The 72,089-nt window shown below is 35.9% G+C and overlaps 1 long non-coding RNA gene across 1 annotated transcript; it reads right to left on the reverse strand.

Moving 5' to 3' along the window:
* Positions 1-28,789: 28,789 nt before the first annotated feature.
* On the reverse strand, positions 28,790-40,893 carry LOC134481899 (uncharacterized). Its single transcript, XR_010057778.1, has 3 exons — positions 40,798-40,893; positions 36,167-36,260; positions 28,790-28,873 (listed from the first exon to the last, which is right to left on the reverse strand). It is a non-coding gene; the product is annotated as an uncharacterized LOC134481899 (long non-coding RNA).
* Positions 40,894-72,089: the final 31,196 nt, after the last annotated feature.

Raw genomic sequence — 72,089 nt, forward strand, 5'->3', positions numbered from 1 at the left:
ATACAGTAGCACTAATTCATGTAGCTTTCTTTACCTCCAGTACTATTATACTACAACATGAATGTGCTTTGTCAAAGTGACTTGAGTAAAATGTCAGAGCATAGATAGCAAATGTTGTATGCAAAGTGTAAAGTAGTTTAACAGCAAGTGTGTGCACTGTTCAGAAGGGATCAGAGCTTGAAATATTTTATTAAAGGTTTTATGTTAAGATGCATTCATCAATTTGTTTTGATTTTTCTGTAAACAACCTTAATTGAAACACGAAATATTATTAATAGCCATTCGTAATATTTTTGCTTTTTTAAATTTATAAGTAGAATATACTTTGATAATCTCTCTCTATTTTTATTGACTTAAATGGGCCAAGATCTTTGTTTATCTCTGTAATTTAATAGTTCACTTTTGCATCCTTAATATCTTGAATGCATATTGACTAAGTATTCAGTCTCGTGATATCTGTAGTATACAATGAGAAACAGCTTGTACATGAGGGAGCACATTTATATTTAGGCATATTGAAAATGGTATTGAGCAATGAAACTTTGTGAAAAAAAATCTTTGTAAAAATTGAGTCTTAGAATCAGGGAAATATACCTACAGTCAGTAAACTTGACAATTTTTTCTAATCTAAATATATATAAATATATATTAAGGTGCACAAGATAATCAATATGAATTTAAGAAGTAATAGAAACAAAGATAAAATCTTATCCCTTTTAAATAAATGAATGGCTAACATATTTTGCTGTTCAATGAAAATATCCCTATCAATTTTTAATGTATGCATCTGCCTTTGTGTGTCTGCTTTCTTCACTGTCTTACTTATATCAAATTTGAGCTCAGTTGAGTATTTCAAAATTATAAACTTTCATAATAAAAAAGGGACTTAAAGTTATATTTTTCTTCAAGAACACCATAGTTACCCCACACTATTTTAGTATTTGGGGTTAACATCAAATCTTCAGAACAATAAGGACCCAGATACAGTGTAGGCACTTGAGTGTTAGAACTCAAGTTAGTGTACCAATAGTATAAGACTCGGTGTCCCATAAATCCATGCATAGAACTATAATATAACACTGGGAGACATAAAACGTCAGTGCGAATGGCCAGAAAATGGTTTCATCCCAGAAAGCAAATCAGTGAGTTTACCAAAGGATAGACAGTTTGAATAAAAGTTCAAATTTTAAAAGTTACTTGGAAAATAAATACCTCAAAATAGGGATACTCTTTCTTCTCTGAGAAGCATAATAGTGTCCAATATGTTAGTTTTTCAATGCTTGGAAATAAATAAAACAATTAATAGTCATAAAAGCTCTAAAATGTAGGAGTCAGTACTATAATTTCCATTTTAATACATGGCAACTAAGAACAAATGGTCCAGTGAGTTCCTAGAAGTTATGTTCTTGAAGAGTGGAAGCTTATTACCAAGAGGCAGAGTTCATACTTTTCAGATAAATTCCCTAAAAGCACTAAACAAGCCACATCCTCGATACTTCCTTTACCTACCCATTTTTGTGGACCCAACAGTTGAAAACAAATCACTTAATCTCACTTTGCTGAAAAAGAACATTAATTAGCAACAGGCTTATATATCTTCATACAAAATATATGGGATCCTCCTCACATCTAACCAAAATGATATATTCAATCTAGCATTATTTATTTATTGTCTCATACATTACATTGTGACCACAGTTTCCCATCCTGCCACTTCTCCCAGCCTCCGCACCATCATATCTCCCAACGCCATAGGTCCACTTTTCTAGTTCCCTTCAGCAAAAGGACAGTCCTCCCAGGGAAATCAACTAAGCACAGCACTACAATAAGGCTAGGCACAAACTGTCATGTGAAAGTTAGGTGAGAAAACCCAGAAGGAAGAAAAAATTCCAAAGACAAAAGAGTCAACATTTTGTTAGTATAATCATTATCTTGCTTTGAATTTTATTTTCCTATCTTTGACAATTCAGTGTGTATATATATACATTCTCTCTCTCTCTCTCTCTCTCTCTCTCTCTCTCTCTCTCTCTCTCTCTCTTTCTCTCACGTGCACGCGCGCGTGTCTTTTGGGGGAAGGTGTATGCTATACCACATACATGCAATTGTATATACAAATATTTTCGATAATATGTTTATATATTAATATACTGCGTTTATACACCAAATCAAACAGTGATGTATGTGTGTATATATGCTATTAAAACATGTTTGAATATATTCATATACACATAAGAAGATTATTAGATAACTGAACTTAATGCTATACTAAGCATGAGGCTGTAATATGAAAAAGAGATTAAGCACTTTTACCTATAGTGCCTTGCCTGTGAAGAGCATGGTTATTAATAAAAAAGGTAGCAGTTCATTTGCAATATAAGGTGCCAACAGAAAATTTGTGTTTTTGTGATTTTTTTCATGTTTCTAAATATCCCACTGTTTAATTTTTCCTCATCCCATATTTTCTAAATCTGTTCGAGACTTTTAGTTGTAGGATGTTTTGCTTATCCAAATATATTTCCATGCTTGGAATTTTTTCCTCTTTGATATTTTGTAGGCATAATGGCTCTTATTTCTCTGATTTGCTAGCACTTTCTCCTCCATTCAAACCTCGTGGCCCTCACTGTGCAGCCACACTGACGAGCATAAACATTGACGAAAAAATCCAAAGTACGATTGAAGACCATTATCCATCTGCCAAAACCAATTGACAACTGAGTCTTATGTTTGAAACTATAAATGATTTTTATCTGTGAAATTCTTAGATTCCTTCTTAACCTATTTTGTCTTATCTCAAAATTCTCTTGTCAATTCTCTGTGGGCTGTTGCCCAGAGAATCAAATCCAGCGAGTACTGTTTTCATCTTCTTTTCTGCTTTCACTCTTCTGACTGACTCATTTTTACAAATATGCAAATGCGATCACATTACCCACTGTCTCGACTGGTCTGTGTCTGTTCTTGACCTGTAGACTGAATGTCTAATCCCTTAGTACTTTTCAAGTTCTGAACTGTCACTCAAGATGTGACATAGGAAGAGATGTAATTGTTAACAGAGAATTTGCATAGAACTTTTGTCTTGATTTTACAGAAGGCTTTATTTTCTCTTTGTTTACTCTTACATTGTCCTTTCTGTGAATTTAAACTATTTAATCTCAGTCATTTCCTCTGAATTCCTTATGAGTGACTGAAAGAAGAAATCAACAATTTATAAAATAGTGTACATATTCAATCAAAATTCTTTCAACCAAAAGTATGCAATATTTAACGTTAACTTTTCTAAGACTCTCTTTTCCTCAGAAGATGACAATACTTAAATATTTTTATTATTATATTTATTAATTAAATGATGATTTCTTTTCTTGTGGAAGATCTCTTTATATCTCAGTTGCAATATTGCAATTCAAATCACCAGACTTGTATGTTGGAGCCTCATGGTGTTTATAACATGAATTTGGATGAATGGTTTTGTATGTCAGTTACCCTATACACGTGTCAATATTCAGGTCTAGAAAAATATCACCAACAGCACTCCCCCCACACACCAATAACAAGTCTTTGCCAGTATATCCTCTTTAACCAAAAAGGATATAATTATTTCATTATTCTGGTCCCGTGAACTTTTGGCTCTAATTATCTACAGAAGAACTATTTGCAATCTCGTCATTGCTTACAGGTAAATAATGGCACAGTATCTAATTTTTATCCCTACAGTGTTCTTTTTACTTACAAACCCATGATACATTTGCTTCTATGTCTTCCCTTCCTGTCGTAAGTCATGGTAGATAACAGTACACAAGGAGTGCTTAAATGAGTGGATGTTCAGAAAGAGATGGATGGGGAACAATTCTGCCCCTGTTCATTAGCCTTTGGATAAAGAGAAATAATAACAATAGCATTAGCAAAGCCATCTTATCCTCTCCATGAAAAAACTCCCTTCTTTCTGACAAAATATTGTCCAACATCTCTTTAAACATATTTTTATCCATCCCACTCCCTAGAGACTACTGAGAAGTGTAACATTATTAATTAAATTATTATGTGCATTAGATTCCTTTCCTACTGATGTGATAAATACTCTCACCAGAGAAGTTTAAGGGAGAAATTATTTAATTAAGTTCCTAGTTAAGGAATCAGTCCTTCATGAAGGAGAGCTCAAGACAGCCGAATCCTTAAGCAGCTTGTCACGTCATATCTGTAGTCATCAAAAGACCAATGCATGCACTGCTTTCTGCTCAATATTCTTCTTCTTCTAAAGCCCCAAATACCCTACCCAGAAATAGGTAGTCTCATAGTATTCATTTCTGTGTAATTAATGTAATCAAGAGTACGCCAAACAGAGATGTTGAGGTGCCCATGTCCTGGATGATCTTATGTTCTACAAGCTCAAAAATAGTTCTAAGGAATAATTTAAAGAATAATTTTATTTGAAAACCTTTTATTAAACAGAGATATACTCAGATTCATGCATTGCTTCTGAGTTTGGATCAAAGCACTAAACTGGATTTACTTAAGTGCAGTGAATTTTGAAAGTAATAAGATCATTGCAAAGCTTCTAAGTACATGGATTAAATCGTTACATGGTTTAGCTCCCATGAGTAATGGAAATTTAACCACAAACATTTGAGACTCTGTCTTCTTCCTAGGAATGTCTGTTAAATCACTGCTCCAAGATGTCTCCTATAACTATGGGTGGGTTTACTGTGATTTGAGGTGTTTGAGTAATGTCCATTCAAACAAAAAATCTGGGATATCTCCATGGGATAAGAACTTTTTCATGATAATGAGAATTGTAAATGACATTTAGAAAGTAAGTTTCAAATTATTTTGAAACAGATGTGTATGCCAAATTTATGACAAAATAATAAGTTTGGAATTTTTAGTACAGGGATAGAGAAACAGCATAGATGATCCCTTTTGTGAAAGTTATAAGTAAACACTTTAATTATCTAATTAAAATTTCTCTTTGCTTCCAAATTATGATGATGTCTAACAAGATATTTCAAAAAATGAGTTTTAAATTTTAACTCAGTAAGTAAACGTTAAAATGCAATGCTATGCTGACACCAATGGAATCTGCAAACACAAAGAACTCTCCAGAGTAAAGTTAAAATCTACTTAGTCTAATGGCTCATTTATTCACTTCCATTTTGCTTAGTGAGTTGTGGACTGCATTGATAAATTTGATAAAAATGGGCAAAGCATACATTTAAGCGTGTAGCCTTTCATATTTTAGTAAGAAAGTTTGAGCATGCCATAACTCTCAACTCTGCCTTCATGGTGCCTGCCTGATTGCTGCCATGCTCTTGTCTTGATAATAATGGACTGGACCTCTGAACCTGTAAACCAGCCCCAATGAAATGTCCTTACAAGACTTGCCTTGGTCATGGTGTCTGTTCACAGCAGTAAAACCCTAACTGAGACAGGGAGCAAGTCACTAAAGATCTAAAATCAGGCTGAAAACAATCTAAGTGGTTTGAAACAAGAGAAAGGAAAATTCCTTAATTGGAACCAGTCGTAAGATAAGAATTTAAAATAATCAGCAGTGTTCATGTCGTACTGAAACATGAGAAATGAATAGGTAAAATAAATTTCTTAAAGTTGAATAATTTTAAAGGTTGTATGATACAGGGATGACTGATGTGGTCATATCAATATTGAAAGATTGTACAAACATTGCACTTATAAATATAAAATATAGTAAAACAAAGAAGTAAACCCTGGTAACTGAGGATTGTCTCCTAAGTTTGTTTCTAAAAAATAAGTAATAAATAATGATATTTAAATGTTAAAAATTAAAGAACAAAGAAATAGCAATCATTGGAATTATTCTCATGTATTACTTGCTTAGAGATTTTTAAATTTAATTTTATTTTTCACAATTGTACTTGTTTATGCTTTATATAAGTGATAATTTTTGAAAGTTTTTCTTTTTTTTATTGGATTCTTTTTATTTATATTTCAAATGTTATCCCCTTTCCCGGTTTCCCATCCATAAACTCCCTATGCCATCCACGCACCTCCTGCTTTCATGAGGGTGCTTACACACACACACACACACACACACACACACACACACACACACACACACACACACACCACACACACACACACACCTTCATGCTTCCCCTCCCTGACATTCCCCTAAACTGGGAAGTCGAGGGTTGTCAGGACCAAGGGCTTCTCCTCCCATTGGTTCCCAAAAAGGCCGTCCTCTGCTACATATGCAGCTGGAGCCTTGGGTCTATCCTTGTGTATTCTTTGGGTAGAGCTCCCTGGGAGTTCTGGTTGGTTGATGTTGTTTTTCCTAAGGGGTTGCAAATGCCTTCAGCTACTTCAACCCTTTCTCTAACTCCTCCAATGGGGATTCCATTCTCAGTTCAATGGTTGGCTGTGCATGTCTACTGCTGTACTTGTCATGCTCTGGCAGAGCCTCTCAGGAGACAACTACATCAGGCTCCTGTCAACATGCACTTCTTGGCATCTGCCATATTGTCTGGGTTAGGTGGCTGTATGTGTATGGGCTAGATAAGCAGATGTGGCAGTCTCTGAATGACCTTTCCTTCAGTCTCTGCTTCAAAGTTTGTCTCCGTATTTTCTCCTATGAATATATTTGTTTCTCCTTCAAAGGAGGACTGAATCATCTGCACTTTGGTCATCCTTTTTCTTGAGCTTCATACATTCTTGGGATTATATCTTGGGTAATTCCAGCTTTGGGCTAATACCCACTTATCAGTGAGTGCATACCATGTTTGTATTTTTGTGATTGTGTTAACTCAGTCAGGATATTTTCTAGTTCCATCCATTTGCGTATGAATTTGATGAAGTCATTGCTTTTAATAGCTGAGTAGTACTTTATTGTGTAGATGTACCACATTTTCTGTATCCATCTGTCTGTTGAGGTACTTATGGGTTCTTCCCACATTCTGGCTATTACAAATAAGGCTACTATGAACATAGTGGAGCATATGTCCTTGTTATATGTTGGAACATCTTTTGGGTATTTGCCCAGAAGTGGTATAGCTGGGTTCTGAGGTAGTATTTTATCTAATTTTCTGAGGAACCTCCAGACTGACTTCCAGAGTAGTTGTCCCAGTCCGCAATCCCACCAACAATAGAGGAGTATTCCTCTTTCTCCAGATCCTCGACACCATCTGTTGTCACCTGAGTTTTTTTATCTTAGCCATTCTGACTGGAATGAGGTGGAATCTCAGGGTTGTTTTGGTTTGCATTTCCCTGATGACTAAGGATGTTGAACATTTCTTTAGGTGCTTCTCAGCCATTCGATATTCCTCAGCTGAGAATTCTTCGTTTAGTTCTGTACCCCATTTTTAATAGGGTTATTTGACTTTCTGGAGTCTAACTTCTTGAGCTCTTTGTATATATTAGCCCTCTATTGGATGTAGGATTGGTAAAGATCTTTTCCAAATCTGTTGGTTAACATTATGTCCGAATGACAGTGTCCTTTGCCTTACAGAAGCTTTGCGATTTTATGAGGTCCTATTTGTCCATTCTTGATCTCAGAGTATAAGCCATTGGTGTTCTATTCAGGAAAATTTCCCCAGTGCCCATGTGATTGAGGCTCTTCCCCACTTTTTCTTCTATTAATTCAAGTGGATCTGGTTTTATTTGGAGATCCTTGATCTACTTGGCCTTAAGCTTTGTACAAGATGATAAGAACGGATCATTTTGCATTCTTCTACAGGCTGACCTCCATTTGAAGCAGCACAATTTGTTCAAAATACTATCTTTTTTCCACTGGATAGTTTTAGCTCCTTTGACAAAGATCAAGTGATCATAGATGTGTTGGGTTCATTTCTGGGTCTTCAATTCTATTCTACTAATCTACCTGCCTGTCTCTGTACAAATACCATACAGTTTTTAATCACTATTGCTCTGTAATACTTCTTGAGGTCAGGGATGGTGATTCCCCTAGAAAATCTTTTATTGTTGAGAATAGGTTTTGCTATCCTGGGCTTTTTGTTATTCCAAACGAATATGCAAATTGCTCTCTCTAACTCTATGAAGAATTGAGTAAGAATTTTGATAGGTATTGGACTGAATCTTTAGATTGCTTTAGGCAAGATGGCCATTTTTACAATATTAATCTTGCCAATCCATGAGCATTGGAGATCTTTCCATCTTCTGAGATCTTCAATTTCTTTCTTCAGAGACATGAAGTACTTGTCATATAGATCTTTCACTTACTTGGTTAGAATCACACAAAAGTATTTTATATTACTTGTGACTATTGTAAAAGGTGTCATTTCCATAATTTCTTTCTCAGCCACTTTAATGTTTAATTTATTTTTGACATTTTTTTTGAAATCCATGACTTTAGTCATGATGGTTCAGAGTTAAGTGATAGATATTTAGTGTTTAGTACATACCTCTGAGAATTTTTACAGAGACAGATCCCTCCTTATTTCAGTGCAATTTCCTCTGCACCTGCTTCCTTTTTGCTTCTGGAATTCTAAAATGGAATGGATTGACTTACTGTTACTGACACCTTACATGGCTAATATATTGTTGGAAAATGGCTTCTCTTGGTTCAGAATTTTGGAGGATCTTGTCACGAATCACATAACTCTTTAGGTGAACAGTAATCCAGGCATTGAGGTTTTTCACATATCAACATAAAACATTAAAAAACTCTCATTTTTAGTGGCCACTCATTATTAAGAGTACATAATTGTGTGTGTGTGTGTGTGTGTGTGTACTTGTAGAGATATAAATACATGGAAGAGAAAATGGATACATAGTTGGAGAGTTTAGTAATATTAGTATGACAATCTATTTTTATTTCTTTTAAGATTACTGATAGGGGAGAGAGTGGGAGAGAGAAGAGAAGGGAGTGAGAGTAGAGAATTTATTTTTTAAAATGTGGTGATAAACTTCTCATTTAATCAACACTAAAAGTTAGACTTGGGATAGATATTTTAGTGTGTCAGATAGAGTCAGGTATGGTCAAGAATAAGGTGTTAAATAGGTGTTAAAACTGGAATATATTGTGTATCAGAGAAAAGGTGCTATGTTTTTTGGCTAAGATGAGAACATGACAAGAAAGAACAAGTTCTAATGTGCAAAATGCAGTTAATCACCCAAATGTCAGTCCTGAATAAGGCCATCATTCAGATGCTTGACACAACATAGAAGGAACCTTGTTTTGTCAGCGTCTTATGGTTCCCAGGAGACACTCCCAGGCAGTTACCAAAACCCACTGCTGTTATTGGCCTTGAATTCTCCCTAATGGATGCCATTCAGTAACTGTTCTCTGATTGTTCTGACAGAAAATTGATGTCTGAAGAGACCTTGTTTGTTTGTCCTTTAATATCCAAGGGGAACAGCACGCTTCATGTCCCATCTGTGAATCTTTCTTATTTTAATCAGGATCGCTTACATAAGCTAAAAGAGAAATTGATTGAAGCTGTTACTCTTCTGGCAAAGAGAAATTTTTTATTCGTGAAGCTTCAGGAGAAAAAGGTGTTTTCTATATAAGCATAAACAGAGACTGTCTCTTATCTCTCTGTCTATCATCTGTTAGTCTATCATCTATCTATCTATCTATCTATCTATCTATCTATCTACCTATCTATCTATCTATCTATCTATCTATCTATCTATCTGCCTATCATCTATTTATCAGTTTCTTCTGTCTAGTATACAATGATACCTTTGTTAGCTCAGAATACAAGACTAAATCTCTTTACATACATGTTTATTCCCTCTGGCAACAACAGTCCTAAATGCTTTAGGATTCTGGAACCCTGAATAAAGCAAACTTTCTTGGATAATAAAACTATGATAAGTTTTCATAAGGTGAACAGAGAAACAACTAATTGTCATTTTTGTCAATGTGATGTGCGTGTGAGAGTGTATGGTCACAGATATGTATTGATACATGTGTGTCTGCACATATTTTGGGACATAAGAAGCTGGATCCCAGGTGTCCTCCACTACTGTCCCCTTATTTCTTTAAGATATGACATCTCGTTTATACTGTGTCTTCATGGCTATGCTGTAGCACAACGAGCCATAGCTATTCTCCTAGCATCACTGACTCTGAGCTGGGATAACAGTCGAGTGGAGAGCACTGGGCTCCTCGTAATGATGAGAGTATGTGGACTCCCATGATCACTGTGGCATACACCACATATTATTAAACACTGAGTCATCTTTCCAGTTCATTTTAAAGTAGGAAATAAAATCAAAGTGTGCTGTAGTCACAATATTTAAATCACATATTGATTTGTACTTTGACAAATCACTAGCCAGTTCTCTGTTTTTAAATCCAGAAAGGGTAGCAAAGCACTGTAATACTGCAAGAGTGAATGGGTGACTTGTTAACCTTGTATGTCACAATCCAGGTTAATCTACATACTGGACAAATGATGCTATGCAAGCCTCCATTGATAATAAGTGTAGGAGTTGAAAAATATTCATAGGTTAGTTTCTTATTAAACACAGACCCCAGTATAGATTTTATTCTTTGCATTTAGAGGTAACTTATTAAGCTTCTGCAAAAATAGATCTCAAATGTTAAATGACAGGGGATATTGAGAATTTTGTCAGTATAAGCATCAACAAAATTTGTATATAATACATTTTGTATTTTTTAAGGATAGTTTTATGCAATATATGTAAGAGTCATGCTTCAGAGTATGGCAACTACTATGATAAATACACATGTGAGGAAATAATAAGTGAAGCAAATATATTCAATGAAGTAGACATGTAAGCCATGTAAAATACCGAGTTTGCAATATATTTTTCTTTTAAAATGCTGTTACTGTAGCCCTTTAAGAGTATCTTTTATTCATCAGATGTAATTGTCATCTCGGAGGGTTACTGCCTGCCTGCTTACCTAGGCCTAGTTCTGGAAGCTTCTGGTCTCCATACAATCCCAATTAGGCCTAGAACATTTCAGCATACAGAACTTACTCATAAATAAGCTTACCCTTTGTAGACCTGTCTGAACTCTAGCTGTCTGCTTACCTCAACTGTTCTGGGTCAAAACTCTTGCCCACACTAACTGGTTCAAGCTGTCTTCTTTCTGCTTCAGATAGAATTACTTAGCTCGAGCTCACACTACCTTTGGCATTCTACCTATGTCTACTTTCTTATTTCTCTGCATCCTGTCTCTTTATAGCTGTTCCAGTAAAGCTGCCCTCTCTCCTTTTCTTTCTCTTCTCTGCGCTCTCTGAATAGCCTTTCTTTTCCTCTGGTCTTGTGAGAGTTGGGCATATCATAGTCTCAATCACGAGCCATTTTCGAATATGGGTACTTCCGCCTTCAAACTAACCTAATCTCCATTGTGAGGGATTAAAGGTGTGTACACAGGGAATGTTGTAGTCCAGCCAGAATAGCCAGGTTGCCGGATTAAAATCCTAGTGTTTCTTAACAGTCTCTTTTTAGGAATATTTAAGGGAAAGAATGCTACATTAACAATCACAAAAATCTGGATTCTTTTTAAGTTCTAAAATTATTAAAATATATGTCCTTGCCACTTAGATTGGTGCTGCTCCCTCACCACAAGAAAAACAATAGGAAACTACATGATATAATTTCTTCTAACACTTTATTTTTTAGACTATAAAGTGTTATTTATAACTATTCCCTTATACTTGAACTGTTGTTCTATCCATTCTGAGAGCATTAATTTTTTTTAATTCCAAATTAAGCATAATATGAATGGGGGTCATTTACCATACTAAAGCTTTTGATGCAAAATGAATAATCAGAAAGAGATTACAGACTTTCTAGAATTCAGTGAAAAGGAATACACAGGATACCCATATTTATGTAACACAATGAAAGTACTGGTAAGATGAAAGTTCATAGCTCTATGTGTTTATATTTAGAAATGGAGAGATCTCATAGTAGCAACTTAACAGCAAATCTGAAAGCTCCAGAAGAAAAACAAGTATGCATTCCATGAGGGGATGTTGAGAAATAATCAAATGGAGAGAAAAATATAAATAAAGTAAAGACAAAGAGAAGAATAAAAAGAATTAGTGAAACAAGCATGGGTGTTTGGTTGTTTGATTGGTTTGCTTTGGTTTTAAGTATACAAGGTAGGCAAGCTCTTATCAAAATCACTAAAAGATATAGTGAGAATATACAAATTAACAAAACCAGAAATGAAAACGTATGCATAACCTCAGGCATTGAAAAAATTCAGAGAATCTTAAGTATATACTCTAAAAACCTATATTCCACCAAATTGGAAAATCTAAAGATTTTCTAAGGATAAATTTCTAAGGATAATTTTCTCTATAGGTACCACCTTTTAAATGAAGATCAAATTATATGCTTTAAATACGGTTTAAACCACTAGTGAAATAGAAACAATGACAAAAAGTCTCCCAGCCACAAACATCCCAGAAGCAGTTGATTTTAGCACAGAATTCTACCAGACTTTGATAGAAGAGTTAACACCAATACTACTAAAATTTATTCCAGAAAATAAAACAAAAAGAATATTACACAATATGTTTCATGAGGTCATAGTTTACTCTGATACTCACATCAAATAAAGATTCATCAAAGGAAATTACATACCAATTTCTCTATGGACATAGATGTAAAGCTACTCAATGAAATACTTGGAAACTGAATCCAAGAACTCATCAAAACATCGTCAACAATGTCAGCTTCATCCCAGAAGTTCAGGGATGATTTAATATATAAAAATCAGTAAAACAAAAAAAATAAACTAAATAAAAATATAAAACACAATTTCATCTCATGATATGCATAAAAGGCCTTTGACAAAATGCAACAAGTCATAAATGTACTGGAGAGATTAGGGAGAGAAGGAACATACTTAAAATAATGAAGACAGTTAACAGAAAGCCTAAAGCCTGAATCAACTTAAGTGGACAAAACTCAAAGCAATTCCACTAAAACCAGAAATATACAAGATTGTCCACTCTTGCAATATCTATGCTGTCTTGTATTGAAAGATTTAATTAGAGCAATAAGACAACTGAAAGAGATCTATGAACTAGACATTGTAAATTAACACATCCAAAGTATCATTCTTAACAGATGATATGATAATATACATATGTAATCCTAAAAATTCCACCAAGGAACTCCTACAGCTGATAAACACTTTCACTAGAGTGGCTGAAAACAAGATAAACTAAAAATTAAACATAAAATAAAATCAATAGCTCTCTATGTACAATAGTGACAAACTAAGAAAGAAATCAAGGAAACAACACCACCCACAATAGCCTACAAAGTGTAGAATATATTGAGACAACTCTGAGCAAGTGGAAGACTTGTATCACAAAAATGTTAAGTCTCTGAAGAAAAAATTAATATCTCTCACGATATGCATCATTAAAATGGCCATCCTTCCAAAATCAGCCACAGGTTCAGTGGAATCCCCATTAAATTTCAACATAATTCTTTACAGAACTTGAAAGGATAATATTGAACTTTATACAGAAAAATAAAACAACCCAGGATTGTTAAAAGAATATGGAGCAAGAAAAGAACTGCTGGAGGGTTCACAATCCCTGTTTTCAAGTTGTACTAGGTGATATCATAATAAAAATTTGAATGTTTTTGTATAAAATAGATAATATTGAATCAGTTGAAGATCCAGACAGAATATATCCTTCCATCAAGACTTGTGGTTCTATCAGTGAAGCAGCCTTAAAGTGCCAGACTAGAAACAGCCACATAGCAAGTATCAATGAAAGCCTAGACACATTTAAAGGATGCAAAGGATGGAAGTAGGAACTTTTGGAGTCATCTAACAATCCCTACACATCTCTATGAAATCAAGGAAACAGTTTGATACCGGACATGTCTTCTTGAGAAACATGAGTGACAACTTTTATTATTTATCACTTATGAAATGGAATTCCAACTACCTCAACCTCCTATATCATTTAAACTAAATCTACTATTATATAATGGAGAAGAAAAAACAGGCAATTATTCAATTTGAATTCTGTGATAATAAGATTTCAGCTTTGTTTTCAATAAGGAACTGGAAAATTCTGTTACTGTACCAAAGTTGGGTAATTCAAAAGCTCTAAGCTCAGGATGTGATGCTGAAGGACAAAATCTCACAGGAGACTCTATTCTGGGGAAAGTATTACACTTCATGTCAGATAAAGAAGAGACTCCACTGAAATCTTTCTAGTCTTCCTTATCTACTTATAATTGACTTAGTAATTTATTTATTATATCTATCATTTATTTGTTATAATATTTTTATTTATTTATTATAATTGAATTATCATTTCTCTAACATTTTTTTTCTATTTCATGACAACTTGAGCATTTAATGGAATAAAGTAAAAGCTACTTGGCTCTGTTTGACCTTAATGCTATAGCAGATACTCCTTGATCTCTATCCCCCATTAGAGATTTCCTTCATGTTTGACTAGAGTCTGGTGGAATAACAAAGATCAAATAAGCCACTACCTCCCATGTCTTCTGAAGATATGGTTGACGCAAATGTATTTCCTGTTTAAAGTGTAAGACTCAGGACACCCTTGTCATTTTCCCTACCACTAAATGTCCTCTATACTTCTCTTAATAAAGAGTACTGAATACTAATAGACAGATACCCTTACAAATAAAAGCACAAATAAAGAAATACAGTATTAGGAGTGACTGGTCCCAAGATTCCCACTCCATAATAGATAAAGATTTTCCCTTTATGAGTTTGATTCTACTTCAAATAAGTATGTCCTGAGAAAATTCTCCAATAAACTCTGAACATAAAGTTCCCTTATGGTAATTCCCATAATAATATTTTCCTCTTCCTTCCTCTCCCTTCAAGTCATCCCGAATAACTAATCTTGTTCTCTTTCAAATCAATGGCCTCTTCCTTTTTTTCCATTAATTTTTTTTGTTGCGTGTGTTTGTGTGTGTGTTTGTGTGTGTCTTTGTGTATATGTGCATGTATGCATGCACACATGTTTCTAAATCAAATTGGACAATTTCTATAGTGTTAATTATATGTACATTTTTAGGTTAACAATTTAGCATAGGAGATCTTTTCACAAGGATGGCCATTTCCCTTGCTTTCAGCATTCCTTATTTGCCTGTAGTTCTTTATGAAAGGCCTATGGTTTTTCACCATCCACTTCGGCATATCTTTTGTTGTTATTGTTTAGTTCATTTTAAGGCTTATTTTTTAGAAATATATTTAAATTTAATATATTTTTATTTAATAATAAAATTCAATCTTTAGATTTGCTAAAAGAAACATTCAGTTAAGTAAACTAATACCCTGTCTCTTTGGGATTGCCAACGTGCCTATAAGCAGCATATAGTGCCCCGTGCAGGTTTTTGAAAGTTATCATTCATGTTGACTGTCGGTTTTCTGATGATGCAGCTGTGTTTGAATTATCTCTACTCTTTGTAAATACTGGAACAGAAATACCAAAAACTCTTTGGATCTCAATTTGGACACTAGTGCAATCATTACTTGGGCCTGAAACAAGTTCGCTTTCTATGATGAGTGTGTGTGTGTGTGTAAAAGTCTGTTAGACAATCCTATAAGACTATTGATATGTATTGACTTTTAATTTATAATTCTCCACCTTTAGTATCTTTTACATTGAATATTGAATTTTGGAATAATGAGTTGAGAATGCGTTTTAATTTTTCCATCTGGGGAAACGTAGAGCAAACATCCTTATACTTATTAGGGCACTGACAAAAGACCACATGAGGTTTCTACCTAAGTCTAGTCTGCTAAAGCAATGAGTTTGTCTGGTTTACTACCAGCATGAGTACTCAAAGTTAGCTGAATATCTGAGAACTGCACTCCAAATAGTTGTTAAATCATGGAAGGTGCATCCCTGTATCTCCTTGTGCAAATTTTAGGTCGTTCCATGAAGCAAGTCTCTCTTCCTAAGAAATGTCTGCTGCCGTGTATCCTTTTGGGGAGGAGTGTTATAGACACTGTAAATTTCTGATAGTCCTGAGTGTTATTAAGCTACTGTGCTCCCTAATCCTGTAAGCTTCCTTCTCCTCATGAGTTTAATGAACCACCTTAACTTAAAAAAAAAGTGATTCCATTTCAATAATTACATTTTAATAATTATGTTCTTTTATAAGGCATGAAATTAAATTACTAGGGAATCCTTCTTAATCTGGAAAATCTTTAAATATTTAGTTCTTATTCGCAGAGCCTTGGTCTTACTCTAGGTTGATAGCCTGTCTTAAATAATGCATGGTTTCTTTCAGGGTTCACTCAGATGCCTGAAGTTGTTATGCTCTTCGCACCCCCTTCTCTGGGCTGTAACTCCACTATATTTTACAATCAGCCAGCTCCTCAATAAGCCATTGTTCTCTGCCCACAAAAGGAAGCAGCGCCTAAAATAAGTGTGGCCCAGACTGTTCCAAGACTCTCATGAATACTCTTCTCAGTATTCTAGTGTCCTACCAAGCAGAACTTCTTCTTTTTACAATGTTTTCTTTCATTATTTCCAACTACAAACACTGCTTCCTTCTTTCTTCCTTAAATACTTGTTGCATTTCATTCTTATAATTGAAAGAGCAAAGTACAACTCCATTACTCTTGTGGGTTCCTGCCCACATTACGAGTATAGCATATGATACTCATTATTTAATGCCTTAAAACTATTACCTACTCTGTGTATATTTTAGGTTATTTTATGTAGAAGGGCAAGTTAATGTCTCTAAATAGCCATATCTCTTAATATCCTTCAGGTAAAAATAATCTATTATAATTTTTTAAAAACAATTTTGCGAACTTCATACATGAACCGTTTGTCCATCTTACCCCTACTATTTTCTTTTATAAAATTCTCTAATGTTCCCTTTTGCCTTCCCAAATTCATGACCTCTTATAAAACATTAAACATACTGATTTTATAAAACTTAAATGTACATATTACTATCATATTTTCATTTTTGTTTGCATATGGTTTCATTTCCCCAGTTTTAAATGTTTTCTCTCATCTCATCTAAATGTAGTTTTATTTAAATCCACCATCTTTTACTTTTTAATTTTGTTATTCCTTGATAATTTCATTCATACATGCAATGAATTTTGATCACATATACCCCCAATCCATTTCTCCTACTCCCTCTCCCTAATCAATATATTTGTCTTCCAAACCCCTTGTCCAACTAATTTTGTAATAACTCAATGAGAATCAATTCTGCCAATATAGTTTAACGAGCCATCTTATCTTTCAAAACAAGAACAATTCAATTTCAATAATTACATCTCAATAATTATTTTCTTTTATAAGATATGAAGTTTTAAATTACTAAGAAATCCCTTTTTAATCTAGAAAATCTTCTTGAAATATTTAGTTCCTATTTCCAGAGCTTGGTCTTACTCTAAGTTGACAGCCTCAAGTATGAGGGATTATCCACTGGGACACGGCCAACCTTTCAGTAGCTACTCTTGAAGGACTCTCCCCATGCAGCTGTGAAAGAACTGTTCTTCAGTTATAGTGAGGAGCTGTAGTCAGAGCAGCGTGTGGAGTTGTAAATAAAAAAAGGGAAACATACTAAAAATAAGAAATTCTACGCAATAAGGCAGTGAAACAATTAGAGGTTTCTTCATCATAGGGTTGCAGCAGTCTGGGCCACACTTATTCTAGGCTCTATTCTACTTTGTGGGCAAGGAACAGCAGCTTATTGAACAGCTTGCTACTATCCAAATGGTATTGGACATGCAGCCTAGTGAAAAGGGAAGAAAAAGTGTAAAAACTTCAGTCCCTGTCTCAATGTTGAGATTTTTAACAGGTACAGTTTCGTGTAAGTCTCGGTTAGGTTAGCATTCCTTCTGTAACTTTATGTGTAAAACAGTCATGTCCTGACTGCAGGACAACTTTTTATAGCTTCTCTTCCCATCCTCCAGATTTTCCATTTTTCCTGTTGCATAGAGCGTGACCTCTTTGAGCACTCGCACTGACTTGTTATTAGCACTTTGAACTCTCTGAGTCTGCATTAGCCACTATCCAGAGCAATAAGAAGCTTCTCTGATAAAAGATTGGGGGAACACAGATCTACAGATAAAAGAATGTCTATTTAGGAAAACACCAATCTGTTCCTTCCCCTTGCACCTGGCATTTCCTTATCTGTGTCTTTGTTTCCTTGTTTAAAGTGCATTCCCCCAAGTGAAATCAAGAGAGCTGTTCACTACTCCAATAAATATCTTGCCATTATTTCACCAATGTGTGCAGCTTGTCAGGATAGCATAAATGGTGATGGGTTATTACATAGCTTAATGTTCTAGTAAAATGAAAAGGTGGAAAGTAGATGTGTAAATTAATTCATGCAGTGCCCCAAATATGCAAAATAAGCAGTATCATATAAAAGAGTATGGGACTTGTTTGTGGAGAAAATGACCCTGATCCCAAAAGTGTTACCAAAATGATCATATTAGAAAAACTGATACTTCAGCTGATAATTAATATAAAAGAAGAAACCTGATGCTAGAAAAACTAATAAATATGACTCTAGGCTTAGGAAAGATTAAAGATAAATCAATATAAGGAATAGACAAAGACTAAAGATTATAAGGTAACTGAAGTTTAAAAGTATTTGACTACCTTCAAGGCATAACTAAGTGCTCATTTCCAATATGTTTAAATAATACTCTAAATAAAGTTCTATGATCAGCATATATGAGATCATAAATAGTCAATACTGACAATTAATTAAGAATCAATGATTATATGGCCCAGACATAATGTGGTTCCAACATTTTTACTTCAGACTTCCTCAATGGATCTGGCTGACTGGATATGTGTCCCTTTACTTTTTTTTTTTCAAATAAACAGTATTCATTCCTCCTGAAGTCCCATACCCAGATGAGGAAGACCTTCTCAGTCCTTTCTGATAGAGGACCATTCTTCGGTCAAGGATATAGAAGCTACTTCATTGTCCTGCTAGAAGCTTCTAGGCAGGTCTCTTGTTTCAAACATTTACAGTATACCCTTAATCCAAAGGCAAATCCTTTCTAAATAAAGGAGGTTCATATATTTCTTTTCTGGTAGGGACAGTAAAGTCTTAACTATCATATAGATTTAATTGAAAGACTGGACTTTCTTGTTTTGTTTTTATATATCACACTTGATATTGAACATTTTCTTTTACATTATACTACATGATATATAAAAGCGTGTTTTCTGCTTTTAATATAAAATAAATTTTATAACAGAGATTTCCTAAGGATAAAAATATTGAATAGGTATATTTTTCATTTCACAAAATGCATACTAGGTCAGAGCTGATAAAAATTTAATTATTTCATAATAATTAAATAAGGCTATAATTCTTGATAAAAAACATAAGCATTATAATTCTTCGTAAGGCAATAAGAAAATTAAGGAATGCAAATTAGAAGCAACGTATATTCAGTATTTCATGGAGTGATAAGAAACTTAATGAAAGTGAAATAGATTAACTTATAAGAAAATGGAAGTTTGTCCTTCGATTCCTCTAAGATCAACCACAGAAAGTGCTGAGAACACAGAGTAAGTCTTTTCTAAATAGTTAAGAAAGACCTTTTAAGCTTGGTAAAGGTCTGCTAAGAGTCTGAGTTCAAAAGTCTTAATTCCAGTTAAACTTCCAACTCATTGCGTAACCTTTAACAGGTCATTCAATATAATTCAGCACATCAGTAGGCATGAGGCAGTAATTCTACACTATATTCCATGCTTATATAGTCTGTGAAATAATTTTTCTTCACACTGCAAAACAACTCATTGACATTATACTTCTTTAAATGACAATGGGTTATGGTAAATGTGAGTTTTAATTGCAAATGAGAAATTGAACTATTTTGTTAGAGCGCATTACAAACGGAAATCATGTGCTTATGCTTTGTCTTGTAGAGTACAATTTATAGTTATTTCAGGTACCACTGTGAACAAATAACAATGCTTCTTGTTATTATATGACATAATCATTGAAGTGCTTTCAATATGTTCTTCTATGTGTTTTTAATATTTGATTTTTTGAAGACTTCATGCTTGCATTCATCCCAACTTCTCCCGTATTTACCCCCTCCACTCCTCAGGTAGTTATGGGATCGCATGCCATTTCCCTAGCACATTGAGATGGCTTTTGCTTGCTTAACATTTTGTTCATGCTGTCACAATTTTTGTGAGTTCATATGAGAACCTGTGTTAGTATGTCAGAAAAATACCATTTTCTTGACATTATACATCATGTTTACATCTTAAAATCGTTCCATCATCTCTTCCAGGAATATCCCCAAGCCTGGAGATGCAGGGGTGTGATATACATCCGTTCTAGGTTGAGGGTTGTTCAATCTCCTACCCTCTGAAACCTAACCAGTTGAACATCCTTGAATTATCCTGTCAACTATAGGAAGAAGCATCACTGATGGAAGTTGAGTGATGGGCTGTTCTATGTGTGTAGTGATAAGCTTTATGAAATAGCTATATTAAAAAAACAAGTAGAAGCTACCATATATGTCTGTCTGTTTATCTGTCTATCTATCTATCTATCTATCTATCTATCTATCTATCTATCTATCTATCTACCTACCTACCTATCTATCTATCTATCTATCTATCTATCTATCTATCTATCTATCTATCTATCTATCTATCTATCTGTTTATCTGTCTATCTATCTATCTATCTATCTATCTATCTATCTATCTATCTATCTATCTGTTTATCTGTCTATCTATCTATCTATCTATCTATCTACCTACCTATCTATCTATCTATCTATCTATCTATCTATTTATCTATCTATCTATCAATGTATCTATCTGTCTATCTATCAATGTATCTATCTATCATCTATCTATCTATCTGTCATACTTCTGAAGTCTCCCAAATCAGATGATCTACACAATATCCTGAAAGACAAAGCATAGCATTGCAAATTGAAAGTTTGCATAGCTTGAACTGCTTCAGCTATTTCATTAGAAACTACACACATCATATCATTTTGCTGGCAAGTTCCTTTCATGAACTGTCCACATCATTACCAATCCTTACCCTGCAGGGCACAAGATGGAAATATAAGTATACATCCTTTTCTTTCTGCCTTTGGATTAATCCCCATAACTCTAGTCTAGAGAATTCATGCAACGTTTTTCATTTTACAACATAGTGCTCCACTTTCCAGAAGGAACAGGAGGAGCACACACCTGTGACGTCAAATTTCTGTTTTAAAGCAAGAAGCAGCAACAAGCTTGAGAACTGGAACTATAGAAAAGGGACTGGAGAAAGGGGAGTCTCTAAGGGTACTTCCTTTAGTTTAGTGAATTTAGGTTTATTTCTCAGCATCCACATGGCTGCACACGACCCCTTGTAAATCCAATTCAAGAAAATCCAATATCCTCTTCAGACATCTTCATGAGACACAAATGTATGTATACATGCATGGAAAACAAACTTTCACATATGCAAAATAAAGACAAAACTTCTTTAAAAGAATAGTGTCGTTTTCCATTACTTAAAGTATGCCTACCTTACCTAAATAGTCCATTGTAGTATTTATCAGTTTGATACCGCAAAAAGTTTCCAACATTATAATAGCGTCGTCATTTACATTTTTAAAACCTGATAGAATTACATGGTGTTTAATATCGCAGTGTCTTCCCTGTAGCACAAAAAAATTGCTTAACCTGAAAAAGTGGTATGAGTAAGTCAATAAATACAATGACAATGAAAAAACAAACAAACATATAACAGCAATAGCAAAAATTAATCGGGGACTAGTATATCTACGAACAAAAGTCTGGAAAACTGGAACATATGCTAAATCCATCAGCACACTGTGGGGAAGAGATACGCTTTGAAGTTACTCCAGGATCATGGGCAGAACTTTCCTTCTCTGAAGGCATAGGGAATTTCAGAAAATTAAACATCTGTATGGGAGAAAAAAAATGGATAATGTTGAAATCTTTAGAAATGTTTATTCAAATAAGTATTCCTCAAACATGCTATTATATTTGGTCCTATAAAATCTATAAACATATTAAGAGGACAATAGGATTTTAAGCATTAAGCAGCATGAGGTTTATTAAGAACAGACATGCCACAGAAGCTAATAGCTTCTTTTGATTCATTGTTAATTACAAAATTAGAGCATGCTGTGAATAGGGTCTATCTGCAATATTTGGACTCTTCAATTCTTGGATAACTGTTTCAAACACACTTTTTATTGTAATGTTAGTACATTAATAGTGTGTAATATGTTTATGGCTAGATATTCTAATATTGTAATTAACTTACTCTATTGAATAGAGATCAAGATTAAGTTTAAATAATCTGTCATAATACAGGGCACTAACGTTAATAGGACAGTAAATAATAATTCCTAATGTCCATTTAGGAATTCTTACTAATTAGGTTACTGCATATCTACATTACTGATTAACCTAAGTTACCTTAATTGGCAAGTATATGTTTAAAAATTAAGAAGGCATATAAAAAATTAAATGGATAGAGTTGATTTCTGCATAGAAATTGGTATTTTAAATGTATATATGCAAATATATGTATATCTCTCATGTGTTTATTATACAGTAGAAATTAAAGATTAAATGAGAGTGAAGCTATAAGTATCAGACATTAGTACCTTTTTTTTATAAATAAGATGTTAAAGTGGAAAATTTTAAGTATAAATCAAACTAAGAAAAATAGACTGATTTTTACAAGGACTGACCATTCTCTGGGATTTTCTAAAGTGTTTTGTTGTACTCTTAATGTCCTTGCAATGTACTGAATAATATACTTTATTTCAGAAGTACATTGTGAGCAGTATAGTAAAATTTTTAAAAAATATTTAAAATATATTCAAAATACAATATGGAAAATTACAAAATCTTTGATTCAATAAAATGTAAATAATAAACATATTAAAATTAAGATCATTTTGAGAATCTTTCAGAGGTTTCAAAATAAATTTATTAACAGCTTCATTACTAGACATGACTCTCTAACCTAAATTCATAGCACTCTTCATGTGGGGGCTCTTACCCAACTATATCTCATGAACTTTTTAAAAGTCCATCAGGTATTTATTTCCCTAGTGTATTTTGATCTTCTTTTGTATGTTTTAATTTTCATACTCTTGAATCTGTATCATTTCAATAAGGCGTCTTCTAACATATTTCTACTACCTTATCATCTCTTACCATTAATTTCAGTTCCATTGCCTGTCATGTGATATATTCCTTTAGCACAGAGAAATAGCTCTTGACTATTTGTTTGACCACATGAATAAGCTTCAGTTTTTCTGCCACAGAATGAATGTCATAAGAGGTGTGTTTGCACATTCCTTTTATTTACATTTTCTCATAAAAATAAAGTAGTTAGCTTCTACTATTTGCAAACCTTTTCACATCACATGCAACAAATTCACAAACAATTAGGGAAAAGTTAATAACATGAATAACACAGTTCTGAGAGATATGTTAATAGCAGAGAATGAATTTTAAATTTAGCTATCGAAATGGCCATGTTAATAAACATTATGACTCTGAGAGTTCAACTAATCTGTTTCATATGATTCTTAGAATCAGAAGTTGAGGTGTGAAAGGTACTCTCTTAAGAGACGAACTAGATAAGATGGATGAAGCAAAGAAGTGCAGGCCGACAGGAACCGGATGTAGATCTCTCCAGAGAGACAAACCCAGATTACAGCAAATACATAGGCGAATGCCAGCAGGAAACCACTGAATGGAGAACGGGACCCCTGTTGAAGGAATCAGAGAAAGGACTGGAAGAGCTTGAAGGGGCTCGAGACCCCATATGAACAACAATGCCAAGCAACCAGAGCTTCCAGGGACTAAGCCACTACCTAAAGACTATACATGGACTGACCCTGGGCTCCAACCTTATAGGTAGCAATGAATATCCTAGTAAGAGCAACAGTGGAAGGGGAAGCCCTGGGTCCTGCTAAGACTGAACACCTAGTGAATGTGATTGTTGGAGGGAGGGTGGTAATGGGGGGAGGATGGGGAGGGGAACACCCATACAGGAGGGGAGGGAGAGGGGTTAGGGGGATGTTGGGCTGGAAACCAGGAAGGGGAATAACAATCAAAATGTAAATAAGAAATACTCAAGTTAATAAAGATAAAAAAAGAGAGAGGAACTATACCTACAGGAACTGAGATATGGGTGATAGAGCCTTAAGTTAATTCCTCCCTCCAAAAGAATCATCTCAGGGTACATTTTTAAGACCCATGAACCATTTCACACAGATCCTCAGGGATGTAAATAGAAAATAAAAGGACTTTTCCATGTAGGCCTTTCCAAGTTTAGAGAGTTAAAAAATTACTATTATATTTCTGATTTATACATATTTAAATTTGGTACAGAGTTGTGTGGTTTGCTTAACAATATAGCTTGTTTAAAAAGCAATAACATTGTAAGAGTCATTGGAGGAAAAGTGACAACCTCAGATGTCACATAGTAACAGATTAAATGAAATAATGAAAATGAGTATACATGTGAAATGGATTTTCATATCAGTTGTAAGGGGAAATGAAATTATCAAACATTAAGGGAAATGGATGGCACTAAAAAATATACAGCCCACATGAAACTCAAGAAGTACAATCAAAGTGCAGATGCTTCAGCCCTCCTTAGAAGGGGGAACAAAAATAATCATTGGAGAAAATAAGGAGACAAACTTTGGAGCAGAGACTGAAGAAAAGGCGATCCAGAAACTGCCCCACCTGGGGATCCAGCCCATATACAGCCACCAAACCCAGACAATATTGCTGATGTCAAGAAGTGCAAACTGACAGGAGCCTGATATAGCTGTTTCCTGAGAGGCTCTGCCAGAGCAAGTCAAATACAGCCAATGGAGGACTTAGAGAAAGCATTGAAGGAGCTGAAGGGATTTGCAACCCCGTAAGAATAACAATACACAACGAGTTTATGAAATTCATAGGCAAATGGTTGGAACTGGAAAATATCATCCTGAGTGAGGTAACCCAATCACAGAAAAACACACATGGTATGCACTCATTGATAAGTGGCTATTAGCCCAAATGCTTGACTTACCCTAGATGCTTAGAACACATAAAACTCAAGATGGATGATCAAAATGTGAATGCTTCACTCCTTCTTTAAAAGGGGAACAAGAATACCCTTGGCAGGGAATAGAGAGGCAAAGATTAAAACAGAGACAGAAGGAACACCCATTCAGAGCCTGCCCCACATGTGGCCCATGCATATACAGCCATCCAATTAGACAAGATGGATGAAACAAAGAAGTGCAGGCCTACAGGAGCCGGATGTAGATTTCTCCTGAGAGACACAGCCAGAATACAGCAAATACAGAGGCGAATGCCAGCAGCAAAACACTGAACTGAGAACAGGACCCCTGTTGAAGGAATCAGAGAAAGAACTGGAAGAGCTTGAAGGGTCTCGAGACCCCGTATGAACAACAATGCCAAGCAACCAGAGCTTCCAGGGACTAAGCCACTACCTAAAGACTATACATGGACTGACCCTGGACTCTGACCCCATAGGTAGCAATGAATATCCTAGTAAGAGCACCAGTGGAAGGGGAAGCCCTGGGTCCTGCTAAGACTGAACCCCCAGCAAACGTGATTGTTGGGGGGAGGGCAGCAATGGAGGGAGGACGGGAAGGGGAACACCCATAAAGAAGGGGAGGGGGAGGGGTTAGGGGGATGTTGGCCCGGAAACCGGGAAAGGGAATAACACTGGAAATGTAAATAAGAAATACTCAAGTTAATAAAAAAATTAATAAAAACATGAGAAAAAAAGAATAACAATACCAACCATCCAGAGCTCTCATGAATTAACTACCATCCAAAAAGTACACATGGACAGCCCCATGTCCCCAGCTGCATGTGTAGCAGAGGATGGCCTCGTTGGGCATCAATGGGAGGAGAAGCCCTTGGTCCTGCCAAGGCACAATGCCCCAGTATAGGGGAAATGTCAGGGCAGGGAGGTGGATAGGGGTGGGTGGATGGGCAGGAGGGAGAACACCCTCATAGAAGCAGAGCGACAGGGGATGAGATAGGGGGTTTATGCATGGGAAAGCGGGAAAGGAGGATAACATTTGGAATGTAAATAAAAATCCAATAAAAGAAAGTATTATGTTAAGTAAGATAAAGAAGTCTCAGAAAGAAAATTACCACATATTCATGCTCACTTGAATATCTCGATTATAATTGTTGTCCGTGTTTATTGTCGGGAAGCAATTGTGGTAATGGTCATGGGATTAGAAAGAGCCTCATGAGAAGGGAAAGAAGAATTCTAATCGAGGGAGAATGAGAAGTGATAGAGCACAAGCAATGAGAGGAAGAAGAGTATGCTCTGAGTGGATTACAGGAGGTAGGGGGAACAAGGAGATGGATAAAAAGAATCTACTTAAGCAAAGTATTGTGAAAATTCCAGAAGGGGATTCCTCACTTTATATATCGATAGCAAAAATATATCAGCATCAATAAACGTCCTAATATGAATGGGGAAAGCAAAAACCAACTCAAGTCTACACAGTGAGCTACAGGCAAATAAGGAATGACGAGAGTGGGAAAAATAGTCTTCCTTGGGGAAGAAAACATCTATTGCTTATCCGTGACCAAATGGTCATCTCTGAACACCGAGATACAATTTTATTATACAGATCAATAAGGTTCTATTTGTGTATTTATGCATTATATACTTACATTATATTAATTACATTATAATTAGAAAAAAAAAGAGGTCATAACTTTGAAAAATAGCAAGTAGGTATATACATGGATGGGAAGTTTTAGGAGGAGGAAAAGAAAATGGAGGAATTATACAATTTTATTATAATATTAAAGTTTTTAAAAAATTAAAATTCAAAAAATAAATGGTGAGATTCTTATATTGCCAGTTATAAAATGGTAACATTGAGATTATACTGTATTGGAATTTAATTATATAAATGAATCAGTGGGATAGAAAAAAAAGCCCAGAAGTATGTCTGAATGCACTGACTCTGTTAGTGGTTTTTGCCACAAAGCAGTGACTTTTCTTGGTAGATGATAACAGGTGGTAGAATGTAAGATAATCGTAAACCTATTATTCCCAGAATTCACCTAGATAGCATTTAAGTAGATTGCACATCTGAACCTAAATATCAAATGGTGTTTTTGAGAAGAATGCATAGGATAATTTCTTGATGATTTAGCTGTAGAAAAATGTTCTTAAAACAGAAACAAATACACCAAAATTAAGATACTTATAATTTATATTTATTAAACTGGAAATCTTCCATCGAATACCTTCATATTTTATAAAATGCATTAAAACCGGGAAATTGCAAGGAAATTATATGCATATCAAATGAAAATATACACATTAATATACAGACCCAATATGTACAAAAGTTTATACAACAATCAAAACTAAAGATTACCCAAATATACCATTTTATTTAAAAATAACAAATAGAAAGTTACTTCTGAAAAAATATTAAAAAAACACACTCTCTCACAACCAAGACAGTTTAAATGCTATTTGTTTTATTAGTAATTGGAAAAATGAGAGTTATTCAAATTAATTTTCTAATATTGTGAAACCAACAAAGCAGAAACAAGTTATTTAAACTAGGCAATTTTCTGGGTTTTTTGACCTATATTCAGTTTTTTACTATGTGCCTGATCTTCACACTTGTAATGAGATGTTGAAACATGCAGATTGGTCTTTGCTGGTTAAGGCGAAAACATAAACATTTGGTTTAAGGAGAGGGGATAAATTTCATTTGTGAAATAGAATGGTGTATATATGTGCAAAAATTATGCATAATAGTCCATCTATCCACATGGGTTGTGTGAAAGTTTATGAAGCTATGTACATAGGAAGAAAGTAACAATAATTAAAAATGGTAATTAATTGCAATTCATCAATAAGGAGAAGAAATTTTTATTATTATTTTGATTCAGAGTAAACAAAATTTCAAATTTTCCAGAAGACTTCAGTTGTTTATTGATAAATTCCTTATGTATTCATTAGACATGGAATGAAACTGTAATGTAAAATCAGAAAAATTGAAAGGCTTTTCTATGTAAGCTTAATTCTATTCAAATTAATCTAATTAAAATACAGTTAAAGTAGCTGGGACCAAACCAAACACAACACTCTTTATACCCAGCTGTCATCAAGCAAGGATACAAATGAAGGCCAAAATTATGTTCACCCTCACAGAAAAATGCTCACAGTGACCCTGAAATACACATCTAGATGGTGCATAATTATAGAAATCAGCAAGTACTTAATAAATATATGATAAACAGTCTCAAGAGTTTGAGGAGTTTAAAGATAAGTGATAATCCTTCTATAGAAGCAATGGGTGAGCAGACAAAAACAAGCCCAGTGTCCACTCAGAGATTTTCTTGCTGGTTTCTTGGTCAAAGAGATCCCATGGAGCACACAACAGAACGGGTTTCTGTTATTGCTTCTGATCGCCCACTGGAATTTGATGGCACAATTATATTGATGAAGAGAACACACACTTCTATCACAGAACATGGGGAAGTCGACCTAGTACTAGTTTGGAAGCTCCCTATATGATGAGTACCTTACACAGTGCTGGAAGCTACTATTAAAAAGTATGGGGGAGGGTGCCACTTAGAGTCTTTGCTAAATGTGAGTTTTGCAAACTGCAGTCATGACTGACTGAACAAGAGACTGATTGGTACAAGGTATGGGATGTCATGGTAGTGATCCAGCGTTTTCTCATTGCACATAAGACCTATTCTGCAAGAGAGCACTCATACTTGGTATGGTGAACAAGGTAAATAAATAGGCATGGTATCAAACTTTTAACTACTTACCCACATACCTGTATTTTAGTTCAACTTTCATTCCTCATCAGAGGGCTTTCTTTATGCAACAGATAGAGGTTAGTGCAGTGATAACTAGAAAAAAGTTAAAAGACTAAGTTACTGGGTAGTAGTTTCCTTTGAGTAAAACATCTTTATAACACATATACTCCCAAGGCCTGGAGAATATGCAGAAATGTGCATATATATATATATATATATATATATATATATATATATATATATATGTGTGTGTGTGTGTGTGTGTGCATATATATGTGCATATATATGTGTGTGTACATATATGCATATGGTATTTCAGATGGCAGTATGGTATTGAAGACACTTTGTATCTCTCTAAGATAGAGAAAGAATGTCTTAGAAGGCTCGTTCTAAGGAAATCTAAATAATATTATGGCCTTTAGGGAATGGTATGTCACTTTTCTTCAGTTATGTGGCCGTGATAGGCTGCCAAATTCCAATGTATGTTACCTTTAACTACACTGGAAACACAAATTGGAATTGGTGGGTTATGAAAGGAATAAGGTTATCAGGAAGATGGCAGAGTGAAGTAGAAGAGGGAGTAGAGAAACGGTGGAAACATATGATCTAAATACATTTTTGCCAGATATGAAGTTGCCAAATAAATTAGACTTTTGAAAAAAATCACAAATATAGAATGACAGAACTGAACAAACAGCTAAAGAGGAGGACCAGGGCTTCTATCAATGAAAAGCTACACAAAGTATTTAAAAACATCCTTAACACAATTAATATTTAATCAAATATTGGTAAATAATATATCATTAAACTATCAAATAAGCAGTAGGATCAATGAAAAAGTAAATACAGGCAACCAAAAAATGTAATAGATTTGAGATACAAATTGTTATGTATACTTAATATGATTCTAAAAACGAAAGAAGAAACAAATAATTCAAAATTTATACACATGCAAATTTTTTGATTTACAAAAAATATGAATTCATTAATCCAAAAAAAGAACCATACCAAGGCAATAAGAAACACAGTGAGGAACTCCCATGCCATTGAGATTATCTCTAACATAGTCAGCTGTAGGACAAAAGAGAAGACGTTGAAGTCTATATGCCTCTCAAATGAGATTAGTTTTTCCTTATATGCAAGAGAACCCCAAATGAGCTCCCAATTCAATTCAGAATGCAGAAAAAAAATGCAGGCTCCTTTTAATATTGATTCATGTAACATCTAAGTGGCAGGGGATAAGAAAACAACCATCATAACCAGATTAAAGGAAGGTATTCGAGCTGGGAAAAACTATCAGGTGGAAACTTGAGCAATGTGGAAAACCAGGGTGAAAAAACAGAAAATGTGAGCAAACAAAATAATCTTTAGCAATTCCTGCAAAGGAAGCTTTTCATTTTCAATACAAGAGGATTGTGAAAATGTACTGGAATGATGTAACTAAAGATATGAAAAAACAGGAACAGTACTTCGGTAAGATGATGTGTTTGTATGTGGAGGTTTATGTCATTTGACAGGAAATTATGTGCTTAAAATGCATAATTCTGTATTCTATAGTGTCAATTAACATCTTTTAAAAGTTAAAAATGTATAAAAGTAATAGAAACCTATTATGAAAATACTAAGAAAGTATATGAAATGGCCTTTACTACAAAAGTGTTTCTAATTGAAAATAAAGATATATCAAGTATTAAGGAAGCTACTTCATGTGAAATAATGCCACATTTCTTCATCATTAAAAGTTGACGATCAGAAATATACAAACCGAACAACAAAACACACATTAAAATAACTGAGTAGAACAATAAAAATATTTTAATGATCTATTATGATGTATGTTAATGTGAGGAAAACAGAAATCAAGAAATACAGGTCTACACTGTTTCTGTTTCTTCCTGATGCCTCCACCACATGCAAGCCCAATCAATGTGTGTGTGTTTTTTTAAGAGGAATTCAGCCATTATAGACAACACAGTTTATTTGTTAATTCCAGTAAATGTCTCAATATATTTTAAATGTCTTACATAATTCCACATATATTGTCAAGACTTGATGGAATCATGCTCTGAAGCACAATTTATTAAAAATTAAAGACATTTAAATTATATTTGGCTAAAAATTTAGAATAAAAATATAAAAATGCCTTTCTACTGAGTGCAAACAAAACATAACCTAATGAAATTTCTTTAATTTATTAAGCAATGATTAAAGGGAAACTACAGCTAAAATACTTACCCTCAGGAAATAAAAAAGATATACCAACAACCAACATAGATCAGGAAAATAGCAAGTATCAAATCTGTTTAGGTTGCTGTGTTATTAGACATCTAATGCATTCTAATGTCATGGCAAATTATAAAATAAAGAAAAAGAATGAATCAGAATTTTCTTTTTATCTTTAAACACACAGCTCCTTTGAACAAATGTGTTTAAGCTAGTATAATTTTACATTAACAATAAAGACATAAAGCTGGACAGGAATTTTTTTTTAATTTCAACTATATCCATTGTAGAAAAGATTATCAATGGAAATTATTCAACTGCTATGATTAAAGCTAAGGCAGAAAGAATATGGCTCGAATCTAAATAGAATATGCAGACAGTGTGAATTTAAATGGGTTATGCTTAAACAATGGGGCAGAATGTGAACTGGTTTTTAGTATAGAGTCAACAGCATTACCAAATAACAAACAAAGATCCAATGTGACCAAGAGAAGACATCTAAAAAGACTAGGAATTGGACCCTTTCCTGGTAGGCGAATAGGAAAAAAACTACTCAGATGGAAAGCAGAGAAGCTTCCTCCTGAAACACATGAAATCTACAGCCTCCAGAAATCTACAGCCAGACAATATGCAGAGGGAAAGAGAGTTTGAAACATTCATCCCGAAAAGGAATTATCTAAATCAAACCCCTCCTACCTCCCATTTGGAGCACAGGGTATCCTCCTGACAAGAATGCAGAAAAATAAAATAAAATAAAAAAAAGGCTCAAAGGGGATGGAGGAAAGCAGGAACAAAGCCCGCTTGATCAACTGATCAAAGATTCTATGAGCGCACGAGACTGAGGTAGCAGGCACAGGTCCTGCACACTGGTGCAACAGGTCGCCTGCACATAGCTTCTAGTTCAGTGTTTTTATGGGTCTCCAGAGCAGTTGAACAAGCCGATTTCTGATTCTTGTCCTTTCTGTTGGGCCCTTTTCCTTCTGTTGATTTGTCATATCCAGGGAGGGAAGGAGGGAAAGAGAGGGAGGGGAGAAGGGGCAGGGAGGGAGACAGATAGAGAGACAGAGACAGAGAGACAGAGACAGAGTCACGGAAAGACAGAGAAATGGAGACACGGAGAGATAAAGAGACAGAGAAGAAAAAAAAATAATGGCAAAGTCCTTCCTTTTCCACACCCTCCTGATCTGCGAACAAGACTAAGGCCTGACAGTTTCAGACTAAGGTCTGATGAACACTTATTCCCCACCAGTAGTGTCAGATAAGTACCCGTTCAAAGCCGGACCGGAACATGCATACCCAAATTTGTGGACCTAGAAGATTCTCCTCTTTTGTTTAAATCGACCAACCCTAAATTAGGTAGGACCCTATTCCAGGCAGCAAAACACTTAGAGATCCAACACCAGGATAGAGAAACTCCTGCTGCCTGAGGCTCCTCTGGAGAGGCCATTCTAGGTTAGCCTTGCCTTCAGTGTGGTTCTTTGCTTTCACTAGTAGTTTCCTCAGTTGTCGGTTCTACATGGCGGACCTGCAATTTTCTCTGTTGTTACTTGTTGTCTTTAAGACGTTTTCTGACTTTTAATTCCTTAACTATTATCCCAATAGTCAGACAGTAAGAAAAATAGAACACCATTGCTAACTTTGACAAGAGAAGCTTTAGTACAAGAACTAGTTCACAACGGATTACATGTTTTGAAGAGTAAGGATTGAGAATATCGTATAGAAAGGTTATGTAATCTGCCTCTGAAAGACAAGTTATGAAAATGGAGGGAGACATTTGATTACAGCAAGATTTCTGAGATTTTCGTGAAAAATATTACGGTTTGTTGGGGATTTAGCTCAGTGGTAGAGTGCTTGCCTAGCAAGTGCAAGGCCTGGGTTTGGTCCTCAGCTCCAAAAAAAGAAAAGAAGAAGAAAGATATTATGGTAGAATAATGTTTTGAGTAAAAGATATATGGCTGAATTATAATTTTCATCATTGCAATTGAATTGATGTCCTTCAATATTTTAATACTTAATCATATGAAAATAAAAATTGTCATGTCAAATCTTAAAATTTGTTTCATAATTTATACTTTATTGTATAGCACTCTCATTTAAATATAGACATTATACATATAAAATTGTAACAATACATGTATGTACATTTTAAATAGCAACAAAGCAATATCACCATTAAGGAAAAGCACCCAGCCAGTACGCTCCTCTTTCTTGAGGTTGCTGCGTACAGTGATGTGTATTTGTCTCCTTCTCTTTAATGAGCATTAATTGAGGTGCAAATGAACTAAGGAATTTTCTAAAAAAATATCATTAAATGAATGAAGGAAATGTCACGACTCATCTGTCTCTGGCATACAGCTTTAATGTGTCAACAGTAAGACTGGCAAGCACAGTTGATACTGTTTCTGCTAAGGCATTGGTCTGAATACCAATGGTGGATTTTTGACTGCAGATGTTAGAAGTAAACCATTTCTAACAGATACATAATCCGATTAAATATGCAATGCAATGATATTGTCAAAACCTATTAATCACTCTTTCAAGACACATTAGTGTAGGCTTTATGACAGCTGTGAGGATTAGAGCTTTGGTGCCGACCAGGTATTGTTACTCAACCAGAGCCTTCAATAGCTTGTGAAGGGAAAAATTCTATAATAGGCAAGCGGGTGGTGGTTTAAAACATCGAGCGTTGATTTTTCTTATCATTAAAGAAAATAAGTATACTTTTTGTTTTGCTTTAATAATGTGTATCCCCTTAGACTTAGTTTCCAGTTAACGCCTAGATTGCAGGAACGCTTTGTGTCACACTGGGTCAGGTTCAAAAATGCAAATATGGAGCTGAACCTCAAGCATGCATATATTAGAAAAGAGTCCCATGACTGATGATTGTACAATACGTGTTTACAGATGACAGTAGCTAAGCCTTGTTCTCCACTGAGAATACTAACAATTATTGATTTCCCAGCCATTGATATATACAAGGACTACACTTTAAGTTAAAAAGAGTAGCACTTTATCACCAGGCATCTTACATTCTGTCCTTGGTTCACCCTTACTGTTTGAGATTCTTACAATATTAATGATCGTCAGGAAAACTACACTAAGCAACTGTTTGCCAATATGTGATCCAAATGTTCTCACACTGAATTATTCTGAGTTCCAGAAATTTTACACCAGAGATGCAAATAGATGAGCCAATTATAATTAAGATTCACTTCTTTTCCAATTCTCACATACTCATTTAAAAATAGAATATATTATAAATGACCAATTTTTTTTTAAGACTGAGCTACTGAAATGACAGGAGATAAAAAAAAAAGTTGAAGACAAAGAAACTAATTAGAAAAATTAAAGACCCAAATGTACTCAAAGTTCCCCCAAACTTCACATGAATATTTTCTTTGACCAGTTGGTAATTTGAAAGAATAGAAATAGCAGTAAGACAAAATATCCTATAATGGCTATTCCTGGTTGTCAACTTGAGTATATCTGGAATGAACTACAAGTCCATAATTGGAGGACTCATCTGCGATCCAGATCTTGAGGCTGGAAGACACAAGTTTCTCAACTGGATCTTAGCATGGAGATCTTAAGGCACAGTGGCCATGAAAAGGCAAGGCTCAGGCTAGGTAGTATCCTCCTTTAATCTCAGGTGAGTGAGGCAAGGAGATCTCTGAGTTCAAGGTCAGCCTGGGACAAAGCAAATCCCACGTGTGGTGACATACACCTTTCATCTGGGACACACTTTCTGCTCACATTTACTTGGTAGCACAGGTTGGAACCTACTTTTCTAGAAGACCAGATGAAACAACTAGCAGTTGACAATATTATTTCGACAACACTTTCTTGGTTTAGTAGAATCTAAACTTTAGTAATGTTTGTCTTCAATTATATATGTTCATCCAGTAACCGTAAGAATTCATGAGTCTTTTAATTCCAATTGATATCTAAACATAATGAGTTTTAGAAATTTGTTAAGGTCTTTTCAGGAGGAAACTATCTTCAAACACTAGTAGAGGAATCCATGATATTAAATGTGATGCTTGTTACAGATTAGGTGAATATTTTAGGCAAAGTGTATTGGTATATTATTCAATAGTCTGCATTTTCAGATTTTTATTTTCTAAAATTTTATAAGAAATTACCTAAATACTAATGATATTAAATTATTTTATTAAATAATCAAATACTATATCATGAGGTTAAACGATCATATTTGGGATTTTGTAAAAAAAAACCTATATTTACATATATCTTTAATCTTTCAATGAAGTTCAAGAGAAATATCTTAAAAATCCTACAATATAATAGAAGATATGAATTAATTATATTTATATAAGTACAATTACTGAAAAATATTTATATAATTTACTTCAAGAAGAACTTAGGCTAATTGAGATCATCGATTTTAATTTAGTGTTAAAAGACTTTGAAATATTAAATAACAATGCTAGAGGTATTTTTCTTTTTTATTCTGTGCAGATCTAGCATAACAAAGAAAAATTCTCTCCAGATTTCAGAAATGGGAAAAATATCATAGCACATGGATACAAAAAAATGTTACTTATATCAAAACAAAGCAGGCACATATTTTAAAATGTCAAATAATGCTTTAAGGCTAAAATAAAACTCTTATTATTAAGCTACTTACTGGAACTTCATGTTCTCCAAAAACTTTTCCTGCTAGGCTGATGATTTTATTTTTAAATCTGTATCTAGATCCATATTCCAAGTACTAATTATAATTCCCGTCCTCTTCAGTTTCTTCATTCTGTTTATTAAGTCCCGTAACAAAAGCTGGATTTGAATGTATTATAATTGTCACATGCCAAAGCATATTCCCATAGGTCAGCTCACTGTCCCATGGAATTGAGCTCCTAACCTCCCACTTTTTTTTATTGTCATGGTTTTTCATATACAAAGTAGAGGAACGTATGCTGCACTGTCCATTAACCGGGTGGGAATATGGCAGCAAGCCTCATGTTTTTGTTGCTCTACCCTTAACAACTATTACCAGATGTAACATGAGTTCTAACAATCTCCAGGAAATATGTGATCATTTTTTCACAATCTTTAAAATGATCAAACTTCAGAATAGGATTTTTCTATTGTGTGCATGTAGAAGCTACAAGACAATCATGAGTGTCATTTGTCCTAAGGACTCACCTTGAATTTTGATCCAGAGTCTAACACTACAGAAGTAGAAACAGGAGAATGATTCTACGCACCATGTCAAACGCTGGACAAGGATACATGAGATCTGTATTTAAAAATAAAAATTCGGGTACCGATTGGAGGTGTTAGAGAAAGGATTGAAGGAACTGAAGGGGCTTGCAACCTCATTAGAACAACAATACCAACCAACCAGAGCTCCCAGGGACTAAACCACCATCCAAAGAGTACACATGGGCAGACTGATGGCTCCAGCTGCATATGTAGCAGAGGATGGCCTTGTTGGGCACCAATAGGAGAAGTCCTTGGTCCTGCCAAGACTGGACCACCCCATTGTAGGGGTTTGTCAGGGCAGGGTGGTGGGTAGGGGTGGGTGGATGCATTGGGGAGCACCCTCATAGAAGAAGGGAGGGGGGATTGGATAGGGAGTTTATGGATGAGAAACTGGGAAAGGGGATAACATTTAAAATACAAATAAATAAAAAATATCCAATAAAAATGACTGTGTTATTATCTATAATTTTCCCTTAAATACATGGATGCTTATCTACTATCGTATATTTGTAAAAAGCCACAAAGGAGAAACATTAATATTCTGATCAATGGACACAGCATTACACTGTGCTGATAAAATATCACCACATCAGAGATTCTGCTTTGACTGCCATGGCTTGTGTGTGTGTGTGTGTGTGTGTGTGTGTGTGTGTGTGTGTGTGTGTGCGTGTGTATATATATATATATATTATATATTATATATTATATATTATATATATACATATATATATATTGTGTAGGAAGCATGGATAAGTAGACAGCTTAACAGGCTTTCAGGCTATGAATCAGACTTTATGCTCATTTGTGACTTGTAGTGATATTGGTATTCTTCCTCGATTTATAGACAGGTTCTCATTCTGAAACCCAAGCTGTCCTCAAATTCACTGCATTGTTCATGTTGCTCTTGCTTAGCCCTCAGAGCACTTGGAAATATGTTGTGATCCACTATGTCTAGCCTCAACTATGATTTGTGAAACTGATACAGTTGTTAATGTCCTGTGATTAATTTACTATGAAACAAAAAATAAACAAAAACAATACCAAAAACAGTACAACATTCTTTAGTAAATGGAAGTTCGTCATCTGTATGTTCTACTAGGTTTCTTTTAGTAGAATCCTTCTGTTATTAAATACATGGGGTGGTTTATATAACATCAATTACATTTTTTATATCATCCATTGTTTATTTGAGCCAAATTCTGGGTAATTACCTTACTCGAATGCTTCTCAACTGTATATAAATCTCTCAGTTGCACTGGCATTAACAAAATATGACCCACAACTTTTTAAAAACAATTTTCAAATGAACATAGAGCGTGACTAAGATGAAAATTATGCTTCTTCCCTGATTAAAATTCTAAGACTGATACCCATTGAACAGAGGTGTATAGCAATGGGGGGCTGGGGAACTGGGAGTAGCAATCAAAAAGTCTTCTCATACCGGGAAAGCAAGAGGCTGGGAGGACCCGAAGGGGATGAGAATAGCTGGAATGCCCAAGAAAGGGGAGGGACCATATTGAGAGGTTAGGCAAGCCCCCCAGGTGAGAGATGAGGCCACCCAGTCAACTCCAAGAATTCCTAGTTAACCCAGAATTTCTCCCATCTAAAGGAAATATGGAGACAAAGTATGGAGCAGATACAGAAGGAAAGGCCATCCAGACACTGCCTCACCTGGGAATCCATTCTATATACAGACACCAAACCCAGACACTATTGAGGATTCCAAGAAGTGCTTGTTGACAGGAGTGGGAAATATCTGTCTCCTGAAAGGCTCTACCAGAGGCTGACAAATACAATTGTTGATGCTTGCAGCCAACCATTGGCCTGAGCACAAAGAACCAAATGGAGGAGCTAGGGAAAGGACTCAAGGAGCTTAAAGGGTTTGCAACCCCATAGGAATAACAATAAAATCAACCAACCAGTCCTCTTCCCCAGAGCTTCCAGGGACTAAACCACCAACCAAAGTGTATATATGGAGCGACCTCTCCAGCTGCATATGTAGCAGAGGATGGCCTTATCGGGCACCAATGGGAAGAGAAGCCCTTGGTCCTATGAAGACTAGATGCCCCAGTGTAGGGGAATGCCAGGGTAGTGAGGTGGGACTGGGTGGGCAGGTTGGGGAGGAACCTCATAGAAGCAGAAGGAGGAGAGTACTACATCCAGATAGGCAGCCACAGAAAGGGAACTGAAACATTCTCTCTTCAATAACTCCACCCCTACTCTAACAAGGCCACACTTCCTAACAGTACTACTCCTAATGAGCCTATGGGAGCCCAATCTGGGGATGCAGGCCATATACATACAGCCACCAAAACCAGACATTATTGCTGATGCCAAGAAGTGAATGCTGACAAGAGTCTGATATAACTGTCTCCTGAGAGGCTCTGCAAATACAGAGGCAATGCTTACAGTTAACCACTGGACTGAGCATGGGGAACCCAATGGAGGAGCTAGGGAAAGGACTGAAGCAACTGAAAGGATTTGGAACCCCATAGGAAGAATAATATCAACCAAAGCCCCCAAGAGCTCCCAGGAATTAAACTACCAACCGAACAGCACACATGGAGCAACCCATGGCTCTAGCTGCATATGTAGTAGAGGATATGCCTTGTAGGGTATCAATGAGAAGAGAGTCCCTTGGTCCTATGAAAGCTCAATGCCCCAGTATAGGGGAATGCCAGGGTGGGGAGGCTGAGGGCATGGGTGGGTGGGTGAGGAAGCAACCTCATGGAGCAGGAGTTGGGGGATGGTGGTTTTTTTGAGGGGAAACTGGGAAAGGCTATAACATCTGAAATGTAAATAAAGACAATATCCAGTAAAAGGAAAAAAGAATTCTAGCTCCCAGATCCCAAGATTCAACCACAGGCCGCACTAGCCACAAGACCAGAAAGGAAACAGAAACCAAGGAAGAAAACATTTGTCCAACAAAAAACAAATCCAAAAATCAGCACCCAAACCTATAATCACAGATGCATAAATGACAGTGTAAAAACACAAGAAGAACCAGGCAATATGTTGCCACCAGAGCCCAGCCATCACATTACAGCAAGCCCTGAGCACTCAAGTATAGCTGAAACATAAGACAACCTTAAAACCAAGTTTATGAAGATGATAGAGATCTTTAAAGAGGAAATAAATAAATTTCTTCAAGACGCAATGGAAAAGAACATCATAAAAAAAACCTGTAGAAATCAGTAAATCTCTAAAAGAATGTGAAGACATCCAAGAAAAAATAAAGCTGAAGGAAAGATTAGAACGGTTCAGGACATGAAACACAAGCAACAAAGAAAACACAAACTAAGGGAATTCTGGAAATGTAAAATCTAGGTGAGTGAAGAGAAACAACAGATAAAATAATGACCAATGGAATTCAAGTGATATAAGAGATTAAATGATAGAAATAACAGATACATTGGTCAGAGAAAATGTTAAATTAAAAAAAAAAACATCGTGACAAAAATCATCCTTGAAGTCTGGGACACTATGAAAAACCAAATCTAAGAATAATGGGAATAGAAGGAGAAGATTCCCAAATCAAAGGCCCATAAAATATATTTAGTATACTCATAGAAGAAAAATTTTCCAACCTAAAGAAGGACGTGCCTGTAAATGTCCAAGAAAATTATATAACACCAAAAAGATTGGTCTAAAAAGAAGTATCTTGCAACATAATAATCAAAAACACTAAACACCTAGAACAAATAAAGGATATTTAAAACTGTAAGAGCAAAAACCCAAGTTACATATAAAGGCTGACTTTTAAAAATTACAGTGGAAAAAGTTTTCAGTGGAAACTTTAAAAGCTAGAAGGGCCTTGATGGCTATGCTGCGTGCCCCATGGCTGAATCTGAGAGTTTGGGTGCTGGACTTCTGATGGTGTTGATGGAGAGATCTTATACTAGCAACCTAATAACTCATATGAAAGTTATAGAATGAAATGAAGCAAATATTCCCAAGAGTAGTAGATGACGTGAAATGAACTCAGGGTAATACCAACAAAATAAAAAGAAAACAATATAAAGACTCAGTGAAACATAGAGTTGGTTCTCTGAGAAAATCAACAAGATAGACAAACCATTAACCAGACTAACTAAAAGACAGAGAATATCCAAATTAATGTAATCAGAAATGAAAAGGGGGGCATAACAACAGACACAGAGGAAATTCAAAACATCTTTAGGTCTTACTAGAAAAACCCATACTCCATAACATTTGGAAAATCTAAAATCTAAATATATTTTCTCAATAGATTCCACTTACCAAGGTTAAATCAAAATCAGATAGACCATTTAAAATTAGACCTATAGCCTACAAGGTAATAGTAGCAGACTTAAAAGAAAATCTCTCAACCCAAAATGCCCAGGGCCAGATGGTTTAGTGCAGAACTCTACTAATCTTTCTAATCTTTCAACGAAGACCTAACATAGTACTCCTCAAATTATTCCATAAATAAATAAACAAACAAACAAATATAGAATGAATCTTGACAAAATCATTTTATAGGTCACAGTCACACTGATATCAAAGCCACACAAAGACTCAAGAAGAAGGAGAATTATTGATCAATTTACCTCATGAACACAAATGCACAGGTGGGGATAGAAACAAGAGGGATCAAGGTGCAGTGGTTGAGGTAGATGTTACTGGGCGAGGTGACTGGAATGGCCGAGGGGGCGTTTTGTAAGCAAGGTAGAATCCTCATGCAATGGAAACTCTATAGAATCTACAAGGGTGACACTAAGACTCCTAGTAACTGGCCATCTTCTGTAACCAGACTAGGCCTCAGGTGTAGGGACTGGGACATCAGCAAAACCATGAAACCTCTTAAATACAGTTTCTCATGACTTCAGAATATGCTTGAATTGGAGTCTAGTGTAGTCACTATTAGAGAGATGAGAGACAGATCTCATACAGCAATTAAGGGGAGGAGATGCAGTGTCCCACAGTCAAATATTATGTGGAGGCCAGTGGTCCTACAGAGGATGGGAAGGATGCATTGGAGGACCCACAGGGATGCAGAACACCACATGAGTACAACCATAGAATCAACTGACTGGGACTCAAGTGGACTCACAGAGACCAGGGAACATATACGGGTCTGACCTAGGTCAACTGCATATATAATGATCGTGTAATTTGCTGTTCTTGTGGGATTCCTAACAATTGGATATGGGCTGTCTCGACTCTTTTGCTTGTATTTACCACCATTTTTCTCCTGTTGGGTTGCTTTTTCAAGCCTTGATGTGAGAATATGTGCCTCATCTTATTGTAGCTTGTCACTCTGGTTTTGATTGATGTCTCTGGGAGGCTTGTTCTTTTTTGAGGGCAAGTAAAAGTGTTGGATCTCGGGGGGAGAAGGAGGTGGAAGGAACAGACTGGGGAGTAGAAGGGGGAAAACTGAACTCTGGATTTAATACATGAGAGAAGAAAAATGAAAAGGAAAAATATTGACTTCAGTATAATTTATTGCATTTTCTCTGAATATGATGATGAGAGCCTTAACTTACTCAGTGTTCATTGAAATCATCAAAAAGTATTAAATTTATCACTTCATCCAAGAAAATGTTATCTTGATATCTTAAAGAAATAAAAGTAGATAGATGTTACCTTACTATAGTTAAACTTGTAGAAAGAAATTCAAGAAATGTATAATAGTAACTTTCTTATTCTAATCTCTCTTGAGCTAATGGCTAAATAAGGAATTATAGTTTGGGAGAAATATGCCATATGCTGGTAAGCATGTGAAAATAACTGTGAGCTTACTTAAGGAATGAACATATAGACTTGCAGGTTTCATATTTTTAGAAGTTATTTTATTGATGCTTTGTCATTATTTTCCACTGTTCCTGGAATTAATATTCCCTTTTCTAGTTTTGATTAACTTTTTCTACCACAATTATGCTCAAGAAATCAAAGATATTTTTTAGGTAATTTTATGGTAGCATTCAACTTTTAGACTAACTTTTATCAAATATCCACTGACAAAATTCTGATACATAAGAAACATAAACCTTAATTGTACAAATCAAAAAAAACATTACTCATCCCAAGGAACTGTAAATCAGTATTTAGTTAGGACATCCCTATTGATTTCATCTGAATTTCTAATATTTTGACATCTTATTTCCCTGAAATTGTAGATGTTCTTGGGCATCCCATATCCCATCCTACCTCAGTCATTTAACCATTAATGTGTCAGAGAACAATGGAAAAAAACAACAAAAACCTATGTGTTCTCAAGACTACACTTGCCTCGTATTTGCTGCTAGTCTGTGTCAAGAATAGAGATTGGCAGGAGTCAGTACCAAGATACCAGAAAATATGAATGTCTTCTACCAGTGGGTAAAATCATGAAACATGGGTTATATTTGTATATCATTACTTAATCCTTAACAGCTCTGTAGAACTAAGTCTTCACATTTAAAAATAGCTTTTCTTTCTATACATCTGACCTCAGTGACATATATAATAATGATCTACGTCAATGTAAGGAAAAAAATAGTAAGAAGTAAACAGTAAATTTTGTTCAAGAAATCCCTGAACCTTGAAAGGAGAGTAACAAAAAAATAATCCTCCTTTTAAATTTAATTAATCTGTTTGTCTGCCCATATGTATATTTGTATACCACATGTCTTTTGTCTGTCAGAGGAGTACAAAGGAGGGCAGCAGATCCCCTAAGAATGTCCTTGTGAGCCTCCAAATGGATTTGTCACATGGCCTGGGGCAACAGCAAGTACTCATAACTACTCAGCCATCACTCCAGCCCCTTAGTCTTTGTAACAGTTGTCAATTTGGTGCATTTCAGTCAAACCATTAATTATATATTTATCTTTGAAATACAAGACTTAATTTGTTGATATACCTCTTGCTCTCATTTATTTGTCAACTAAAGAGGCATCCCTATGCACCTTTGTGTTTCTATGGCTCAACTGTTTGAATAAGCAACTTTTGTTAATTAAATAAAGAATAGATTCTTTTTAACTGAAGAAAATATAGCTACATTCACTTTAGTTCTGGGAATATGAGAAACATAACAGATCTTTCAGATAAGGAAAAAAGCTCAGAAAGAATAAATAAATTGTAGACTATTATAGGATGTATTCCTTTAGCATGTGCTCCAGAGAGGTGCACCTCAGCAAAGAACTCATGTGTATGACTTTAGTAGATAATGTAGACCTGTGAGTGAAGGAATTTTTTTAAAGTGAGAAGAAGGAGATGATCCTTAAAAAGGATGTATTACCAAGCTGTCTTTCTCCCAGTGAAGTGATTGATGCATGGTGCCCCCAAGAAACAATATACATTGTGTCTTACAACTACCTCCCAGGAATATGGAAAATGAAAAGAATTTATTCACTGGTTCCTAACTCACCCAAGCTGGGATATTACTTTATTCCCAAGTTAGATCTTTTTTGTTTATTATTGGACTTCACACCTGTGGGGACAGCATCTGCAACATATAACCTAGCCTGATGTCCCGAAGAAATGGAAGTGAAGGATAGTCAGTTATTCTGTCCTCAATTCTGGAGTTGAAGGCAGATTAATCTAAGATGGTTATTAGTAAACTTAAATGTCTTGATGTCAGGTAATAAAAAAGCAAGTAAAAGATAAAACTAATTTTTGATAAGGTAGATTTTATAAAAAGATTCATTACCCATCCACCTTATGCATTAAACTATAATGAACACCATGTTAACATAGTCATTTAGAGTATACCAAGGACTTTTAAATATTAGCAAAAATATTAAATGTGTTTTGAAGAGTGGCAGTATATCACTTATAATTACTCACAGTCAATATTGAAGTGTATTTAAAGAAAAAACTCATATTTTCTATGAAGGATGGTTGTACATCATTGAAGTCATTAATATGTGTAGAAGAAAAAATAGAATGCTGAATGAACAGAAGATAGAACAAAAATGCAGAAAGGGATCTTTGGAGGAATCATCAGAAATTCATTCATAAGCATCAGTGAGTGTGTAGGATTTACCATAGCAGGTATTATAACAAAATGCCAAAGGAAGAAAAGCAAATGATAGTTCATTCCTTTTCATTAAGAATTGTTTAAAAATATGCTCACTATTTTTAAATAAGAGCAATATGTAAGGTGAAACAGTGGAGTTCTCTACTAAATACATACGCTGTCCATTGAAGGCTCCTAGAAGGGATTTGTTATTTTTGAAATACTAGACTTAATTTGCTGTTAAACCTCTTGTTCTCATTTTAAATTTATCTGTGACTAGCTTCTAAACAATTTTGATAATGTAATCTGTAACAAACATTAAAAAGAGTAAAATCCTTTTGTATGAATGAATGATAAAGAAAACAATTCTATATTCTATAATGTGTGTATGTGTGTATGTATGTATGTATGTATGTATGTATGTATGTATGTATGTGTATGTGTGTGTGTGTGTGAAACTTGAGACTTTAAATGTTTTCTTTGCAGGAAGCCAATGTTAAATAACAGTTACTTAAACAGTCTTAAAACAGAAAGCATGGTATCCATCTAAGTCATTCATCTGATGAGTTTGAGGAGAAAAACAAAGGACAGAAAACCAGCCAACATTTGCAGCACTGAAATAGGAGGAACTTGGCATGTACATGCTATGGGAGATTCTTTCCGATTTGTTCCTTATGAGTTGCACAATATTGATAGCTGCTTATTTGTATTCGGAGAGGTTCATGTTGGTTTTCACGGCCACTGTTACTCCCCTTATGAAATACCTTGGCAAGGTAGTCACGACAATACAAGCAGTGAATCCACAGTGTAAATCTTTTCTTTTCGGCTTTGTATGGTCATATTTAAGAGCTTTCTCATTTGAAATGCACGTGGTGCTTTCAGTTCAATTTCAGCAAGTAGTGCCCTATCATGTGGCAACCACATACTATTTTAGTACGGTTTCACTTGACAGATGGCCACTGTTAGGGAATAGTTCTCTCTCTCTCTCTCTCTCTCTCTCTCTCTCTCTCTCTCTCTCTCTCTCTCTCTGTCTCTCTCTCTCTCTCTCTGTCTGTCTCTCTGACAAAGTCTACGAGTTAATTTTTTTTTCTGTTTTATTTAACATCATCAAGTTTGTAACTAAACGTGGAAACATATATGAGGCAGTGATGGCCCATCTCTTTTTGAAATGATCTCAGTGTGGCAAAATGACTAGACATATATCGACACCATTCTGTGTGAATGTAAATACATTTCCTTTGCTGTCATTTGAAGAGAACAAGTTCCTTTTCTATAAGATCGATTTCAGTTGTCGAGATTCGGTTGCTGTTAGCGACAATTTATGTTGTAATGGAATGTGAAACAATCACCTAATTTGAAGTTCTAAATACAGCATTGTGTATTCACAAGATTTATAAGTGTTCTTCACCACATAAGACTAGTTTCCTCATTCAAGATGGTTGTGTTTCAAATAAAAGCACACATTTTGTAATTCCAATTTATAGTTATTAATTTAAATAAAGTCAACTATATGAAATTATAAACCTGCTTCATTTGCAGAACAATATTATAACAGATTATACCAGACTACCCTTGTAAAAGATGAGCTTTTAACCATACTCAATTCATTTCTTGCTACAGTATTTTTCTTCTAACTTTTCAATTATTATAGAAAGAATTCTTTCTATGGTCTCCGTTCTTTGTTCTCCAAGTAGTTAAGCATGGGTATTACCAGTGGTTCAGTATTGTGAGTTTGAACACACAAAAGATTGTCAGTTCAAAGGACTTTCAACTAATGACAGGGTGATTTCTCTGTCTGTAAGCTGAGCTGCTTACATTAGAAAGGCCTTCAGAACAAATGGACATGTTATCTTAAAAGTAACGGGCACTCACTCAGGAGATGACACAGTGGGCAGAGTGCTTGCTACACACTACAGAACTTCATATCCCTGTAACTTCTGTAAATGCCAAGTACGGAAGGGCCCTGTATACAATCTCCGTGGGGGAAGGGATGGAGATAGGCAAATCCAAAGGAGCTCACTGGCCAGCCATTCAGTCCTAAACAGAAAACTGAAAGCCAGTAAGAGAGCTTGTCTCATAAAAAAAAAAAATGACCACAGAGGATGACTCCTGAGTTCAGCCTCTGACCTCTGCATGCATACATATTAATGGGCATAATGCAGGACACTAATGCATATATAAGCAAACAAATGCAATATATATACCCTAGCCATTCCTTCCCCCATAGAGATTGTATACAGGCCCTTCTGTACTTGGCATTTACAGAAATTATAGGGATATGAAGTTCTATAATGTACACACACACACACAAACACACACACACACACACACACACACACACACACACACAAAATACATCCAGGCCCCTTTTATTTATATAATCTTTGTTTACAAATGTAGAAGGATGATGAGATGATATTCATGGAACTTACCAAGACCTCCTATCGTTCTAGAGAACTTGGTAAGGTAATTTGGGAATGCATTTGAGGAGTGCTATCTCTTAAGGCATATATTTGTTTGTGTCTTTTCTCTCTCTCTCTCTCTTAGGATTTCTTTGAAAAAGTAAAATGGCCCTTGAACAGCCATGCTTTACAAATACCTCTTTAAAATCTGAAATATCATGAGTATTAATGAAAATTATGACATGGCTTTAAAAACAGATTATTTCTGCATGAGCTTTACATGAAAATCCCTCTAATTTCTGAAGTCAACTACCACGATTTTTTTTAATTAGAATATTCCAATCGGTAAGTAATTCTTCAGGAGTCTTTGCAGTAATCACTGTGTCTCAATGTGAAAATATAAATATAAATGTATCTAAGTTTCTTGTTAAATTAAGTTACAGTTAAAATAAAAATATAACAGGCAGTTTTGACATTTTCGCATATTATTTGCAATAACGGATAAGCACCTTGAATTTGAATCAAAATGAATTTGTTTGATTATAAACATATTTTATTTTCTTCTGTTGTTTATGCTATTAAATTATTGTGAGTGCTAATTGCTACCCATTTAAAATAATTGAATCAATATATCTTAATATAGTGGAAATAAGCACCACTTGCCTATTCTGCAATAGTCTGTAGATTTAGAAGGTTGGAAATTTTGATATAAAATAAGAAACAAACAAAATCAAGCACATAGAAGTGTAAGTGTAAAATTCAAATGTTAACTTTTACTGGACAAGAAAAATAACACGAGGAATTGTATTTTACCTTCTGTGTGAAAATATAAAAACCAACAAAACACATAAATGATACTTTATAAGATAATGATCATCAGGCTATGACTAACAATATTATAGCAAGAAGCAAAACACAAATGTGACACACAACTGCCCACATCTAAGTTTGTAGCACAAGAGGATGCCTTTCACCAAGGGTAATAATATTCCTAAGATGAGGAGACAAAAACGAGGGTTTAGAGAAGGGATTGGGCAGGAGAAGTATAGAGAATAAGGACTGAGGAGTTTCAGAGGATGACTTCTGTGCCCTTTGATGAATTCAGAAATAGACCTTATCTATAGTCATAATTTCTACAGTTTTAGTTACCATGTATTAGTTGAGTATAATGACTGAATAGAAAAACTCCAGGGTCGACACCTCTGTCTCCTGCGCAGAATACGTGTCGACCCGGAGATCCCTGTAATAGATCTCCGTAATAAACCTCGCCTTTGCTTATTACATCCAAAATGGTCTCTCTGTGTCTGGGGTCCGTGATTTCCCCAGACTTGAATAAGGGTCTCTCTTCGGGGATCTTTCATTTGGGGGCTCGTCCAGGACCGGTGTTTCCTGGGGCGCACCATCCTGAGACTCGAGCTAGGATCTTTCATTTGGGGCTCGTCTGGGATATTTGCGACTACCCCAGACTCCGAAGACCCCTTGGAGGCTAAAAGACCTACAGGTGATACAGAAAGAAGTCTGGTCACAGCTGGCATTAGCCTATGCCCCGGGGACCCCCGAGACATCTCATCAGTTCCAGGTCGGAGACGGCTACATATGATGGCACCGAACCCAGATACTCGAGCCTCACTGGAAAGGACCGTACCTGGTGCTGCTGACCACCCTGACAGCCATCAATTCTCAGCCCTCACCAGCCATGTACTAGCTGTTGGGGCTGAGAGCTAGGACCTAGAGGGAAACTCAGATCTTCAAAAAGCTCCCTAGACTTAATTTCATGTTTGCCCTCGTTCTATCAAGATAGGTGTAGGGATAGGCTTGATTTCTATTACAAATGATGTAACATTGCATATGTTAGTACTCCTAACACTTCTTGGGACTGTGCCTCAGGGATCACAATCTGTATAAGTTTAGAAGTTCTAAAAGCTAGTCATGACCTTGGTGTGTAGGTTTAGATAGTGTCCAGATTGGAATCTTGATGCTAAAGACTTAGTAAGACAAAAAAAGAGTTGAGAATTACTTAAGGCTATCTAGGTGCTGCAAGGGCAGCACAAGGACATCTGCCATTGCCCTGCAATGCAAGGCTTATAGAGAATTCAGAACTGCCATTGACTCAGATATAAAAAGAGTGAAAGACTTTTTAGCTGACCTCCAAGAATACCTAACCTCCCTCTCAGAGGTAGTCCTTCAGAATAGGAGGAGATTAAACCTGATATTCCTTAAAGGAGTCTGTGTGCTACACTGAAAGAAGATTGTTGCTTCTATGCAGACCATTCAGGAGTAATTAAAGACTCCATGAATAAACTTAGAGAAAGGTTAGACAAAAGACAGAGAGACAGAGAAACGCATCAGGGATGGTTCGAGAGCTGGTTTAGTAGATCTCCTTGGATGACTACTCTGATATCTTCCCTTATGGGACCCTTCTTAGTTTTGCTTCTGCTTCTGATTATAGGTCCATGTGTGTTAAAGAAACTAGTTAATAGGTTTGACTCCTACAAAAAGATAGAGATGCTCAAAAAGGTTGGTTTGAGTCTTGGTTCACTCGTTCTCCCTGTGACTACCCTACTCTCTGCTATATGGCTGGGCCATTACTAATAATTTTCTTGGTTTTAGTTTTTGGACCCTGTGTGACAAACAGGTTAATTGCTTTTGTTAAAAATCGAGCGGGTGCTGTGCGGTTGATGGTTCTGAGACAACAGTACCAGTCAGTTAGGACAACTGGTGAGACCAAATATGAGACTTGATATCAAAATTCTAAGATTAGAATTACTTAGTAGAAGAAGAGGGGAATGAAAGGAAAATTATACAGACTTAAGGTTTAAAAATATGAAGTTAAAAGAGTAAGTTTCAAAATTCACAGACTCAGGGCTAAACACTGTGAAAAGCAAGTCCAGGCAGCCCTGCCCTGCCACTAGGACTAACAGACCATAAAGATAAAGAAAAGGAATGCAGGAATCAGCCGGAGTTATCAGGACTGACTCAAACCATCTGGCAGAAAGGCACCTCCCCCAGCTTACTCAGAGTCACACCTTAACCAGATGCCCTTCAAACCCTGATACTCCCCTAGCTTCTAAAATCCTGTACACTCCAGTCAATATATACTCTCCTGCTGTGCTGTAATCTCACTGCCATGTTTAAATGAACCAATCACTTATAGCCGCGCCAGAAATTAGCCAATTGTGTGTAACCGCGCCAAAACCCTAGCCTTCCCTATATAAACCCCTGACTTTTGAGCTTCGGGGTCAACACCTCTGTCTCCTGCGCGGGATATGTGTCGACCCGGAGATCCCCATAATAGATTTCCGTAATAAACCTCGCCTTTGCTTATTACAAAAAAAAAAAAAAAAAAAAAAAAAAAAAAAAAAAAAAAAAAAAAAAACCAAAAAAAAAAAAAACCTCCAGAAGTTAACAAGTTCTTATATTAACTTTTATTTACTACACGATTTTATTTATTTGTTTTTTATGGCTATCTCTCAATTTGTTATTGTGCTTAGTTTATTAATTAAACATTAATGTAATCTTACTATTTTGTATTGCTTATTTTTGAGAGGGTATTTTAAATTACAGTTCTCCCTTCTCTTTTTTCCCTCTGAGCTTTCCTATATACACCTCACAGCTCTCCTTCAAAGTCATGGCCTCTATTTTTTTTCCCATCAATTGGTATTGCATGGATATATGCATGTGTATAAATTCTTAAACATAATCAGTCAGATCTCTATAATGTTTTTAGATACATAATTTCAAGGATGATTGCTAGGCACTGGATAGTTTTTGTGCTTTGCCCTGAGGAGGGCCACCTCTCTGCCTCTCCCACTCACAGCTTTACTCAAATGCCTACAGTTCTTTGTATACGGTTTTGGTCCCAGAGTTATTTCTTCCTTTGAAGTTTGATGTGCTTACTGACGACCTTCCTGTTTAGTTCATGTTTGAGCAGTCATGTTGATGAGACTTTACAGATGTAGCTTATTCGGTTACTAGGATATACAGTATCATAGCAAGTCGGTGATCCTCTAGATCTCACAAAATTTCTGCCTGCTCATCCACAATGTTAACTAAGCCTTAAGTGTGGGAATGCTTTGTAGATTGGACCTGGGCTCCACACCTCTTCATATTGGTTTGTTATCATTTCTGGAATGGCTGTTCTCTGTGCAAAAAGCAACCCCTTAATGATAGGTGAAGACTACATGTAAATCTAGATGAAATACAAATGTTTACATATTATTTTCATGGATTATGGCAGATTAATAAATTACTGGTTCCAGATTCTCCTTCAGCCATCCTGATTTCACTAGCACTAATTAGTTAGTTAGATTTAAATTATTGGGCAAAACATAACTCAGTTCTTAAGTCCTATCAAAGAACCCTTGGTTGCAGCCAATATATGTGTGCCTCTGGTGCACTCACAAGTTATCATGTCATGCTGGTGTTGATGATGTTGTTATGGTTCCCGGGTATGACAGCTGAGTGGAGCTGTGGGCCGTCTACTTCCTTCTGAAGCTTGGACGTTACCCTCGAGTACCGTGAATATTAGTTCCAAGGAAGGGGCCATGTAGCTGATCCAGCTCAGGCACCTTTGGGACCTGTCTGAGTGCATGCTGCACTCAGTTGTAGATATTTCCTTAGCACCTCTGGGTTTAAAAAAAGGCGATGGGAATGGTCTCTATGTGTATCAAAATCCCGTCATCATTGCCCTGCAACTTCTGTCCATGGATAGATGAATACTCTTGTGCTTGTTAGGATATTTACTTAAAACTCAACTGAAAGAACTGGACAAAGGATTGGGCAGACACATGGACCAGCCTTTGAGGAAGGTAAGAAGATTTCCCATGTGGCTCTTGATTGCAAAGAAACTTATAGTCATGAACTATCAGGAAGGAGGTAAAGGATTATTCATCAATAATGTACCCAAATATATACTTTATATGTTATTAAAGTACTGTTTAGTAAAAATTATAAAATATACATTTGAACAGGAAAGTAGTAACTCAAATGAGAAACAAAAGTGAAACTTAGAAATGTAAAAAAGGGTACATTTGTCTGCAAGCATGTAAATGTTACAATTCATATGATAAGCAGTTTACATGCTGAAGAAACCAGATGATACATTGATTAAGGCAAATGAATACGTTACATTGTAATATTGTCAAATTCCTTTAGATAGAACTGTGGTATATTAGCTTTAAAATAAAGGTTAGTCATGGTACAGTACACCTATCCAAAGACTCTAAATAACAATTTCAAGGGACAAAGGGCACAAGTCTCCCTAGGAAGGGCAAACTGAATAGATATTGTGGGAGGACTGGGGGTCTGGGGGGACAGGAACAGGAGGAATTAGGTAGAGGGAAGATGGAGGGAGATAATACTAGGAGAGACAAATGGAATTGGTGGGTATTTGGAGGACCAGACAAAAACCTAGTGCAATTGAAAGTACCAAGAATCTATGGTGATGTCCCTAAGTTACCAAGGACCAGTCCATCTTGAGATTCCTGCCAGAAGAGGAATCCATGCTTGACATTGCCTAAAGAGACAAGAGCTAGAGGCTGGATAGCCAGAGATCTAGGATAGGACCACACACAACCAGAAGAAAAAAAAAACCAAAAGTCAGTAAAATGATTCTTAATGATATTTTGCTAGACAGGGGCCTAGCAGAATCATCATTAGAAAGACTTCTTCCAGAAATTGATAAAAAGAGATACAGATGTCCAATATCAAATTAGGAAGAACTTGGAAAGGATACTAAGAGCCAGAAATGACATGGATTATACAAGAAAATCCACAGAATTAACTACACTGGAATCATAGGGACTCACAGAGACTGAGGCAATCAGGAAATCTCATAGTTCTGACCTACGTCCTCAGAATATATATTATGATTGTGTGTCATGATTTTCTCATGACATCCTTAACAATTGAGGAAGGGCTGTCTTTGATGGTTTTGCCTGCCTTTAGGACATTTCCCCTTCTGTTGGATAACCTTATGCACCCTTAATTCAAGGGGAGGTTCCTAGTCTTAATGCATCTTGATATGCCGTATCTGGTTGATACCCCTGGGAGACCTCCGATTTTCTGAAGGGAAATGGAGGAGGAAGGAATAGAGGTTGCAGTGGCGGAGGGACTAGGAGAAAAGGAGATAATGGTAACAGTGGTCAGACTGTAATATATGACAGATATGCACATACATACATACATACATATATACATACATACATAAAAACTGTGGTGCTTAAAAATAGTATATATGCAAATACCTGTAAGGTAGGAAACACCTGATTTAACACCATGAGATAAAGAACCTCTTTACATACTGATGAGTTAGTTTTCTGTTGGCAGTCGAATATTGAGCATGGTTCCTACTCTTAATTGTGTTTTATTCCCCCAGTGAGACTCTCTTGTATGGTATTAATTTTTCATTCACAAATGGCTGTAAATTGGAGATAGCTTCTGGGTGTGAGATAGGAGCTTCTATACACTTCTTCCAGTTCTAGAACCTCAGCTGGTGTAGATGTAGGCAGGCTCTGAGAGTCAGTATTTGCACAACCATGTTGTGTTTAGAAGGCCTTGATGCCTTGGTGACTCTCATCCCCTCTGGCTCACATTCTTCCTCCTCTTCTGCAGAGTTCCTTGATTCCTTGAGGGAAAGATTTGAAGAATTCCTTTTAGTGGTGAGTGTTCCAAGGTCCTCGCCCTTCGTATTTTCTGGCTGTAAGTCTCTGCATTTGATCCAACAGGAGTAAGAGTCTCTGACGGTGACTGAGAAAGGCACTGATCTATGAATATGGCAGAATGCTTTTAGGAGCCAATTTATTTCTATGTTCTTTCAGCAGAACACTACTGCTTGGTTTTCTCCTAAGTCCGTGGCTTATTCAGTCTCAGGTTCTTGGCCATCCACACAGTGTTGGGTATGTGTTTCATCTCATAGAGGAAGTAGGAGAAGTAGGGTATGGAGAAACTGATTGGAATGTATTGTATGAGAAAATCTATGTTCAAGAAACAACAACAAAAAAAATAAAATCACTAAGTAAAAATGATGGTCATATAGTTCCTACTCCAGCCTTTTCCTCTATGGGGCCAAAATGCGTAATGCAGAAATATTTGAGCCAGTAGGTTTGAATCTAGATATTCTTGGGCATATCTACAGTCCTAGATCCTCAGGAGAATGAGGTAGTGATTGGCAATGATTTGGTAGGTCTACGTCAGTCTGTACAATGATCAGACTTGGGTACTATTTATAGAATATGATACAAAAAATGAAAGATGGATTATGAGAGACAAAAACTAGATGGATAAAAGCACTTCAAGTCACAACCTTGGCAACTGAGGCAGAAGATGTCCTTATTCATTTGTCCTCTGAACTATGGACAAATGATGTTCAAGATGGAAACTGAAGGAAGCTCAAGTTAGAAAACTCTCACCTGCACATGAATTGAGTTCTGAATAATAAGGTACCACACACTGAAATATCCCTAAAGGTAGTGTGAGGACTATAAATATATCTTTTATTTGCCAGTTGTAATTGTCAATTTAGAGACTTACTGCTGTGTAATCTCACCCTTTTCAGGTCTTTCTGACTCTAGCTGGGTGTTTCAAACTCCTCTTGAAACTGACTAATTCAATTAAGCTTGTCTTGGCTTCTGATTAAATTATTCTGCTTGGCCTCAAACTAACTCTGGCAATGGGTGCTAATCTTCTGGTTCCTTCTCATTCTATGGCACATTCTCCACCTATGTCTAGTTTGTTCTGTTTGTAATCTGTCTTGGTAAAACTGTCTAGGTAAAACTCATTCTATCCCTCTCCCTGTCCCTCTCCTTATTCCTATCCCTGTCTCTGTCCCTGTCCCTATCCTTATCCCTGTCCCTGTCTCTGTCCCTTTCCTTCTCCCCCCCTCTCTCTCCCTCTTCCTCTCCTTCTCCCTTACCCTTTCCCTCTACACTCCTCTGTCTCTGGTGCATTCTGAAGTCACCTCTCTTTCTCTGTTTTTCTGAGAGTTGGGTATATCCTATCTTTGGCTCATTCTGTTTAATCATTTTCTGATTCATCACATTGTCTGCACCTCAATTATATGTTGCTTTCAAACTTGGCTACTTCCTTGCACAAACTAACTTGACCTTCATTGTTTTGGATTAACAGCGTATACTAAGGGCATGTCTGTACCCCGAGAGGGATGAAAACTAAGTCATTCCAGCAGAGTTACGCATACCTAGAAGGTCTGGATGTAATCCCTTGCTGAAGAAACCATGTTTCTGGATAAAAATTTCTCTACAGCTTGCTTATTGGGTCAACTTGAGGCAAGTTAGAGTCATTTGGAAAAAAGAAATATTAGTAGAGAAAATGGACATAGGAAATTGGCCTGTGTGTGAATTTTCTTGGTGGGAGTACCCAGTTTAGTACCATCCATGGGCTGGTGGTCCTGGGTGCTATGAGAAATCAGTCTAAACAAGACAGTAGGAATTAACCCTCCATAACATCTATATCAGCTCCTGCCTCCAGGTTCCTATCTTGAGTTTTTGCCCTTATTTCCCTGGATTGTGGACTCCAAGTTGTAACCTGCAATAAATCCTTTCCTCTGCTCCTCTGCATAAAACCCCAGAAATAATCAGTGCATAAAAGATACCTTAATAATTAAGTGAGGTACAGATTTTTTTTTAGTTTGTTAAGAGTAACTTATGATATTCCCTAGGAGTATTTTCATGTAGAAACTGGTACCTCAACCAAACCTACGAAGTATATTATCTTTTTATGTATAATATTGTTTCTTATTGCATACATTATAAATAGACTAAGTAGAGCTACACCAAGGTACAAGGAAGAATGAGTAAAATTTCTGATCCAACTAACCTAATTACAATAGTAATTTCAAAGAAAAATAGAAATTTTAAATCTGTACAACCCAAAGAAGATAACGGCATATTTGACTGATTCAGATATGACTGACTTCTCAGAGTAAAGAAAGTTATCTGAAATATGTAAGAATATAAAAAATAATAAAATGTCAGCTCTCCTGTGCCTGTCAGACAATAGTAGAGTTGGATCCTATGTCTAGCATGAGCTGAAAACATGAAAAGAGAACTAGAATTCAGGTCTGTGCTTGAAGATTTCAACAGCTCTCTCTCTCACAAAATGATTGAACATAGAAAGCTATCAAACATAGGCAACCTCAGGCTGGAGAGAGGCTCAGAGGTTAAGAGCACTGACTACAGTTCCAGAGGTCCTGAGTTCAAGTCCCAGCAACCACATGGTGGCTCAAAACCATCTGTAATGAAATCTGATGCCTCTTCTGGTGTGTCTGAAGACAGCTACAGTGTACTTACATATAATAAATAAATAAATCTTTTTAAAAAATATAGACAACCTGTAACCATCAACTCGTTGGAAATAATTGGCATTTACCAAGTACTTTTGTCCAACAACACCTGAACATGTGTTTTTTCTTAAAGCATCAATGAGACACATCTAATGTGTTACATTCCTGAAGAAACAGAATTGCAAGAATGGAAAACATTAGTGGCTTTCCCTAAGGCAGTGAATGGACCATAAATAGGCTTTATAAAAGTTTCTGTGCTGATGAAAATCATGTGTGTCTAACATTTGCCAAGGACGGTCTACGAAGCTAGTGCTGTGCTTTAATTCTTAAAGTTCTTACCTTTGAGAGGATAAAGATGGGAAGATACCTCTGTAAATTTCTTACCACAGTGGTAAATCTACAATTTCAGGATGATTTCAGTGACATTGATGATTCTTGTCATGTTGTTTAATTTAGTGTTATTGTTTCTACTAAAATTAATTTACGTCTCACTTATTGAGTTTGCATAAATAATAAAAAGCATGAATAACTTTGATAAAGGTTTTTTTTAGTGCATTTGAATCTGCGATGGCTTTTAAAAATAGAAACAGAAGTTTGAAGAAACTGACGTATTTGCTTCAACTTCTGCAGATTGTAAGATCTTAAAGACAGACTACCCTTGAAATAACTTTGACTCTGGACCATATCTAATGAAGCATGCTTATAGAAGGAACTGCAGAATCTACTTAAAGTTGTGCTTTTATTCTTACTTTTGAAATTACTGTCAGGTTCGCAGCTTAGCTAAGAACAAGCGTCTACGAATGAATCATTATTCATCTTCCAACTTGGATAATTTGGACAAAATCAGAGGAAAATGTCTTAAATTTCAACTTTAGAAATACATTCTTCCAAGTATAATACTGAAAAATATGCAAGCCTACTTTTTAAGGAGGTTTGATTTGCACCTAAAAGCTTCTGACAGCTTAGGCTGATCATAATATGTGTACTGTGTTTAGTGTAATTGTCTGAGGAACATTTGCCTTTCTCTTCATTTGAACAGCATGGGCAGGCTGCAGCTTTGAGCACTCTCAGAAGTTCCATTTACATAAAAAGTAGTGAGTTCTGAATTTGGAAATGAGGTACACAGCTACACAAAATGTCTAGAAACTTGGGTTCACGCAGTCCTTGCAAGGCAGTCTTCCTTAATGCTAGCATGCGGTAAGCTATTAATGATTAGTTTGTACATCAAGCTTGTGTCTAAACTACAATAAGATTGCCTTGAATTTCACTTGCAAGGCAAGCAACATATCAAGTATTTCATTTAGTAAAAATACTCATGACCTGGTACCCTTGTTTTTTCTTTACCCTCCTCATTTCATCCTGTATCTACCTTCCCATTTTGTACTTAAGCTAGCTAAATCATTTGCAGACTAACACACACACACACACACACACACACACACACACACACACACACACACCATGCACACACACACATGGAGACACACACCACACACACACACACACACACCACGCACACACACACATGGAGACACACACCACACACACACACACACACACACACACACACCACGCACACACACACATGGAGACACACACCACACACACACACACATACACACCACACACACACATACACACACCACACACACACACACACACACACACACCACACACACACGGAGACACACACACACCACATACACACACATACACGGAGACACACACAAATAGCGATTTCTGCAATTCCACAGCATATTTTCTGCTAAGTGACATGAATTTTGTGCCAAATTCCGGATAATTGACAGATTTTTTTTTTTTTTGCATGTGCATCGGAGCTGGCTTGGTGTCTTTCCGTCCTGCAAGGAAGCGCTTACAAAATGTCTTAAGGCTCAGCCAAAAAGCCTTAGCACGATTTTAAAGGAGGAAGTTGTATTCAGTGTTGTAGGGAAATGAGCCGAGGTGGATGAAGTCCTGGTGCCCCAGAGTGAAGCCACTGCAGACAAAGAAAGGATGAAAGACTCATTGCTCTTTGCTTTTTGGTGGGCATTGCTTAAAAACGAAACATAAGGGGTTCCGGAGTTAGCTCAGTGGTAGAGCGCTTGCCTAGCAAGCTCAAGGCCCTGGGTTCGGTCCCCAGCTCCGAAAAAAAGAAAAAAAAAAAACCAACCAAAGAAACAAAGCAACCCCGAAACATAACGAACTGTACATTCAGCAAGAAACAGTAGAAACCTGATGCTTCCAGATGCTAGTCAGGAGGTTGACAGTTTGCTTGCTTTCCTAAATAATCATTTTATATTTGCTGTAGTTAAAATTAAAACAAATATATGGACATAGAAATAAGTTATATTTTACCAGCCTTTACTGAATGATCCAGTCTCAGCAATTTAGTATTATATATTGATTACTCATATGTGACCAAATTCCTCGGTTTTTATTGTCCAAATTGCATTCCATGAAAAAAAAAACTTGAAAAGAAATCACAATCCTTGAAATTTAAATAGAAACACATTGAAGTTAATAAAAATTTTAGCGTATATCTTATATATTTGCAAAACATACATATATCATTATTTACCTTCAATTATTTAAATTGCTTATGTTTGTAATCTGAATAAATTTTCATTCTCCTAAGAGTAAAAACACAAATTTTGATTCAGTTTCAAAAGACATTACTTTATTTGTCATTAATATTATAATAATTATCTACTAAAACATTGAATTGGTATTTATTATCCATTGTATTTCCAACAATATAATTCATATGAGTGCATCCAAAATATGTATAAGCTATAAGCTAGATTTTTAACAGCTTACAAATCATAGTACATAAAATATTAACTAATGGAGTAGAAGGAGGGTGGGAAAGTGAGAGGGTAATGTACAAGAAAATCTGGCTGGTTATCTATGAATGTCTTCCTTACTGTGTCAAAAGTTAAGCTGAATGAGTGAGAACTACATCATAGACACCGTTCTTACAATGCTTACAGTACAATGGAGTGAAGTTCTGTGTAGACAAGCAAGCAAGAAACTAAAGATTTACAATATCATATGAGTTGAACATATGTCACAGGATGCTAGTTCAGGAAAAGAGGGTACGTTTGGTTAAGGAGACCATGTTGAATGCTTTTTTTTATTTGTTTTCGATGCTGAAATATGAAAAAAAGAGAAGGTGTTGAAGTCGTAGTTAGTCCAGCCAACCAGAATGTGTAAGTGTTTTAGTTTGACATGGAATTTGCCAATTTAACCAGCTTACAGACCACATGTTGCTAAGTACTGGGAGAAACAAAGCTGCAGGCATCCTTAAATGCTTGGCGGAGAGGAAATGCTTACGTGATTGAAATGACTATACTTCATTTAGCTCTCATCCGGGGATAGGCACATTTATTTCACGACTTGCATATTTTGCAACAAGAACAGTGACACGCCAATAAGCATAGTGTTCAAAGCTCTGTCACACGGGCCTGTCAGTTTACTGAACTCAAGTTAATAAACTCGGGACATTGTGATAATTCAAGTGTGGGAACAATTTTCATATATGCGTAGCTCGTTACTAAGGTACAATGATTAGAGAAATCTTAGCTGTTCAATCCTGATTTGTATAATTAAGATTTTTTATTTTATTTTATTGGATATTTTATGTATTTCCCATCTGGAACCTCCTAACCAATTCCCCCGACTCTGCTTCTATAAGGGTATTCCCCCCACCCAGCCATAATTCCTCCTGCCTCTCTGCTCTGGCATTCCCCTACATTGGGTCATTGATCCTTCACTTTTCTTTAAATCAAACTCAGGAAAACAAAAATATAAGAATTGACGTTAATTAAAATTTCAGTTCTATTTCTATATTTTGAACTTTTCATCCAGGACATACGTTTTAGACTATTTTTGTATGAAATGTGGGTAGTTACAATGTTACAATGCTTAATTAGAGGAAAGGGAATTGTAAATCATATCTAAATGTAGTGTGGACTTATATCCAAATGTAGAATATTACATTTACTAATTTAATTTAATTTAAAATTGCTAATTTAATTAAGAAAAAGCAATATGGTGGATACTGAACATGAATGCAGGAAAGCAAATGAAATATAATATTCAAGTTTTTCTTCTTATCTACTCCAATCATTTCAGAATGACTTTTTAGAAGTGGGCAAATATAAAATAAAAGATAATGCATAAAGATAAAAATGACTTGTCATTTTTCTAATAGAAACGGTAAAATCAGTTGTATGTTGAATTTACATTATTGTCTCTGCTCACAATGTTAATTCTAATTTACACTTGTTCTCTGTTGCTTCTTCTGTAGATGAATTTCAAATCAGAATTTAATCAATGACTTCTTTGTTGCTAAAACATAACAAAGATGTTTTTAAAATACATCTCCAAGTTTTTTATCCACCATGAAAGGCTTCAGTATTTGTCTTCATTGACAAATCTTCATTGACTGAAGGCTGCTAGCAGAATACTGACCTCCGGACAGCTAGGATGAGGTTCTTAAAGCAACACGCACAGTGTCCTGCCTACTGCAAAAAGGCCACACCTGCTTGAAGAAGCTCACACCTTTTAATAGTCTCATTCCATATATATATTCCATCATACCCTTCCCTATCCCACCCAGGTTCCTCCATACCTCTGACCCCTGTCACTGTTTTCTTCTCACTCCCAAGTGGGATTGAAGCATCCTCGGTTGGGCCCTTCAGCTTGATAACCTTCTTGAGTTCTATGAATTGTATCCTGGGCATTCTGTACATTTTTTGGCTAATATACACTTATTAGTGAGTACATATACAATGCAGGAGGAAAAGCATCATTACTATATGGGATATTCACAAACATAAAGAGTCATGAATACAGCTCTTGTTTTTTATTCAATCTACTTTTACCAGACTACAAGAGATGCTAGTAATTCACCCACTGGGAATTTAGAGTGATCGCACGTTTCCGATCTTCCTGACTACAAGCTTGGTTGTTTTTCCTCTTTCACTGGTCATTTTGGCTTCTATAATAATCAAGTTTCAACTTTCTTGTCACTTAGAAAACACACCTCATAGAATTTTGCCCAATAATCAAACGTTTTGTTTCTTGCGCAAGTGAAAGCCTTAAAGCCAATGAACTAAAAAATTAAATGCTTGAGAAATATCTAAATTTTGAAGATCATCTTTTTACTATTCCAATTTGGATGCACCTTCATCTTTTGTTTTCTCCTTTGCCAGGCTCTCCCAATATGCTGTGCTGAAAACATTCTTTTCTGCTTCATTCTCTTGAATTTTAATATTATTACCTGATTTATTTTAGAAAATTTCTATTAAGCTCATCTCTACCAACGAAGTCTTATGATTGTTTTTCTTTTCGAATATTTTCATACTTGTATCTCTAAAAATTTACACCATGAATGACAAAGCACAGGCCACCTTTGCTTAATTTTGATTCCTCAAATGATAGACTGTGAACAAAGTTAGGTCTTTGATATCTTCGTAAGGAAATGATAAATCTCCCCAAATTTTCTCACCGAGATCATGCCAATCATATTTGTATTTTTAGGTTAGTAGTGACTCTTTTCCTGGTAGAAAATGTTTATATAAAATAGTTTCATTTTCTGGCTAGCCCTACATATATTGGTTACTATAAACTGATCATACTTCATGAAATTCCTATCACATTTATCTATTTTACACAGGCACTGGATAGGAACTAACATTTAATGGTGATGTTCATTGATTATTGATGACTGGTTAAGCTCTTTGATTATTATATCAAGACAAATAATAAGGACATTTATCCTCACATTAACCTAGCTGATTATCACACATTATCTAGGTTTACATTTTCCCCGATTTGAGCAGTAAGTGAAAGTCTTGTTGCCCTGATCTTCTCTGAAGAAGACTATTTCGCTCACTATCAGTAATTATTAGCTACCTGTAGTTCTTCATACAAGCAAGTTTTTGTGGTCTTTCCCCTGTCTGTTTTAGCTTGTCTTTGCTGATGTCCTTGTTCAGATCTTATTTGGGAGGCCATATTGGAGAGATTTGTGGGTGTACCTTCTGATGTTACTAGGAGATATCATCTCACACACAGCAAACTCCCTGATCCTTTGGCCCTAACAGTCATTCTGTGCCCTCTTCCACAGTGTCCCCTGAGCTTAGGTGCAGAAGTTGTTTTGTAAATGTGACTTTTGGGAGTCTGAGTTTTGCAACTCTGCATTCTGATTGATTGAGGTGGCCTGCAATGGTCCCTGTCTGTTGCACTAAGAATTTCCCTGGTTGAGGTGTGTGGACTATACTTATTGTGGGAACAAGAACAACTATTTTGAATGTAGTTAGGGATAATTCTGATTTAGTAAAGTACTGGTTGTAGTCACTTTGAAAGTATGCCTTTGCCCTGGAGTTAGTTAAATCCTTCAGTTATTTCTCAGTAAGTGGATCCTCCCTAGGGGGACCAAATATGGGTAGGATTACTATGATGGGTATAAATCCTGCTACCCCGAAACTAATGTCAAAATCCCTTTTAACTGTTGTCTCAGGTGAGCATCCATTCCCACTTTGTCCTCCCCAGGGAGAGCAACATTTAAGACTGTAATTCCTGGGTTCAGAGAGATGCCTTAGTGGGTAAGAGCAATTACCTTCGAGCAGACCCAAAACCCAGTTGCCAGCAGCAAAGTTCAGTTCCTAGCAGCCATGTCAGGCCGCTCACAAACACTCTATTTCCAGCTCTAAAGGATGTACCTACCGCTTTGACCTACTCATACACTGGCCTATATGTGACATCCACACATACGACACACATAAAGGTACACAACAAAGGTAAATAAAGTAAAAGGAAACTTTGAAAGAAGTCCAAACTCCTTCCAAATACAATATAATCACATATAGGCAACAGTTAACTAATATGTAATCTGGGCACTATCTGCAAAATCTATAACACACACACACACACACACACACACACCTATAAAGTTAATTTCTGTCTCTGTCAGTTTCCATGGTTCTATGAATATGAAAAATATCTTTGATTACTCATCCCTATGTTTTGTAAATTATGAAATAGCTATAAAATAGCAACCACCACAACTAAACACTTTTGCACATGGATTGTGAATAACTTCTTTCAAGAATTATTCATTTTATTTTTTGATTATAATATTGTTACATTTTAATGCATTTCTTTTCATCCCTTCAAATATTCCTATACATACCACCTCATGCATAAGTTTAACCTCTAACATTGAAAACAGTTAAACTTTCTAAATTTGATGGAGTAATGTGAACTATGCCTTAGAAACAATGTTTTAATCAGTGACATAAATTTTCAACATAATAAAATATTAATTTATTGTCAAATAGCATGTGGCCATCTTTGCAGATTAGCATGAACTTTAAGTGTTTAATATACCTAGTTAGTGTGCAAGTAGAGAAGAGTAAAACTAATACTTTGATTCTACTATCAACTGTATTTTATATATTAAAAATCATTTTAGAGTTAAAATATAGTATTTCTGAAAAATGATTTAAGTATTTTAATTTAATATTAATTAATTCAATATTATACTAGTTTCCATCTAGTAATACATGGGTCCCCAAATTTTAACATGATTTGGCTATTGATATCCTCAGTTATCAATAATATGAGTTCAATAACTTAAGAATCCAAGCTGAATCTGCTTAATAATGGTTGGAGTAAGTGACTCATATTCATCAATATGATCATGGGAAATCAATACATAGTCAATAGATAATAACGATTGAGTTTTGTTATCTTCCTAGGCTGGAAATTCAGTGCCAAATAAGTTGCATCTTCTATTGAGTCCTATGATCTCCACTAAAGTAAGTATGATTTATGGTACTGAATTTATTAGCTTTATGATGTTGAATTAAATCATATATGTTAAATTCATTCTGATTTAAAATATGTGACAACTGATGCTCACTTTTCTGCAAGACAATTTTACCACAGGGTTAGTTGTAGACTGTTATGATAAATACACCTGGAACTTCTTTTTAAACTGTGCACTCACTTTTGTCACTCATATTGTGTTACCTTCTGAGGGAAGCATGCACCAGTCAATCTTGAGAAATTGGAATCAGGAGACTGCTGTAAGACCATATGTAGAAATTCAAAGCCTTATCCTTGTAAAGAGGATTTCATAGAACCAAAGAAAATCTTTTTAAATGGTGTTTATAAAAACAGTGAAGAAGTAGCAAATGGTTCAACAGAAGAAGTACAGTAAGATTGAGTATATAAAAATTTAAAAGAATATTGAAAAGTTACAGATTCACAGAGGATAAGGTACAAGAGTGAGCCAAAAATCATTTTTTAAACATAAACTTCTGTGAAGAAAATAGAAGCGAAACAATTGCAGGAATCGAAATGCCAAATGCTAAATCATGGCGGTGGTTCCAAGAGAGAAGGGACAATAAAGAAACAGGTTTGAGCATTTCATTTGTTAAACCATCTTCACTCTATTATTTATTCTATGACATATTAAAAGATATTTAATAGAATAAAGTAATATGTACTCAGTTGTGAATATAACTTATTTGCATGATCTAATTGTCATCTAAGAGGCTTTACTGCTGAATAATTACACACCTTCTACTTCTTTCTGAAACTTGCTAGCTGGTTCAACTCAGTTCTCTGGCTCAAACTCCTTTCCAAGCTGACTGTTTTAATCTGACTTCTCTCAGCTTCTCACTGAATTGCTCTTCTTGGCCTCAAAGTAACTTGAGCAATTTATTCTAATCTTCAGGCTCCTTTTTCCTTAGTCTGAATTAAATCTGATGACCTTCATTGAACTACATAAACTCCGAGAAAGACTGCCCTGCACTGAACTCACTGAAATGACTCCCAGCTGAGCGACTTTACTGTGCTGCATTTCAATATGTTTTCCTTCCTGCACTGTTCTCATTAGAATTGAGCAGATCCATCTCTGATTCATTCTGTCAAATCTTACCATGTTGTCTGGCCTCAATTTGATGTCACTTTCAAAAATGGCTACTTCCTTCTGCAGTCTAATTTTACCTTAAATATATGCACTAAGGGTGAATTATAACTGGATCACGCAGACCTAGAAAATCTTTGGATGTGATCCCTTGCCAGAGTAGCCATGTTCTTGGATTGAAATTGCCGTATATAGTGTAAGTTAACAGAATTTGTTTTAAACTAAAAGACCCAGCCATAGTATTCAGGCTAATGCTTTCATTTTACTTCAAAATGTTCTGGGGCTGGAGACTTGGCTCAGTGGTTAAGAGGACTCACTGTTCTTCTAGAGGTCCTGAGTTCAATTCCCAGCAACTACATGATGGCTCACAACCATCGGTAATGAGATCAGATGCCCTCTTCTTGTATGTGTCTGAAGACAGTGACTCTGTATTCAAATACATAAAATAAACAGTTCTTTAAAAATATTTTTCTACTTCGGGAAAATTTTCAAACAATGATGGAATAAAATTTTATGTGAACATCAAAAGTTAAGAAGAATTACACTTGTATATGATTACATAATTAAAGGCATCTAAGTGGGTTTGGCTGAAGAATTAATCAATTCTATTCATATTTATGATAAAGTTTTCACTGTTTTTATTAATAGTTGATTTGTGTGTTTATTTTAATTATAGAATTATTCATTTTTTGGGCATTGATACTTTCAAATGAGGAGGAAATTGACACAGATAGATGAAAATAGAATCCTGGTGCATTTGTTAAATTAGAACAGGAAATGTGACAGACCTTGAATTATTAAAATATATTTATGTTTCATAATATTTCTTTTTATATAGTTTCTTATAAATTTATCCCAATTACACCAACCACAACTGGAGACTTCATCTATAAATCTTTGACAACTAGTAATTCTGTTAAGGATGTTTTCCTTTGGTATTCGGGTTAAGGAGAGTTCTTTTGTAAGTAAAACAAAGATGATCCATTTGAGCATCTTGGATGGTATGATTTGCTTCGGTATTGGAAGTAAGCCAGGTGAAGATATTTACACATTTCTGATTTGAGTACCCATTTTTAAGGATTTATTTCAATGTAAGTCTTGCTGAAAGACAGCATGCAAATAACTACTGCTCCAGAACTAACGTCTATCTCAGTGTGAATAACCTTACGGAAAAAATCACAACTAAGTAAGTGAGCACTAAGGAAAATTATTAGCAATTGTCTATCAATTAGCATTAAGTTGGTTCTTTTGACTTGTTAGTGGGAATTCCATAGGACTTGGGGAGTAGTGCATGAGGTTCCACCTAAGGAGCCATTGGCTGATGATGGAAGCTAGGGAGGGTGAGCCATGTCTCTCTGGGTAGATTGTGCCATGCTCTTGTAGGTGGCCCAACACAGTTATGCTGCCATATGAGCAGTGTTCAAGGATGCAGAGAATTATATATTTTAAAAGGAATAAGACATGTTGGAATGGAGACATGCTAGGTGAGACATGAGAGAATGGACAGAGGAAATGAAAAGAAAATGTGTCCAAAATACATTGTGTACATGGTTTTTATCCCCAAATAATAATTATAAATATTATGTATGGAAAAGACCATAAAGGGTAATGTGTTCCACCATGATTAGGAACAGGTAAATCTATTACTTTAATACTGTTCACATACTATACACCTTTAAACGTGTATAAAACTTCTTAAAAATCCATAACCTAACCCAGTAGCCATTTAGGACCCTCCTTTAGATCATCACACCCCAGTCTCTCTTTGGTATGTATTTGATGTGATCTACTAAAACATTCTCTCTGTCTTCCCTGAAGTCTTTCTAGAAAGGCTGTGGGAAGACTTTTACCAAGTGACAAGCCATTAGAAGCAGAATGACTCATTTGAAGTTACTCTTTCCTATTCCAAAATCTTAGAAATAGGCACATTACTAATGAGGACACTGAAGAGAAATGAAAGCTGAATGTCTTTTCAAAATCCCATAAATTATTTCAATATTATAGCTTTGTTTCTGGTTTTCATACAATTTTCTAGTAATAATATATGCTTTATGTTCATTGTTCTACATTCCTTTAACACTTCTTCTGCAAACTTTGTTTCACCTTTTAAAACAATGCCTATGAGAAAGTTTGAACAATTTGTCCATTGGAGTACAGTGAATTGCAGAGACATTTGATATGAAGGTTTAGGTACAGCCGTATTAACACAATCGTGAAATATTTAAGCTACTGGTAATTATTTCAAATATCATTGCTGCCTCCTTCAAATAAATATCTTGGGAGAATTAACAAGGACTGTGAGCAGAGGAAGCCTGGATGAAAGGTGAGAAACAGAGGATTAGTATATTAAAACAAGAAGTAGGTTGAGGTAGTACCAGAAATTTCTATGTGCCTGAGAAGTTTGAATGTTTTTGAAGTTTAAATATTTTACTGGGTGAACTATACTCTTGTCATTCAAAAGTCGAGAAAGTGGGATAACAGTGCCTCACCTGTATGCCCTAAGTCCTAATTAGATGGCAGGAATATGTTCTAGACGCTCCTTTAAAATTGTGGTAGTCCAACATAGTACAACCAACTGTGTCAGTCTCTTCTGGTCCCTGAGGCAGTAGAAGGGACTTTGGAATACCTCTATTGGGAAAGAAGTGAGATGGAGATCAACAGAACAATAGAATCTGACATGGAAACCCATTCTCTCAAGGAAGGTATTAGTTGAACTTAGCCTTGGAAATGAGTAAAATCTCCAAATGGTGGAAGGAGGACCCCAGTTCCTGTAACTAATTCAGCTAATAGCATGAACAGCAGAGGACCTAAGATGTTATAGACAGGATGTAAAAGAGGCAATACATTGAAAGCAGGCTTCTGCAGTTAACACTTATGCCCCAGAGTGGGATTTATTTCAAGCTTTTTACTGACTTTTGAAGTCGACAAATTCATAAACTAAAAAACACATGGAAAGTTGAATTAGGGAAGGGTATTGGGTACCACTCAGCTGTAGAATTGGGGGAAGAATCAACACTTGCCGATGATAAAGCAAGTCTTCAATTTATAGTTTGAAAATATTTTTTCAAAACCTTTTATCTAGCAAAATATACTACAGTCATTTAAATTTGAATAAATGATATAGAAGAACTTTCCAATCTATGTCTCTCACAATATACAGGGCTTACTTATATTGAAATATTATTATTATTTGAACTTCAAATGTACCTATCATCCTGTATCTTATCTAACAACTAATGATGGAACTTTGGCAAATATGGTTGTGAGAAATATTTTCCATTATGTACATATTGTCCTGAACTCAATACCCATGTAAAAATGATTAATTTTAAGGTAAATGTTTTATTTGTTTTTAAGCGTTATTTTAATTAATTAATTAATTAATTAATTTATTTATTTATTTATTTATTTATTTATTTTTACACTCCAGATTTTATTCATCTCCGACTGTTCCATATCCCATACTTCCTCCCCGCCCCTCTCCCCAGTCTCCACAAGGATGTACTCAGTCTGCCTACCCCCATCAGACCTCTAAACTTCCTGGGGCCTCCAGTCTCTTGAGGGTTAGGTACATCTTCTTTGACTGAACTCAGACCCGGAAGTCCTCTGCTCTATATGTGTTGGGGGCCTCATCTCAGCTGGTGTCTGCTGCCTCATCAGTGATCAAGTGTCTGGGAGATCTCAGGAGTCCAGGTTAATTGAAACTGCTGGTTCTCTTACAGGGTCTCCCTCCTTCTCAGCTTCCTCCAGCTTTTCCCTAATTCAACCACAGGATCACCCACTTCTGTTCATTGGTTGGGTGCAAATATCTACATCTGACTCTTTCAGCTGCTTGTTGAGTCTTTTGGAGGGCAGTCATGATAGGTCACTTTTTGTGATCACTCCATAGCCTCAGTAATGTCAGTCCTTGGGGCCACCCCTTAAGCTGGATGCCCCTTTTGGCTTGTCCCTGCACCTTCTTTTCCTCAGGCTCTTCTCTATTTCCATCCCTGCATTTCTTTCACATAGGAAGAATTATGGGTCAGAGTTTTTGACTGTGGGGGAACAACCCCACCCCTCATTTGAGGCCCTGTCTTTCTGCTGGGGGTGGGCTCTAAAAGTTCCCTCTTCCCCACTGTAGAGCATTTCATCTAGGGTCTTTTGACCCCCTTTGAGTCCTGAGAGTCTCTCACATCCCAGGTCTCTGGTACATTCTGGAAGGACGTCTCAACCTCCTATCTCCCAAAGTCACTTCATTCTGGTGGTCCTCAGGGCTTCAGTCCTTTTCCCCTACCCAATACCAGATGTTCCCCCTCCCCTCCCATCCTATTTCCCTCATAGGTCCCTACCTTCTCCTTTGTTGTTGCTTTCTTCTCCCTCTCAAGTAGGACTGAGTCATCCACAGTTGGGTCCTTCAGCTTGTTGACTTTTTTGAGTTCTGTGAACTCTATCTTGGATATCCTGTACAATTTTTTTGTCTAATGTCCACTTATTAGTGAATACATACCATGCATGTCCTTTGGGTCTGAATTACCTCACTCAGGATGATATTTTCTAGATCCATCTATGTGCCTGCAAAGCTCAGATGTCCTCATTCTTAATAGCTGAATAGTACAACATTGTGTAAATGAACCACATTTTCTGTATCCATTTTTCTGTCGTGGGATATCTGGGTTGTTTTCAGCTTCTGGTCATCATTAATAAGGCTGCTGTGAACATAATGGAACATGTGCCCGTCTGGCATGGTTGGGCATCTTTTGAGTATATTCCCAAGAGTGTAATTTCTGGGTCTTTAGATAGGTCTATTTCCAATATTCTGAGGAATCTCCAAATTGATTTCCAGAGTAGTTGTACCAGTTTATAATCCCACAGCAATAGAGGAATGTTCCTCTTTCTACACATCCTTGCCAGCATGTGTTGTCACATGAGGTTTTGATCTTAGCCATTTTGATTGGTGTAAGGTGGAATCTCAGGGTTGTTTGATTTGCATTTCTCTGATATCTAAGAACATTGAACATTTCTTTAGCTGTTTCTCAGCCATTCCTGATTCCTCTGTTATGAATTCTTGGTGTAGTTCTATACCCCACTTTTTGATTGGGTTGTTTGAGTTTTTGGTGGTTAGCTTCTTGTGTTCTTTATATATTTTGGAAATTAGCCTCTATCTGATGTGGGGTTAGTGAAGTGGTTTTCTTGTTTGTTTGTGTGTTTGTTTGTTTGTTTGTTTTTCCCATTCTGAAGGTTCTCAATTTGTCTTCTTGGCTAAGTCCTTTGCTTTACAGAAGCCTTCCAGTTTCATAAGGTCCTATTTATCAATTCTTGGTCTTAGAGCATGAGCCATTGGAGTTCTGTTTAGGAAACTTCCTCCTGTGCTAATGAGTTAAAGGCTCTTTCCCCCTTTCTCTTCTATTATATTGACTGTATATTGTTTTATATTGAGGTTCCAAATGCTTAGTTTTGTGAATGATGACAAATATGGGTCTATTTTCATTCTCTACATAGAGAAAGCCAGTTAGACCAGCAACGTTTATTGAAGATGCTTTCTTTTTTTCCAGTATATACTTTTGGCTTCTTTGTCAAAGATCGGGTGTGCTTAAGTGTGTGGTTTTATATTCGGTTATTCAATTCTAATTCATTGATCAACCTGTCTGTCTCTGTACCAATACCAGGCAGTTTTTATCACTATTGCTCTGTAGTAGAGCTTGAGGTCAGGAATGGTGATTCACCTCAGACATTTTTTTATTGTTAAGAGTTGTTTTTGCTTTTCCAGGTGAATTTGACAATTTTTTCCATGTTTTTGAAGAATTGTGTTGGTATTTTGATGGGGATTACACTGAATCCGTAAATTGCCTTTGGTGGAATGGCCACATTTAGTATGTTAACTCTGTCATTCATGAGCATGGGAGATCTCTCTATTTTCTGAGATCTTCAATTTCTTTCTTGAGAGACTTGAAGTTATTGTTGTACAGATCTTTCACTTGTTTGGTTAGACTTATCCCAGATATATTTGTGGCTATTGTGAAGGGCAGTGTTTCCAAAATTTCTTTCTCATCCTGTTTATCATTTGTATAGAGGAAGGCTACTGATTTATATGAGTTAATTTTATATCCAGCCACTTCGCTGAAGTTGCTTATCATCTGGAAAATTTTCTGGTAGAATTTTGGGGATCACTTATGTAGACTATCATATCATCTGCAAACAGTGATAACTTTATTTTTTCTTTGCTAATTTGTATCCCCTTGGTCTCTTTTTGTTGTCCTATTATTCTACCTAATACTTAAGTACTGTTTTGAATAGACATGGGGAGAGTAGGCATCCTAGTCTTGTTCCCGATTTTAGTGGAATTGCTTCAAGTATCTCTCCAATTAATTTGATATTGGCTGTTGGTTTGCATTAAATTGGAGTGGGTGGGTGGGTGGGGGAGCATCCTCATAGAAGCAGGGGAAGGGGGAGTTGGATAGGGGGGTTGTGGATGGGAAACCAGGAAAGGGGATAACATTTGAAATGTAAATAAATAAAATATCTAATAAAACAGAAATAAAAAAAGAAATAAAAGAAAAAGAAATACCTTAAACTAACTGGAAGGTTGCAATCTAAAAGGGTGACCCAAAGGACTCACTTCTCTTTATCTGAAAATGGAACTACTCTATTTGGAATAATATTGAACATTACAAATTGTCTCATAGGCATTTAGATTGATATCCAAAGCACAGAAATTTTTATAGTCATCATTCTTACTGTGATCTATATTCTTTGTTTTTTTGTGTGTGTGTGTTTTTTTTTTTTACTACCCAGGCATTTCCTTATACTGGGGCATCAAGCTTTCACAAGATCAAGGGCCTCGCCTCCCATTAAGCCAGATAAGCCCATCCTCTGCTACACATGCAGCTGGAGCCATGGGTCTCCCCATGTGTACTATTTCTTTGGTGGATTATTCCCTGAGAGATCTGGGAGGATCTGGCTGAATGATACTGTTGTTCTTCTTATGTAGTTGCAAACCCCTCCAGCTCCTTCAGTGATTTCCCTAATTTCTCTATTGGGGTCCCCATCCTTAATCCAATGATTCACTGCAAGCATCCACATCCATATTTGTCAGGCTTTGGCACAGTCTGTCAGGCTACAGTTATATCAGGCTCCTGTCAGCCAGCACTTCTTAGCATCTGCAATACTGTCTGGGTTTGGTGCCTGTATATGGGATGTATCCCCAGGTGGGACCTTCTCTTGATGGCCTTTCTTTCAGTCTCTACTCTGCACTATGTGCCCATATTTCCTTTAGGCAGGAGAAATTC

Source organism: Rattus norvegicus, chromosome 14 (genome assembly GCF_036323735.1).
Source record: "Rattus norvegicus strain BN/NHsdMcwi chromosome 14, GRCr8, whole genome shotgun sequence".
In the NCBI taxonomy this organism is placed as follows: domain Eukaryota; kingdom Metazoa; phylum Chordata; class Mammalia; order Rodentia; family Muridae; genus Rattus; species Rattus norvegicus.